We start from the raw sequence: 72,089 nt of genomic DNA on the forward strand, positions 1-72,089 counted from the left end.
TGAGGCCAAAAATAATAATAATAAAAAAGCTCCCCTTCCCCCGACTCCTTCCATTGACCGAGTTTTAAAAAACCTCAAGAATTTGAATTTATTCATGTGAAATGTTCAGAGCATGTTAAAGCATCTCTGTCCAAACACACAGCAGTGAAAGTGCATTCTGATGTCAATCTCAATTTCAGAGATATTTCCCACTTGGAAAAAAAAGCTGTAAGAAGAAAAATGAATAAGATTTTCCCAAAACTGGACCAAAGAGGAAACCGTGTGTTTATGGGCGAGTGAATGTGAACATTTCTCCAGTAGCAAGTAGTACCAGACCAAAGATGCAACACAATGACACACAAACAAACGCTTCTAATGAATATATATGTTTATGTTATGTGTGTGTGCGTGTGCGTGCATGTGTGTGTGTGTGTGTGTGTGTGTGTGAGAGAGAGAGAGAGAGAGAGAGAGAGAGAGAGACGGACAGACAGACAGAGACAGAGAGTGAGAGAGGCAGACAGACAGACAGAGACAGAGAGTGAGAGAGGCAGGCAGACAGACAGACAGAGGTGGTCGGAGTGGGTGGGCGCGGCTGCCCCACGCTCTATAAAATGTCCCGCAGAGTTTACACACACACACACACACACACACACACACACACACACACACACACATAAAAGTGTAATCCCATTGAGCGCACACGGGAGAATGAGGATGAGCGCATGCGACACGACGCCGCGGGCAGCTATGAGACTTCGCATGGTGAGTACAAACAGCATGATAATGATAAGGATGATGAGGATGAGGACGAAGGGTGTAGGGAAATTTATGAATGTGTGAGCGCGCGTCACGGGCGAAATAACAGCTCGCGCAGGTGAATGAAAGCGAACTAAACCACGAATCTATTCCTAGTTGATCAAAATTAATTCTATCAGATTCTATTAGAAAAAAAAATGTTCCTTAAAGGGTTCGCTCTGAACAACCCTTAAAAGACATTATTCATCACTAGTACCATGTGGAACCTGAGGGTGCATTGTGGACTTAATTAACACATGTGGTGTTAAGTTAACGTGTGTAATGTTGAATTTAATCATGTAGTGTTGAAATAACTCGTAGTGTTGAACTGACTTGTGTAGTGTTGAACAACCTAGTGTAGTGTTGTAATATCTTGTGTAGAGTTACACTAACTTGTGTAGTGTTGAATTAACTTCTGTAGTGTTGAATTGACTCATGTGGAGTAACTCCTAGTGTACAGTTAACTTCTGTTTAATGCAGGTAACTAACATTCATCTGGCTCAACAAATATACAATTGCATTAGTCTTAAAGTGCACTGCTGAAGTGAAATTCTTGAGTTTAAATAGCCTTTAGCAGTGCTGTAACATTTTATTTTAAATCTAACAAAGATCTGAACACTGTAACACAGTAACTACAGTTTAACACTGTAGGTGTTAGTTCAGTGTGCATGCAGCAGCAGCATGTACCCAGCATCAACAGATGTGCTTCTGGAGTGTTTGATAAAATACACCAAATTATTCAGATGTGTTTTAAAGCCGCCAACACTGTGCTGTAGTTCACCACTAAATGAACTAATTCCCTCTAGCTGTTATTGATATTGTTCACTTCAATTAAATGGTGTTTTTCTTATACTGTCTTATAATATAAAACTGAATAAGGCAATCACAATTGTTATTACAATGCCCCACAGAGAACCGAATAGTCCCACAGGGTTTAAGAGGTCAGAGGTCTGCAGAGTATCACAGAGTACCTGAGAATCCCAGAGAGTACCACAGAGTATCACAGAGACTTATATAGTAGTATATCATGTTGTCTGGAGTACCATAGAATACAGAGGTATAGAGTTACCTAAAGTATCATACAGGCTTAAACACACTGCTCGCACTAGTTATTAACAACTGTCTACTACAATTGGATATCTGAAACACATATCCATTTGCACCTGATATGATCAATGTTTTTCCAGTGACCATTTGTGATCAACTTTAAATACATTATTTCAGCAGAAGCAGGAGGAGTCAGTCATGTTCATCTGTAGACTGATTCAAATGTTTTAATCACTAGAGAGAACAAAGCTATGAAAAACGTTTCCTTCTGCTGTCATAGCAACATGTTTTATCATAGAGTAATATAAAAGCTCTACTGTTTAGCACCATTTCCAAACAATCACACTGATTACATATTCACTGGCTAGGACATTTGATTCTACCACAGAGTCAGAGAGAGTACCTTAGAGTGACATAGAATCAAATAGAATGTCATAGAATCACACAATACAAGTTACACAGAGTCACATATAGTCTCATAGAGTACTACGGTCACTCAAAATGCCAGAGGGTTGCAGAGAATCAAATATATTTTGCATAATCCAGATCCAGCATGATATTCCACTCATCAGCAGTTTCTCCATACAGGTTTTTCAGAGAGAGGGAGTGAGAGAACGAGGGTGAATGGGCCGATTTTGACTTGAGTACAATATACTACAATGGAATCACATAGAATACCAGAGAGTTTCATAGAGTACAAGGGAGACATATAGGGTCTCACAATGAACACAATAGTGTCACATCGAGTCAAATGTAGTCGCATAAAGTCAGATAGAGTACAGTACAGAGTCACATAGAAGGCAATAGAATCTCATAGTCTCATAGAGTTACATAGAATATGATAGAGTTTCATAAAGTGGTATAGATTTATCATTCTTGTGTTTTGTTTGGTGATGAAGAATAGCTGTTCTGCTGTGTGATGTGATGTGTTTTGCATGTGTGATTTGCATATGTCCTTGTTTTGATGGCTCTCAGATTACAGAGGATCCAGATCGAGCATGATTTTTCCACTCGATAGCAGCTTCTCCATACAGGCCTTCTAGCTGCTGAATGTGTGTGAGAGAAAGAGAGAGAGAAAAAGAGAGAGAGAAAGAGAGAGAGAGAGAGAGAGAGAGAGAAAGTGAGAGAGAGAGAGAGAGAGAGAGAGAGAGAGAATGTGTGCATTAACAGATTCTAAATTTGTGTCTGTGTGTGTGTGTGTGTGTGTGTGTGTGTGTGTGTGTGTGTGTGTTGTGTGTTTGTGTGTGTAACGTGCAGGGATTGTTATCAGGTCGTTATCAGTAGCAGGTGGAAATGAATTAACTTCCCTAAACCTGCTCTGTCCTCTGTTTTGTCTTTTTTTCTTTTTCTGTTCTGTTTCTCTCCCTCCAGTGTTGGTAAAGAAAGAGAACACTTGAAATCAACACATTGCACTGAAAACAAGATACATGCTTAAAAAAGAACAAATACACCTGAAAGGAAGTACAGAGCAACGGCTTCCTCTTTTGTTCAGGACTTAGACAGCGAGCGCTCGTTGTCTCGGATGATAAACAGCCGCTTTGAAACGATTCATGCAAAATGGCTGAAGGTCTATAAAGGCTGTGGGTTGAAGATAAGAGCAACAATAAAACCTGCTGCCAGGCATTAATCCAAGAGTCACGCTGCCGCAGAAAACAGGAGCTAAAACATTTAAAGCAGTGGAGATGGAGAGAAGTTTAAAATGAATCACACTTTCCCTTGTGTGAGTCATAAAACAGCAGCAGTGTTGCTGTTCCCACCCAGACCACATACCCACACGTTCTATCCTCATTACACTGTAAAGACACAAAGCTACTGTACAGTTTTACAACTGACAACTGCTAAACGCTGATAATAGAGACTCCTTCCATACATGTTAAATACACATTTGCATTTAATTATTAAATTAAATTCAACACTTTATAGATGATGTACATTGTCCTCTGTGAATGCATTGATAATGTACAGTGTGTGCCTTGGAGGAACTTTTTTTTTTTAAACAAATAAAACAGTGATAAAAATCACTCCACTTTGTAAACTTTCATCTGTTCCTCCCTCACAGATTCCATGTTTAAGCATGTCTAACATCTAAATAACCTCCAGAACCCGTAATGCAAACATTTCAGGATCTGTTGTTTGCCCTTAGGCTGTTACATTATTTGGGATGCTGGTTCATATAAAGTTCAAGCTTTTTGTTTGTTTTTTTTTTTTTTGTGTAGAAGCAGGATACATTTTTGTAAAATTCTTTTATAAAGGTTTTTAACCCAAAAAACATTAGTCTATAAAAACCCTACAAGAAAGATGTTCTTAGGGGTATTCATTATATAGATGGTGTTGCCAGTTTCTGATGTGATTGAGAACTTTAATAAGAGATCCCTTCTATAGAACAAGACACCATAAACATGTAGCTTTCTTTTCGTTGCTAGCTAAGGTACCTAACAGCCAAGCACTCCAATAGGCCTTCACCAAATGTGTAAAACTAGATTTATTTTGTCAATTCACTGATTTACTTCTGCTTTTTAAGTTTTTAATAGCCTGTATACACTAAGGCACATAGAATCAATCAAATCACGTCCTGAAGACTGTGGCCAGAAAGGGCACTAAGATTTGCTTTGAAACCAGTGAGTCATCGTAAAGTGGTTCGGTAGAGAACTTGAGGAACCCATCCATCAGCAGCGTGTCAGTATTTAGGGAGAGGTGATGCATGTTTCCGTGTTTTCCATATTCTGTCTACTTGCTCTTAGATATGATCAAACAAACCATTGACAGTTTCTGATTTAAAGCTGTGGAGCTTTCTTGTGGGCCGAGACATTGCAGTAGTGAATGCTATATACCTTGAAATCGGGGTGAAGCTGGCACAGGGCACGAGAGGGGTCTGTTATAAGTTTCTTTCAGATCTCTAGAACGATGTAATTACAGCAGTCAGAAGCTCTGAGCTAGCATGTAATTATGGTTTTTACGTCGACAAATGGAAGTCTGGATCAGGGCTAAAAGTTCATTGGTCTTCCACTGTTCAATTAGCATATGTGTGGCATTCCCATGTGCTAATGATGTGGATTCACACCCACCTGCTGCACATAACACAACATTTGGTCTGGATAATCAGCAATGCTGAGAATTGTGGGTAATGTGTACTGTGTGGGTCTTGCTCATTCAGCAGAGATCCAAATTGCACTCAGTAGTTAAGTGTTTTGGAGAAATTTTGCTGTAATGACATTCTGCTCAGACAATAACTGCGTTGCATTTTCATCTGACAGGTCGTGTTAAAAAGTGCAAATATCATAATTGTACAGTGATTGTAAAGCATTTTTGTAGTGCCAAGTTTTTTTGAGAATTTATAGAACTCTTATAAGATCCTTATTATTGCACTAAAATATCTTCTACAATCCTTTTTTCACTTTTCACCTTTATTTAAGGTTCTTTGTAGAGAGTTATAACCAGGGGTTTTGCCATCAGAGTAGAACATGTTAACATCCAAAGAATCCTTAAGGAAAATTTAAACTCTATGACAATAACATTATGGTAAAAGTTTAAAAGATTTACTCTCTTAGCAGGAACTCTTGACCAAGCCCTGAGCATTTGAACATTAGCAGAGCGCTAGCAGTTTTTTTGATTAATATTATTTTGTTACTGTACTCCACTGACTCTTAACCTCATTTCCATCCTTATCACTTTTTTCCCCTTTATGTGTCTTCTGTCCTATCCCTTTCTTATCATAGTTCTTCGTTGTGTCCTTTGCCTGGGCTTACCATGAAACCCCAAGGTACCAGCAACGTGACCCTGTGACATCAGAGCTTCTGCTGTGTGATCAGTGTCCTCCAGGCACAGCAGTAGAACGCCACTGCACATCGAACTCGGCCACTGTGTGCCATCCTTGTCCAGAGCGCCGCTTTGCAGAACAGTGGCATTGGGGTGAAAGCTGCCAGCACTGTACCCCAGTTTGTAAGGAGAGACAGATTGTCAAGAGGGAGTGTAATGCCACACACAACCGTCTCTGTGAGTGTGTACCTGGATACCACCTCTCTGTGGAGTTTTGCGTACCACACAGCACCTGTCCGCTAGGATTTGGGGTCTCCATACCTGGTAATTATCCTCACAAATGTTATTAACATTCCAAAAGAGTCTGAGATTAATTGAATACTAAAACATAATGGACATCTATTTGGAAGCTACAATTGAGTTGTGATAATGTCTTCAAGCATTCAGGTTTCTCTAGGCATTGGATTAAAAAAATCCTGTTTCATCCAAAGCGACACACTCATAGCTAAACTTTTAAAACCCACAGGCCTGACAGTTGTCTGGCAACTCCCAATATTCCGATCGCTAGCTCTCAGAATACTAACCGCTGAGCCACCGCTGCACCAGCCATCTGTCAGAAGTGGAGAACCCACGTGGCCATGTGGAGAGCAGAACCACCACATCAATGTTAACGGAAAGGTCACAGAGTTATTCTCTCCACATTCTCTTAGCACTGTGTGTAGTGGCATTGATCTGGTGCTGAGAGCAGAAGGAGAAGAACAGATTACCCAAAGTTTCAAAATGTTTGAGGCCGTGACCCCAAATAAACATATGTGAGGGCGTGAAGGGTTCCAATGTCAAAGTAGCAATGCGTGGGTGATGTTTTGTTAATGTAACTCTTAAGTTACACATCTTTTAAAAATGTTCTTACTACATCTATATTTCTTTAAAAGGGACAGGGCTAAAAATGAGCTCAGTTTAAAAATATAAATTGGAGGGCAATGTGAGATTTTTTAGCTTTTTGCTAAGCAGTGTTATCTAGCCAAGCAAGCTAAAGTAAAAATGCACAAAGTGGTTTCTCAGTTGCATATAAATGAGTATTCAAAGATTCTACATTTTTAATGATTACAAATGGTAGAGGTTTTATTTGGAAGAAAATACTTTTTCTATCTCAAACTAAACCTAGACAGTGGTGAAAGCACTCTAAAATAGCAGAAAATATTGGAAAATTCTGTACTTTAATAACATCATGCTTTAGTAAATGAGCCATGAACAGAGATTGGAAGTAATAAAGTATAAATACTTTGTTACTGTACTTTAGTATATTTTTCTGGTGTCAGTACTTTACCTCACTATTTATTTTTCGGACAGATTTGTACTTTTATTCATTACATCTTGTACACAAATATCTGTACTTTCTACTTCTTAAATTTTTTTAAAATTTTAAAAATAAAATTTTTTTTTCAGGCTCGTTACTTTAGTTTTAATCTATTTCATGACACGATCAATATTTTGTCTTCTCATTGCACGCTGTTTTCAGCCCATCAACCTGTTTTCTGTCATTTCGTGACTTTTTTAACCTGCCACTGGTGTATCAATTCCTGGCATCCACGCACCACAAACGTAGGCTAGTTTATAAGGCTAACAATGAGCAAGGCAGAATGCAAAAAGAACTATGGCTAATGAAGATGAGACAGAGGGAATCAGTGATCTAAACATGACTGAGAACAGAGGCATTCCTGATCACCTGATCATCATCATCTATTCTCTGCTTGTGTTCTATATGGTGGATGTTCAGCCTGGATATATTTATTAGATAGCAAAATGTTAAATTGTTTTGTATTGATATATTAATATGATGTGAGGTCCAGTTACCAGTGTGACACTAAAACAGGTAGTAGAAATGGCTACTTTTTTCTTAAGTAAATTTTTTCCCCCAAACTTCTTCACTTTAACTTGAGTGAAAACGTAAGAGTCGTTTATAACATGAGTGTCTGTACTACAACTTTAGTGAAGGATGTATGTACTTTTTCCATCTCTGGCTGTGAAATCTTTGAAATACTTAATATTGGTGTGCCAGTTCTGTGTCATTGTTCTCCAACACTTACCAAAATCCAACCACTTATTTTTATTGAATTTGTCACTAAAACACTGAGCTCCAATTAACTGTCCAGAGATCATCATTCAGCTTTAGTTTGACACCCTTTTTTTTAGGGTCCTCATAAGTACCAGCATGGCTTCTTCTTAAAAACAGCCCAGTCTCTGGTGGAAATGTAATGGTTATCGAGTGAACCTTTCTTTTAAAGGGCAGATGATCAGTTCTCCATTACTAAAAAAATCTATCTATCTATCTATCTATCTATCTATCTATCTATCTATCTATCTATCTATCTATCTATCTATCTATCTATCTATCTATCTATCTATCTATCTATCTATCTATCTATCTATCTATCTATCTATCTATCTATCTATCTATCTATCACCTTGTCATTCCTTTTATATCATTAGAACAGCACAACACACGCAGTGTTTATTACAAACATGCATACTTACAGTGGGGGAAATAATTATTTGATTTCCTGCTGATTTTTAAAGTTTACTCCCTTATAAAAAGATTTACAGTCTAGAATTTTTATAGTAGGTTTATTTTAACAGAGAGAACGAATATTAAAAAAATAATCCAGAAACAAATCATAAATGTATATTATATATAAATTAATTTGTATTTGATTGAGTGAGTGAAATAAGTATTTGATCCCCTACCAACCAGCAAGATTTCTGACCACTACACACCGAAATGAGACCTGTCCCTTTAGGAAAGAACTCCTAATATCAACTTAATATGTGCATAAAAGACACCCATCACAGAATCAACCTTTTCCACTCAAACCACTCCACCACCATGGGCAAGACCAAAGAGCTGTCAAAGTATGTCAGGGACAAGATTGTAGACCTGCACAAGGCTGGAATGGGCTACAAGACCATCAGCAAGTGAGAAAGAAACCACTGTTGGTTCGCTCTGGAGCTCCACGCAAAATCTCACCTCATGGGGTAATGATGATATTGAGAAAGGTTTGGGATCAGCCCAGAGTTACACAGGAATTACAGAATTACACAATGATCTCAAGGGAGCTGGAACCACAGTCAACAAGAGAACCATTGGTCTCTCTGCTCAAGAATGCACATGAACAGACCTGTTTGAAGTTTGCCAGTGAACACCTGAATGATTCAGAGAAGGCTTGGGGGAATGCGATGTGGTCAGATGAGACCAAAATTGAGCTCTTTGGCATCAACTCGACTTGGCGTGTTTGAAGGCAGAGAAATGCTGAATAGGCCCCAAAGAACACCATCCCCACTGTCAAACATGGAGCAGGAAACATTCTGCATTGGGTCTGTTTCTCTGCTAAGGGTACAGGAAGACTTTACCACATTATGGGGCCATGCACTGTAGAGATTTTGTGTGAGAACCTCCTGGCCTCAGCCAGAACACTGAAGATGTGTTATAGATGTTTCATCCAGCATGACAATGACCCATAACATACTGCCAAGGCAACAATCTGAGTCTTGTAGCCGATTCCAGCCTTGTGCAGGTTAACAATCTTGTACCTGATGTCTTTTGAAAGCTCTCTTTTTTTTCCATGGTGGTGGAGAGGTTTAAATGGAAGAGGTTGATTTTGTGATGGGTGTCTTTTATACACATAATGAGTTGATATTAGGAGGTCTTTTCTAAAGGAACTGGACTCATTTGGGTCAGACTTTTTTGCTAATTTGGTACGGGATCAAATGGTTTTTTCACTTCATCAAATACAAATTAATTTATAACCTTTCTTTTTTTATATATTCTGTCTTTCTCTGTTAAAATAATCCTACTATAAAAATTTTAGACTGTTCCTTTCTTTGTAAGGGGGTAAACTCACAAAATCATAAGAGGATCAAATAATAATTTCCCCACTGTAAGATGAGTGATCATTTGAAGAGTAGCTCAGAAACTATACTCATGATGCATGTTGATATATATATATATAATTATTAATATGTTAATATATTTAATATGGGTGCAGCTTTGGGTGGAAATATTCGCTGTAGCGTGAAGGAGCTATTAGTTATGATGAGCGGCATAAGGCCTGCTGTTAGCCTCCAGGGTTCCTCATCACCACCACACCCAATCACCACCCACCAACATCACCATCATAATCTTCACCACAATTCCCACCATCACCAACACAATGAACAACTTTACCACCACGATCACCATTTTCATCACTAACACCATTAACAACTTTACCACCACATCATCATTTTCATCATCACCACCACCAAAACCTTCAACATCACAATCTCCAGCACCACCTACACCATCACCACTGGGAGAGGGAGGAATGAAAGGAACCACTGGAGCGTTTCAAACTTCCTAGATAGATTTGTAGATCTGCATACTCCTTTGTGATCAGGACTTTTCCACCCATTCTCCTACTTGTCCTCATACTCCCTGCAACTCCCCCTTAAATTTTGCAAAGACAATAAGATTTGTAAACTTTTTTAATTCATTAAGAAATCCCCAGATAAATTATTGTAATATTGTAATCTCTTTTCTGCACGATGACCCACCATGAATCACTCCATCAGATGGCGACAGAGAACTCAACAAATAATGATTAACCCTAAATTTAGAACAAAATTTAATATATTATAAATAGGATTTTTTTAAGGTTTACATGCTTTATTTTGTACTCCCTGCTATATTTATAATATATTTATTGTGTAATTAGTATTATTAGGAATAGCTGTGGATGACTTTATATTGAACTGTTTAATAAATAATGTTTTTTTTCCCTACAAAAAACATATTTTTAATATTAAACATATTTCTTTTTTAAACTAAATTTTTTAAAACAAATTCTGTTAATATTTTATATTAGAGTTTTTTTTTTATAAACTGAATAATTAAATTAGATTTATTTACTTTATAGATCATTACTAGTTTTAGTAGGAGTTTTTTATTTTGTTTTTTTTTTGTTTTAGATATAGCATGAGCGAAATTCAGTTGATGTCCTTTTGCTCACTCTCCGTAGTTCCACTTTTTTCTTTTGTTTTATTACATTGTTTTTGTTCTTCAGTCTGAATTCAGGTGTTTCTTTCCTGGCCATGTTTTAGGTGTGCAGGTACAGACAGGTGTTAATCTTTTTTTTTTTTTTCAGATCGGTGTGAGGATTTATCTGACTGCATGAAGCCTGTTAGATTTGATTTGGTGGAAAAGAGGAAGTGGTGTTCCCAATCCACCTGCTGCTGCTGCTGAACCGTTTAGATAACTGGCTGGAGATTATTTGCATTTTAGACCAAACACAGTTAATAACACACTCTGGAAAGTTCCACACCTGAAACTCCAGTACATGTTAATAAAGCATTATAGTCATGAAACTCAAACTGTTAACAGTGACAGTGGATGCATATGTGTGTTTTCAGTGAATTCATGTTTGTGTGTTCTTATGTGTGTTACAGGTACACCTGACAGTGACGCGGTGTGTGAGAAATGTCCACAGGGTTTTTTCTCAAGCATGGTGTCAGCCACTGAACCCTGTGTTCCTCATCGAGACTGTTCACAGCTAGGCATGAAGACACGAAACCCTGGTACTGCCACCCAGGACACCGTGTGTGACAGAGAACTTACTATAGACTGCACTCGCAAACACACCGTCTGTCACGCAGGTGAGCATGCACACACACACACACACACACACACACACACACACACACACACACACACACACACACACACACACACACACACACAGGGGTGTTTTAAAGGGAAACAGGTGGAGGACTGCAGATTATTTAAAAGAACTAAACTGAAATTTATTGAATTTTAATAAAAATATACATTTATTTTACAGTCAGGGAGACAAAGAGTCCAACAGAGGCAGACAAGGAGACAAAGAGACAAAGAAAGACAAACAGATACAAACAGAGAGGCCCTGACAGACAAACAGACAAGACAATAGACAGACAGTGGGAAAAACAGACAGGCACAGACAGACAGACACAGACAAACATGAAGACAAAGGCAGACAGACAGAAACCCACACATACAGGCAGACACAGACAGGGACACAGGCAGCCAGGTAGGCACAGTTAGACTCTTTATGTTTGTTGTTTCAAATAGAGCAAACATGCTTCAATGATCATGCATTATCTATAAACACATATCTTATTTTATATCCTTTTAATTTGATATTTAAAATCAAATAAAACAGTCCTGTATAAGTATTCAACCGCAACCTCGTTTTTAAGTGTACTTGAATACTTGCACAGCACTGTAGTAGACAGTCAGACTAAGAATAATGCCAGCTAATGATACAGAAAACCCTGTAGAACCTCAGTGACTCTAACTACGCAATATTTATTTATCCATTTATCTGAGGATTGTTCTTTCTTCCTTTAGTTATTTGTTTAAGATGATTTTTCACTCCAGCAGCAGCAACGATGCAGTTTCACATTTATTTTGTGCTTTAATGTGAGTCCCGCTGGCGCCCGGACGAACTGTTTATATTCTCGACAGTTTGAAGAGGAAGCTGAGTCAGAGTGCAGAATCGTTCCGAGGTTATTGTTCACGTTAAAAGGGATGTCAGAGTTGCACTTTTCCTTTTTTACTGCTCTCGTTATGTGCTGGCCGTTCTTGCACACACGTTCCTCATGCTGACTCATGCAGTCCACTCATATTATTGCAGAAAGAGAGAGAGAGAGAAAGAGAGAACCTTCACCGGAACACCATGCTGCAGAAAATCACTGTGACTGGCAGTATCCCCATTTAGCACTCACATTGATTCATGCTGGCATTCTTTAAAATTAAAAACCTTTAATGGTTCTTCAGCTGTCTGTCAAGGCCCACTCTCTAAAGGTCCAGTGTATTACAGACAGACAAAAATGCTACTGTATCAAATTACTTTTTTTTACAGAAAATCTGCACTCTTAAATGTTCTACAGGACCCCCTTGAGAAAGAGGAGAGGACCTCTTAAGGGGTCATTGGTTGTCCCATTTTTGTGGAATCCATATAGACTATAATTGTAAAACCCTTTTTGGGAACCAGGAACCCTTAATTTTTCAAACAACCCTTTTTTCAAAGCTTCAGGAACTCAAATCTCACTTTCAGGTACCTTTATGTAAGGTATATGTAGGCTCTATGTAGAATTAGCAGAAAGGGTTCCATTGAAGCCAAGTACTCTTCTTACCTAGTACTCTTACCTCTGACAAACATTTTGCTGTGCGAGTGCACAGAACAAGCTACAAATTATTGCTCGTTTTACTATTTCATAATTCCAATAAAAATATTAAGTGTTTTGTGCAAATTTAAAACTTTTTAAGGGTTTATTGTAAAATAAAAATGTATCTTACTCTCCTACAAAGGTTCTACTCTTATACATTTACCAAAGGGACAACCAGAGAACACCCTGGTGTTCTATATTTAACCCTTTTTTAAAACACTTTAAAATACTCTTCGTTATAACTAGCTATCCACAGAACCAGAGACAACAATGAAAAAAGGAACGGCCTTAAAGAATAACTACACTCTTACACAACAGGGTTCTCTAGTGGTTATTTAACCATGAAAGATTCTTACGTTGCTAAAGAATATCACACATGATTTACATCCAGGCCCTGGAGCTAGAATCCAGATGTTATTAAAGATTTCCTCCAGAATAATTGTTTTTTTTCTGGATGCCATTTCTCTGGTCCAATGTTCTAAAGCGCTCTAAAGTGCCTCTGGGGTCTAATCCAGGCTAACAATCAGGATATGCATTTTTAATTTAGCTTAAAAGCCAAAATCTGATGGATAGAGTAACAGGGGTAATTTTCCAGGCCCAAGTTCTAAATTTCTGAGACCTCAGCGCAACCATCAAAACCTCCAACAGAAGAGAAATGGTTCCACCAAAGACATATCCAAAGAACCCTGGAGTGACCTGGCATTAAATTTCTCAGCAACCAGCCGCACAGTCACTTAGGATACCGGAATGATTACAAGCACCAAAGCATTAATTGAAAGAAGATGCTTTAAACAGCTGTTATTTGGAGCATCCATGCGGTTCTGCACTCCGTCTGCCAGATCTGTCACAGAATTATGTGTCCTTCTTCTGACAAAGTGGCTTGGTTTTGGCGATTGGAAGCCAGTGACTCAGTAGTTACAGCCGGCATCCGGACCCCTGGGAAATGCTGGGTTCTGGTTTACATTGCTCATCAGGATGTTGCTGATTGATCCAGCTAAAGAGTGTTTGTGTGGGTGTGGGTGTGCCAGACTGTAGAGTGTGTGTTACAAAGTGGAATGCACCAGGGTGCTTTGGTTGCAAGTGTTTTTATGTAAACTGTCCATTCTGATTAAGTAAACATTCTTCTCATGTTCCTCAAACAGAAAATGATTAGCTTCAAATTAATGAATTAAAGAGAGGCTGGTGAAGGAATGCATTTTTATATATGCTATAACGTAATTTAGAACAGGAATTAATACATATAGCTGACATAAAATTAAATGCACGTGAAAACGGATAAAATAAACAAATACATTTGTAACTGTTGAAGAATTGCTGTGGTGGATGAACATTTCTGTTCACACTTTAATTTAAACTGCTAGTGGATTTGAGACATCACACTCATTTCTGATCTCTAAAACAGGAAAGGACTGAGTAGCATCTAAGCTAAATAGTAACTTGCACACAAAACAAACCATTTTATTAGCAGCTATAAAAATCCAATTTAGCAAAAAATCAATATGCCAGCTTAAATGTGACGGTACTGATGAAGTGTTTATAGGCGTCTTCAATAAAAGACTTTCTGTGTGAAATGGAGTGTGTTAAAGCACAACTGGGTTTAATTGTAAATATGTTAGAATGGTTTGGGAATTATTCTGTTAAAGATGTAATATTAATCACACTTGACTTTTATACTCAAAATCAGATTTTCTTCTTTAGGATTTGGGAATATTAAGAAAGATTGTTAAAGACTATGCATTTTATGCAAGACTCTCTCTCTCTCTCTCTCTCTCTCTCTCTCTCTCTCTCTCTCTTTCTCTCTCTCTCTGTAGACATAACTTTGTGTGAAAAGGCCATGTTCCAGTTCCTGTTATCGCCTCCTCTTGCCTCTTTGGATCTCCTATTGGAAAGTCTTCCTGGCCGAAAAGTAGATAAGAAGATTGTAGAGCCTCTGAAGAAGAAGTGCAGCCCAGAGCAACAAGCTCTACATCTACTGCGGCTTTGGATAGAACAGAACAAAGACCAGGGGAAATTCTACAGCATCATACAAGGTTACCCTGCTTCTCTTTTTTTTTTTAAGGCAAATCTTTTTTTGAGTTTACATAGGTTGTTGCAGCTTGATTTACCCTTTATGTTCCTGCACCTCAAATTAAAACCACATGTGTTTCTGGGAAGGTGATCACCCAAAAAAATTTTTTTGTTTTTTTTAATTAAATGTTCTGAAAGGGTAAGCAGTTTGTGTGTAATGGGGGTGAGTTAACAGTGAGAAATATCTCCTTTAACCAGAAGAAGACACTTATTTGGAAAGAGACATACCTGAGTGAAAATTACTGTGACCTGAGTCAAAACCATATTTAGAAAACTGGCCAAGTGTGTCTCAGTGATGGTCCCAAAATACCCTAGAGTACATTTTAACCTCCACTTACCTCAGAGCACACACGGTCAAAAACAGTTTGAAAAATTCCAAGTAAGGCATTGAGATATCTTCTTGTGCAGAATTGAATAAAATTCCTGATTTACATGTTCGTTATGAAATCGGTTCTTTTTAACCCGGACCTGAAACCTGACTTAAGGAAGGATGGTGTGCTGACCAGAGAAAAATTCCCAAGAGCTGAAATCTCTCATATTCTCAATTAAAACCTGAAAATAAGTAGCAGCTGGCTAGCAAGGACGCTAATAAAAAACAGTGTAGGAAAGCTGAGGTGACATGTTTGCACTAACTCTACATACAGATCTGGGTTCTGAGGATGGGGATTCTAAGGATGAGGAGTTTACACTGCTTTGCATTTTTTTCTTAAATATAGAGAATAAAGATTAGCTGGTAAAGGGAACTAATCTCTATAACTAAAAGTATGATTATGGCATTCTTTAATAACTAAAAATTGTCCTCTTTGTCAAACTGTTTGTTTGTAGGAGAAAAAAAGAAAGTCCTTGTCACTTAGTGTTCATTTGTTACTCCACCAGGTTTAAACCACTGTGAGAGGAAGGTGTCTCGGTGTGCAGGTCTCAAGAATGTGACCCTGGGGGACCTGCTGGTACTGATGGACAGTCTGCCTGGTGAGAAGGTGAGCGAAGAGGCAGTACAAGCACTGGCGCTCTCCTGTCCCATGCACCGCTACGTGGCACAGTTACTGCACCTGTGGAAGAGCCAGAATGCCAGTGGAGACCTGGCCAAAGCTCTGAATCACAGCGTGCGGCAGCTACGCTCTCGAAACGCCCCAAAAACACTGTTGCGTGCAATCAAGCGCATTAGCCGTGTCATTAATGCTTCTGCACACCGACCGTACGAAAAGATCCTCACCGGAGCACTCCGAGACGCCTCGTGCTTCAAACTCAAACCTTATAACGACTGAAATCCTGCAGCTGGAACCACACATGGCCAGACCTGAAGGTCACATAAAGGACATAACGAAGCCAAGACTTATTTAATTGAGTTGTACATAATTCATCTTTCTTTGGGCAGAACGTGTGATGGCGGATTTAGGAATTTTCACTACACTTTGTAAGACGAGAAAATAAAATATTTTTGTTGATGGACTGCTATTACTGAAGCTGTAAAATAAGGAATGTCAGTTATGAATGTACAGTTGAAAATGGAGTGCAATTACATTTTATTTAATTGTAATCGTGTGTGTTTAAGTTTGTGTGTTTATCCAAATTTGCTTCAAATGTTACTATTTATCATTATTTTTTTTGTCAGAAAAACTGGACTATTGAAGCTACATTTATGTATTTTTGATGTCTTTTTAAAATCTTTATATATATATATATATATATATATATATATATATATATATATATATATATATATATATATAATATGTGTGTGTGTGCTTTTTGTTTTGACATTTGAAATTGTTTTTTAATATTTTGCATTAATGGTTATAAAAGTGTGGTTGTTTGAATTTAAACTATCATATCTGAGTGCCACTATTCCTACAGCCTGACTTAAATATAGTGTTGTGTTTTTCCAAAGCCTTGTCTTTTGTTTATGCTGTAAAATGTATTGAATATTTATGAGCTCCCGTTGCTATGATGTCGGTTGCCTGTGGCCGACGCTGTCATTGAAAGAAAAATCATCAAATTTTTCATAATTGAACCTGGGAAACTCCCTTGCCTTCTCTTCACCTTTGCTGCTCTCACCATATACGTCAATTGTAAATATGTTTCTCTGTGTGTGTGTGTGTGTGTGTGTGTGTGTGTGTGTGTGTGTGTGTGTGTGAATGAAGGCTTTTTGTTAATGTTGTTCCCTATTATTTCCTGAGAAGCCACATGAAAGAACAATGGTGCAGAAATCCTCCAGATTATGCCGATGAGTAGTGTCTTTGGGTGAGATCGAAGAAGAAGCAGAACGTAATGATTTAAGTGATGCTTCTTTGATCAGATGCTTTTAAATTTGAACTGCTGATCTGAAACAACTTGTGGTATAAAACCTTTTTATTCCGAAAGAGGAAGCTGATTTAAAGGGATGCAGACAAAAGCATCACTTCCACTACTCAGAATTAGCAAGCAAAGAGTCAACATGTCTCACCATAACCATTTCTGTTTATGTGATTAACAAAATCTAATCTTCATCATTTTGGTTTTTTTTGTTCATCATTAGCCATACAAGTCTTTGGTGTTTTCTGTTTAGCATCATCCATAAAACTTAAATCCGATAACACATATTTTCCATAACATTCAGTAGATAAAATTGTGAGGAATTTTCACTACAGAAGATCTTCTCACACTTTTGAAAACTGTGCAGAACTCTGCTGCTTGCTGTCCATGTGCTCTTGTGTTTTCCAGTGCCATTTTACTAGACAGCTCCCTGAGTGTCCTGTATCCTGTAAGTGCCCCGGATGTCCCCACTATAATTCCAATGATGAGACAAACATTGGATAATCACAGGTCTAAGATATCATGTATATCCTTTCAAGTAGACATGATAACATGCTCAGGTAAATTTCTCCATGGCTCTGTCCACACGCCTGCTCCTGGCCTACATTTTTGTTTGTGCTTGGACCTGGACTGGACAAAATAAAGAACTTCTCCAAACAAACACAGGACTCTGAGAATGGTGGAACCCATTATTGTTCATGCTGTACCACTCATTTATCTTGTAATTACATTGTAGGACTTGGTTTCAGGGGTCAGGACTTTGCGAAAGAGAGGGAAGTTCTTCGTAATGCCTCACTGTGTACACTTTGTTCAGATTTTGCACTCTTTGCTCCAAGAGATGTGTTTAAACAAACTCAACTTTTTCAGGAGCTGGCTTTAATCTCTGACTTTAATTAATTATAGAATACACTAATTCATTATAGAGGTGCTTCCATATGGTCTATTTCCTGTAAAACTGTGTCAGGGTTTAAATGAAACTCTCCAGTCATTTTGTTCTTGGACGCACTTTTTGCTTCTTGGTTAGGAAGCTTCATCATCGAATGCTAGCACAGACTGCTTAGCAAACATAGTTGTTGTACGCACTTTGAATCACACTTTTTTAATTCACAAGGTGCTTTTATTCTGTTATAGGTAAAACCTGATTGGCTCTCAGGTAATGAAAAGAAAACTTCTATTGTACATCAAATGACTAATGCTAACATATTTCACTGCTTTCTCTATCATTCCATTATGTTTGCTCTTAAAAAAAAGTAAATAGGAAAAAATAAAAAAAAGCTGACCTTTATTCAGTTTCCTGTAATGTGGTGAACTGTGATGTGATGGATCGTCTCTAAGGAAGTTTACCTATTTATAAAAATCTCTTTGTTCCACGGTTAGGACTGGGAAGTAAAGATGACCTTTACGTGCATGTTATCCATCAGGGGATGTGTGTATATTGTTTTTTGTGTATTGGTTTTTTGTGTATGGATAGGAGAATGCACATGGCAGACTTCCTCGTATCAGTTACTCTACTTTGTGGAAAACCTTCTGAGGGGAAAATGTAAACTAAAAGTTTAAGGATAAAAATAGATTGGAAGAAGGAAGCTGCCTGCAACCACAGCCATTTGCTTCTCAAATTACACTGACCTCATGATTGATTCAACTTTGAAAAAAAATTAAAATGATTGAAAGTATTAAAATTGTGAGTAGAAGTCGAAAAAGTAGATGGATATTGATGCAGAAATCAGAGATTTTAATATAATATTAATCATTTAGTGCAGTACTCAAACACATAAATGCTTCCTCATATATGACGTAAATATATGAGGAAGCAAACACAGAAAATTATGTCCACCCTTGACCATCACACCTACAGTAAATGTGCTTCTTCTGAAAAAATTTTACCACAAAGTAAAAAGCACAAATACTGTGTCTACAGAATATCTATGTTTGCTGTAGCATTACATTGTCTGTTAAATAAAACTAAGCAAACCAATTCTCTTTTACTAAACAGGTAAAACTGGAATTTCCTTCCCAACATCTCACTGATGCCCTTGTAGCTGAATGAACACAAATCCTGACAGCCACACCCCAGAATTTAGTGAAAAGCATTCCCAGGGTATTTGAGCTTACTACAAACGCAAAGGAGCAATAAATCTGGAATGAGATGTTCAACAAGATGTGGAATAGTTTTAGGCCAAATTTAGGCCATAGTTTTTTCCAAATTGTGGAGCTCAAATTACTTATTAACTACTGTAAATAAAGTATTGCACTCATTTGGTTGTTGTGTTTTAATAGGTTATCTTCAATGTGAACTCTCAAACACTCATTTAGTTTACTGCTTCCAATTTGTTTTTAGATCAGCAAACTTCTAAAAACTTGATGACACAAGCAAATCTACAGAGCTTCCCAGAACCTCTGAAGCAACAAAAATACCATAAACACAAATGGTTTATAAATGTCATGAATCTTTCCCTGAATTTAAATTATATACAGTGGAACCTTGATACTGGCGACCTTGACACTCACGACCTTAATAGTTCACGACTTTTTATTTGGAACCGGTCTTGAATCCAATCGTTTGTGAGAAGCCGCAAGTAACTTGAAAGTTTCGAGTAACATTTCAAAACAGAGTTTGTACTAATAAATTACATGAAAATGTAATAAAACCTAGTTTATAATTGTATTATTCATTTAAAGTAGCAAATAAAATATTTATGAAAAGTAATTCACAATTTGAGTTTACAATACAGTACATGTACAATTCCCTATAAAAAGGTTAAATAAAAAAAAGAAAAAAAAAAGACCACAAAGCATAAGGTCAAATCAAATTTTTTTGTGAAAGACTTATATTTCATGTGTAAAAACAGTGTGAAGTTAATCTGGTTGTCTCTGTAGTATAGTGTAAGTGCAGTGCAGTTATGTGAGTGTAGTGTGAGTACAGTGTAAAGGTTGTGTGAGTATAGTGTAAGAATGGTGTGAAGGTTGTGTGAGTATCGTGTAAGAATGGTGTGAAGGTTGTGTGAGTATAGTGTAAGAATGGTGTGAAGGTTTTGTGAGAATAGTGTGAAGGTTTTGTGAGTATAGTGTAAGAATGGTGTGAAGGTTGTGTGAGTATCGTGTAAGAATGGTGTGAAGGTTGTGTGAGTATAGTGTAAGAATGGTGTGAAGGTTGTGTGAGAATAGTGTGAAGGTTTTGTGAGTATAGTGTAAGAATGGTGTGAAGGTTGTGTGAGAATAGTGTGAAGGTTGTGTGAGTATAGTGTAAGAATGGTGTGAAGGTTGTGTGAGAATAGTGTGAAGGTTGTGTGAGTATAGTGTAAGAATGGTGTGAAGGTTGTGTGAGAATAGTGTGAAGGTTTTGTGAGTATAGTGTAAGAATGGTGTGAAGGTTGTGTGAGTATAGTGTAAGAATGGTGTGAAGGTTGTGTGAGTATAGTGTAAGAATGGTGTGAAGGTTGTGTGAGAATAGTGTGAAGGTTTTGTGAGTATAGTGTAAGAATGGTGTGAAGGTTTTGTGAGCAGTGTTGTGCACGTTACTAAAAAATAGTAACTAGTTACAGTTACTCGTTACTTCATTCAAAAAGTAACTCCGTTACTTTGTTGATTACTTACACCAAAAAGTAATGCGTTACTGTTAAAAGTAACTTTTTAGTTACTTTTTCAAATAACGTTCTTTAATGTTCCCATTAATCCCATTTTATGTGTTATGGTCTATACAAACACAAAACTGACTTAAACACAAAGTAATTTTTAAACAATATTTTATTATAATCAGACCACATTTAAATTTACATTTGCGCCATTTAGCAGATGCCCTTATTCAGAGCGACATACAAAACCAGCACAAACTGAATATATCAGAAGGATTTTTGAAATAAATAACAAAACAAGCTGAATAATATATTCACAATCAAAAACTAAAGTGGCTTCTGCATCATAAAAGCTGTTGTGTTGAGCTCTTAAAAATGTTCCTTTCACAGCTGAAGTATGAAAACTATCAACAATGTAGAACACAACACTGGGTTAGCTTCTAGCTACTAGCTCCTCAGGCATGGGGGTCCTGGAGGAGCTTCAACAGATTGGAGTTGCTGTTTATCGCAGTAGATATGAGCTTCGAACCAGAAAGACACAGCTTACATTTAACTTAAAAGTTTTTGTCTTTATACTCAACTAAAGTGAAATAATGAGCATATTTCCACTTTGAGAAACTCGTCTTGCTCTCGCCTCGACTCGACATTACTGCCACAGAGACCTGAATAAACGAAGACATGCCCACAGTGCGATGCTGCTGTAAGCAAGTTAGGCTGTAGTCTACACTTCAGCCGAAATTAATTCATTTAAAAAAAGTAACGGGTAACGCACCATACGGTAACGGTAACAAAGTTACTTTATTTTTAAAAGTAACGTGTTACAGTATTAGTTACTGTCAAAAGTAACTTTGTTACAGTAACACGTTAATGCCCAACACTGTTGTGAGTATATAGTAAGTATACTGTAAAGGTTGTGTGAGATAAGTATGAGTACAGGTTGACGGTTGTGTGAGTATAGTGTAAGAATTATGTGAAGGTTGTGTGAGAATAGTGTGAAGGTTTTTTAAATATATTGTGAGCGTACTGTGAAGGTTGTGTGAGTATAGTATGAGTACAGATTGAAGGTTGTGTGAGTAGAGTGTGAGAACAGTGTGAAGGTTTTGTGAGTATAGTATGATTACAGGTTGAAGGTTGTGTGAGTTAAGTGTAAAGGTTGCGTGAGTATAATGTGAAGGTTATGTAAAGATAGTGTGGAGGTTGTGTGGATGTAGTGTGAAGTTTGTGTGAATATTGCATGAGAATAGTGTGGAGGTTTTGTGAGTATAATGTGAGTACAGTGCGAAGGTTGTGAGTGCAGTGTGAAGGTTGTGTGCGTATAGTGTGAATTTTACGTAAGTGAAGTGTAAAAGTTGTATGTATAAGAGGTTGTGCAACTATAATGCTAGTACAGTGTAAACATGATTGTGCCCCCCTACCATATATACAGTGGAATATGAGGGTTAAATGAGATCTGATCTATATGAGTATCTGATAGTGAACAAATGTTCATGATCAATTATTAGTTCATTGTGGGCGTGGTCTCAGTGAGCCATCCCCATCACTTCCTCCAGGCTTTGAGTAGAAATTTGAAAGTGGTGGAATTTGTGCTGTTACTTCCCTCTTGTTCTAAACAGAGAAAACATGGTGAGTTTCTTTAAACTTTATTTGCTTTACACACACTTCTGTACATAGCACAGTATTCAATATCATTGAGTGAATTGTCATATCTCACTGCAGGTGATAAACATTTATTCTTATTCTTATTAAGTGGAATGTTTCAAAATAATGTATAATTTGTGAGATGTGAGATTTTTTACCAAATTATTTTGTTGTATTAACATTTTATTTAGAAATAAAAGTATACATTCCTAGAACATTATAAAAATGAATAAAAAATACATATACAAATGCAAAAATGAGAAATATTAGATATAATTAATATACAAGTTTACAAACCCCTGTTAAAATGGCAAGTTTCTGTGATGTGAATAAAAATGTACATGTAAAAAATTTACAATGTGAAATGTTAAAAAATTTAAAGGAAAAAACAATCAAGTTGTTTTAGTTGTAAAAATTTTTTAAAATAAAATAATACACTTAATCTATCTTAGTGGCAGAAGTGTGCACACCCTTAAACAAGCACTTTGTTGAAGTTTCTTTTACGTGGGTAAATTTCTAGACCTATCAAATTGTAAGGAAAATCTCCTTGTAAATCTCCTGTTCCCGGCCTACTTTAGGTCACCATAGATTATTATTATATATAATTATATTAGATCTTTATCTAATGTATAGATTTATATTTGGATTCAGGTCCAAATAGAAATTGCTTATTTCATGTAAGTCTTTGATTTTTGTTGATTAAGATGTATGCTTTGTGTAATTGCTTTATCCATGTGAGCTCAAAGTCGAATTCCCTGTCTAGCCAAGTGACTTCTAAAGGCCCTTGCCACTTTGTGAGTAAAAAAAGGGTAGCAAAATAAGTGCAGATTTCTGTAGGAGTGTACCTCAACAACCTCATACAGTCAGGGTTGTTGTTTTTTGAGCCTAATGCAAATTTTCCTGGGTTAGGTGTCTAGAACATACTACAATTAATTTTTTCCATTAAAATGTCTCAGTTTTCTCTACTGACATTTCAGATGCCATGTGGGCTACACTTGTACAATAATACAGGCTTGCAGGTCTTTACTGTGCACCATGTTGCATCTAATGAATGGAAATAATTTTTTTTATGTACCTCTCCTGACCATCTGAGATACCATACACACTTTATACAGTATTCTCTTTTTCCCCAGAAATTGACATTAAGGGTGGAAAAAGTACAGAGTTTGAAATCTTAAAAGGCAATAAAAAAATGTTATAATGTGAGGGAGTGAATAGCAGTGCACAAGAAAAAAATTCTCTGCCAGTAAACTCACTGTGTAATTCGTGCTTGTGGGGTTCTAATATTATTGAGCAGTGATTCAGACTGCTCTGCTGATATACAGAAAAACAGCTTTATATATCAATTGTTTAGTAAAACAATTGCTAAAGTTTTATTTTCTTCGAATCAATTTACCCACAAATTTATATTTATTCACACAGATTTCAGTAAATGATGACTACATGGTGACTAAATGAGGAAATAGCATGGTATGTGCTAAATATTCCTGTAAATTCAGCCACTGCAGCTAAACTACTGTATTCACACAAACTCTGCCTTATTTTAGAGGGTGTTATTACTTTTGTCAAAAATGTATAGCAAGTTATTTGTTTTAACTTATGGGTATTTTTAACCACTTTCTTTCACACAGCAATGCTTAAATTGTAATGTAATAGATTGAGATTTGACCATATAGCATTAGATGTAAGCCAATACCACTTTCTTGTAATTTTCCCAGTTGCCCCCGATGGCCGTGTTTCTGCTCTTGGTGTCCGCCGATGCCTCCATGGATAACAGTACCACCTTTGAGTATGATGACCCTGACACAGGCAACACACTGCTTTGTGCACTCTGTCCTCCGGGCACGTATGTGTCCTTACCGTGTAGTAACACTCAAAACACTGTGTGTCTGCCATGTCCCAAGGAACACTTCACACAGTTCTGGAACTTTATGCCCAACTGCCTGTTCTGCTTCAACATCTGCGAGGGAAATCTAAAGGTTAAACATCAGTGTTCAGCCACACACAACCGAGTATGTGAGTGTAAAAAAGGACACTACTGGCAGGATGACTTCTGCGTCCCACATACAGAGTGTCCTCCTGGACAGGGTGCCAAAGTAATAGGTAATCAGAAACAGAGCCTCATTTTAATAAATCTTTATAAACACACAAATATATGCATTACAGTATGTATAAAGACTCTGATAACTATTAAACCTTACTCACTCAGAAGTCTGTCACACTTTTGTGACCCAATATGAGTTAATAATTCCAATTCTTGATGCATTATCAACTTTTGGGCCCCTGAAGTCAGGGGAATTGAATAATTTTATAAAAAAAAAAAAAAAAAAAATGGATAACTATTTACAAATGTGATTTTTTTTTATATTTGATACGTTGGGCATTATGTTTATTTTATTACAAAAACAAAGACTGATTATTGAATTTGGAATGTCCACTCCTAATCATCATCATTCTTATCTTCCCTTAACTGTCACTTGAATTGCCATCCATAAGCACGCCGATGACAGTTTCAACACTATATTTTTTTGACATTTAAGAATACATACACAAAATTTTTTGTGTATTGTATTGTATTCTGGATATATATATATATATATATATATATATATATATATATATATATATATATATATATATATATCAATTTATGAAGGCAGCCATATTGGAAAAACCTACCTAAAGCCTGCTATTGACTGCAGAGCATAGATGACTCCAATAGGGGGCAGAATACAAGTCTCGGATTGCATCAGATAGGTTTTTGAGGAAAGTATTGTTATTGCAGGTGGTGCAGAGGTTTTAGAAACTCATGTATCAAATATAATACATTTGGCGTTATAGGGCTAAAACATTTACACACCCCTGCATATAAAGGATGTTTGCTATTTTGACCATTTTTGAACAATATGAAACACAATAGTAATCCTGATAAAGTTTTGCCCTCTCAAAAGTACTCAATTTAGGTTAAAAAAAGAAAACACTTGATGCAGTCAAATTAATAACTATAAAATTTACCGGCTTCCATTTTTACAAAGCTGAACTGAAGAATTAATCAAAAATTGTTAAGGCAATATAAAAATATAATAACTAAGTATACGTGATTGTACAGTCACACTGTTTGTTCTCCACAGGGAACATTCAGAGGAACACACAATGCGGGAAGTGTCCCAAGGGTACGTTTTCAGCAGTGACATCCTCCAGTGCTCAGTGTATAAAACACACAGACTGCGGAAATTTTTATGCTCTTCTTCCCGGCAGGAGGTGGCATGACCGCATCTGTTCCTCATGTGCTAACCTTACAGACAAAGGTAGGGTGTTTAGGTGTTATGGGTGTAAATAAATTAACATAAAAAGTGAAAATTTCATGTGTGTGTGTGTGCGTGTGTGTGCGTGTGTGTGTGTTTCCTCTCATTCAGACACAGGTGGATTAAAAGTACTCCAAGACATCTTGCCAGGACTTTTCTACCACCAGAATATCAAAATAAGGCAACTAAGGAGATTTGTTCACTTACTCAATGGAAAGGACAGCAGACGTCTATTAAGAGCCCTCAACACAAGAACACTGCTTCTTCATTACATCACTCAGTGGGCTGGAAATGCTCACAAACACCAGCTGAACGCTTTACCGAAAATGCTTCTCAGATCGGGTCTTAGAAGAACAGCTGAAAAGGTCCAGGACATGGTGAAGAGTATAGAGGAGAAGATATCTGTGTGTCAAAATATATACTAGCACAAAATATATAGTAGTACAAAAGATTTAAGGAATAAATTGTATGTTAAGTTATATCCTATATAAGCTGCTCATCAATTTACTTTATCCATTTTTCTTTAAAATTCCCCCCCAAAATGCACATCTTTCTCTAGTTCTTTTGAAACATATCCTTCAGTGCAATTAATCTCACAGAAACTCGGGTTTTTGTTCCGTCGTGTGTAATCAGTTCTCTTTGACGTAAAATTATTTTGGCACAAAAAGAAGAAATGGAATGTTCTTGAGGAAAATTACTTAATATTCTCTCTCTCTCTCTCTCTCTCTCTCTCTCTCTCTCTCTCTCTCTCTCTTTCTCTCTCTCTCTCTCTCTCTCTCTCTCTCTCTCTCTCTCTCTCTCTCTCTCTCTCTCTCTCTCTCTCTCTCTCTCTCTTTTTTATGTTATAAATGTTGTGCATCTTAATTAATTTTATTGTCAAGAAATTAATTATATATTTAGATTTTGGTTTATTTCTTTTTGAAAATGCTTATTCAACATTACCAATTTATATGGAATAATATCTGTTTGATTTAAGAATAAGAAAACATGATAGCATTTAGACTGTAGCTAGCGTTTATTTGCATTACAGAATAATAGGACAGGAATAGCAGAGAGAAATAAGGAACAGGAATAAGGGGACAGAACTAATGGTGCAGAAACAGTGGGCAGAATTAAAGAGGATAAAAATAGCAAGAGAAATAGGAAGAAATGCACTAAGAACCTAAATTGGGAACAGGAATAAGGGACAGTGATGGGACAAAGTAATAGTTTAAGTATAAGTGACCAGAAAAAAGGGACAGGAATAAGAGGACAAAGAATTGGAAAAAGAAATAAAGGAGCTATAAGGGGACAAGAAATGGACAGGTGGACAGAAATAAAAAAAACTATAAGAAAACAAGAATGAGGGACAGGAATTAGTGGACACAGTTTTGGTTCGTCATTGTCCCTCAGTTCAAGCAGCATGTCAACCTCAAAAAAAGATGTGGTTATTTAAACAGGATGTCATATATACAATTACAGGGAATTACACAGCCATTATTTTAGTTTTTAGCCTCCTATTTCTCCTGCATGCCGTTATTCAGCTCCTCGGCTCATCCTCCTGAAAGTCACAAACACTAGTCTGTTAGTTAGTTTACAGGAGGGGGAACTCCACCAAACGTCTCGACCAAACCCTTTTATTGCTCTTTGGAAGAGAAAGTGTTTCCAGCCCGGCCCAAGGCCACATAAAAAAAAAAAAAAAAACGGAGGGACAAGTGAAAGTCGTTATATTTTTTGTGGGAGGAATTTCCCCAGGAAGCTGGCAAGCAGGACCAAAGCCAAAAGACCTTGCCAAGAAGCCGAGTCGCAGCAGACGGATGAGACGAGACACTTCTGCCCTGTCAGACGGTGTGATTCACCTCGCTGCCCTCTGCTACAGGGACACTTATTTATTTTTTTCTTCATTCACAATGCCTGGAAAGTTCCAGACATTTCAGACCCAGAGCCTGGACAAACACTGACACATATTTTTTCAACCTTGTGAGTTTTCTTTTTCACTATCTGTCCAAAAGAATTTCTTTCTTTGTAGAACAGGAGCCTCAGTGTCCTCAGAGTAAATGTCCTCAGAATGATACCAAAAGAGACATAATTTATCGGAGAAACATGGAAGAATCCAAATTCGAGACAAAATTAGACATTTATATCAAATGTGATTAGCTGTCTATAACAGCAGCTCTTACAGTCATTCAGGTTTATAGTGTTGAGCTCAGTTCTAATGTGTTATTGTTTCCATGGTAACACAACTTATTTAATCAACATCTGTGGAAAGAGTCTCCAGCATCATCACTACATGAAAGAGGTACGAGAGATAGGTATCTGTAACTTTTATTTTTGTGATATCATCAGTATTGAAACAAAATATATATTGTAGCAGCATCATGAAAAAAGATCCACAATCAGTGATAAACCAGGAACTAAAACTAAAAGCAAATAAACACATACAATTACATCTGTTAGATTACAAGTTTAATGAATTTAATGTGCCAACTTAAATGCTTTGAATCATTAAATTGAGTTGTGCACACCAGTAGTGACTGTTTTCTTTTTACACATTTTGCATTATTATTATAATAATTGCCATTAAAGCCATGTAAAAGATAAAAATTATGATTAATTAAATCCTTCTCATGAATTTTTCCTGGATCTCCTGCCATGTGGACGATAAACAGGACACTGATGTTTTCTTCTCTAATCTCTTAGAAAGAACATTGGCCTCCTATGTACATTAATTATGAATTTTAGTGTTTCTTTCTCATTCTAATTGCATTCCTCTGCTCCAACTTTGGGCCAAGCAGTCATACGGGAAATGTTTTGGAAGGTAAAAAGCAGGCATGACCTTGAGACCTTGCTTTTTTTTTAATATCATCTACATCAGGTCTTCCATCCAGAAAATTCATTTGAGATGAAAGTCAGTAAAGTTAAACATTCCAACTGGCCACAAATGCTGGCATCGGTCCTACCAACACACCTCTCTAACACACAAATTCACCAGAGGAAATGACATGAGTGAGGACAAACACACATGATTTTGGCATTCGGGGCTCTGAGCTACTCCATCACACTAATGTGAATGCTTTGCTTTGTGACAGCTTCACAGCTCTAACACAGTGTATGAAATATGAAATGAGATCAGCCGGCTGTTGACCTGCTCAAGTTTGGGTCAAATAACTTCCCTAAAGCTGTACTCTGCTGTCTCAATTTTTTTTTATTTATGAAATGAACTCTGGGTATATGAGGACTATCACAGACACAACAGAAACTATTAAGCTCATTTGAGTTAATTCCACTAAATCCATGACTAATCCAGTCCAGTCCAATCTAGTCTAAATCAGTCTAGTCCAATTCTTTTTAATCCAGAAAATCTCAGACAAATATAGGTTTAACCTGTCCCGTTCAGTGCAGTTAAGTTTAGCCCAGTGCAGTTCAGGCCAATCCTGTCCAGTTCAGATCAGTAGTCCAGTTTAATCCAATCCAGAGTTGCCCTAAACCTAAAAAACTTTAAATCTAACCCATATGTGTTTAAATAATGTTTCTGAGAGTTCTATCCTGCTGGTACTGTTGCATCGATGCACCTTTCCATGATTTTACAAGTGCAATATAAGAGATGGTACACACTGAAGGGTCACAAGCAGAAGGAAGAGTTTTTTAATGGATAAAATTCCTCTACAATCTTTTGGCTTCCAAACGACTAACGTAACCAACTCTATATGCTAATCACTGACCTTTCAAAAAACTATTTTTAAAATACATGCAAATGTAACAACCTTTACGTGCTAATCACATGCTAATATAACGATTTATACTTACTAAAAACTACAAAATAATAAACAGTGGGATCTTAAGGGTTCACTGAATTGGCTTGGTTCCTTAGCTTTAGGATTGTGTAAACTGTAAAAGGAATTAGAAGAATGTGAGATAAACTCTTTACTCCTGTTTCCTTTATCAACTCCTGATAAAACCAACAAACCGTAAAACAAACTTGATGATGACTGGCATCTGTCTTCTCTAAAATCCAGAAAGTGTAAACCAGTTATTTATTGGATTCAATTAATTTAAGGGTAAAAGGACAAATTGAGCCAGAGACATGCCATTTATTTATTTATTTTCTGATATTTCCTTTTCACCTGATACACTTATGTTTGGTGACATGATGTTAAATGTAATTGTGTGCTACCCTCTAGTGGTAACTCGATTTATTTATTTCTTTGTTTAACTAAATGATTGTGTTTTAATATCTCAATTGATAATTTTTTTTTGCAGATGGGAGTTTTACGTACTCTAATAAATTCTGAGGGCAGAAAGAAAAATGAAAAAAAAAAAAAAGATTGGTTTAAAGATTCAAATTTACAAAGTAAAATTGTAAAAGTTTTGTTCATTAGTGTATATGTGCTGATCTCAGAGCAGCAGTACTCAAAATTATCATATAACCGCTTCTATTATTAGTGTATTTGTGATGCTCTCAGAGCAGCAGTACTCAATATGTTCATATTACTGCTACTATTGTTAGTGTATGTGGGCGCTGCTCTTAGAGCAGCAGTACTCAATATGCTCATATTACTGCATTATTTTTAGTGTATATGTGCTGTTCTCAGAGCAGGAGTACTCAATATGCTCATATTACTGCTTCTATTATTAGTGTATATGTAATGCTCTCAGAGCAGCAGTACTTAATATGCTCATATTACTGCATTATTTTTAGTGTATATGTGCTGCTCTCAGAGCAGGAGTACTCAATATGCTCATATTACTGCTTCTATTATTACTGTATATGTGCTCATGGGCATAAATCCCGGGGAGAACGGAGGGTACATGTCCCCCCCATCCTTGTTTTTATTGTTGTGATTATTATTATTTTTTTTATGATAGTTTTACTTTCTTTATGTAAAGCACTTTGAATTACCATTGTGTATGAAATGTGCTACGGTATAAATAAACTTGCCTTGCAGTGTCAGACTAGATAAAATGACGGAGAAACGGAAAATGGACATAAGATAATTTTTCAGTGCACCTAAACGCCAAGTAAGTACAAAACATTCACATATTAAGGCAATTTGGTTTTAAGAACGGGTGCTTATGAAAATACTATGCAAAGGAGAAAGAAATTATTGAGGGACAGGTAGAGCATGGTCAATCAGATGTACAGTGTCAGGTAAGTGTGTTGTGCTTTTATTGAAGGGATAATGACAATTGTTTTTTGGGTGAACAATTTCTTTAATTTTTTCGGAGTTGTGACTGTTCAGCAGATGAACATCACAGGCTCATGATCTGTAATGTAAACAAGTTAGTTAATATGAGTATGGAAAACATCTTTTCCTGCATTTTTTCTGCTTCAGGAGCCAGTCTGTTCTGAGACAGTGAGAGTAGAAGAAGGGGCAAATTCAGAACCAGAGAGCAGCAGAACAAGCAGATGATATTGCTGGCACCAGCACAGAGAGCACAGTTTTTATTTTAGATCTCAGTGCCTGCACAAAGCTGTACCACCCACCTCCCCAGTGTATCGAAAAACAAATTCTTTCAAATAAGTCATTAACATTTCAAGAGAAATGGTAAATGGCAAGAATTTTCATGGCTACATTACAGTCCATCAGTGAAAGGGGTCTTATGTTTTTACTGCAGCAAAGGTGTTTCAAACCGGTCGTCTTTAGGTCATGGACCTGATGCTGCTTTCGTTAGTACAGGCTTTAGAAATTGGAAGAAAGCCATTGAAAAATTTACATCACACCAGACCTCTCAAGCCCACCAACATTATGTGACTGTCACTGCACATCAGCCAAACCCAATCAGCGCCCAGTTATCTAGTGCATGGCATAAACAGCAGGAGGTGGCAAGACATTGCTTGAGGAAAATTGTTAGCTCTGTGAGGCATGTGGCAAGGCAAGGACAATCTTTAAGAGGCCATACTGAAGAAAGTGGGAATCTGTATCAGCTTATAAAACTTAGGGCAGAAGAGGATGATCCAGTTTTATTGAAAATGTTAACAGATTGTGCCACTGCATATGTAAGCCCTAAATCGCAGAATGAAATCCTGAACATTATGGCCAATACAATAATCCAAGGGATTGCAAGTGAGATTAGATCTCCAGCCCTTGTTCAGTTTTCTGTAATAGTTGATGGCACCCAGGATATTTCTGGTATTGAGCAGGAAAGTGTCTGTCTGCGCTATGTGGACCATGACCTTATGCCACACAAGGAGTTTATTGGGTTGTACAGTTTATCAGAGACAACAGGCCAAGGCATTGCCAAAATGGTTACTGATGTGTTGTTGAGGCTTAGTCTGCCAATGTCTGCTTTATATGGGCAAAGTTACGATGGTGCCTCCAACATGGCAGGAAAGTACAGTGGTGCACAGGCAGTAGTGAGGGAGCAGCAGCCATTAGCCCTCTATGTGCATTGTGGGGCACATTGTGTCAATTTAATAATACAGGCTGGCTGCTTAGTCTCCCCAATGATCCGGGACTGCCTTTTTTTGGGTCCATCAGTTGGGCCTCCTTTTCAACCCGTCGGGAAAATTAAAGAAAATGTTTGAAAACATAGTTACCTCTGAAAATGAACCCATCACCATACTGAAACCTCTATGTCCATCCAGGTGGACTGTGCATAATTCTGCTATAATAGCTGTGCTAGGGCAGTATGAGCGGGTCCTTGTCAGTCTAGAAGAGATGGCAAAAAGTGCATCTAGGACAGCTTCAACTGCCAGTGGTTAATTGAAGCACTTTAGTAAAGGTAAGACTGTGTTCAATCTTTCACTTGCTTCTGCTGTTGTTGGAGAACTTGAGTGCCTAAACATTTCACTGCAAAAAAACCCATACTGTCTCTGGTATGCAGGATGCAGTAGATTGTTACGATCCAACCTTCAGGGAAAGAGAAATGACAATAGCTATCTTGAATTGTTCGAGAAAGCTACATCATTGGTAAACTCCATCGAATTAGTTGACCCTATTGTTCTTCTTCTTTTTTCGGCTGCTTCCATTAGGGGTCGCCACAGCGGATCATCCGTCTCCACACCACCCTGTCCTCTACATCTGCCTCTTTCACACCAACTACCTGCATGTCTTCCCTCACCACATCCATTAACCTCCTCCTTGGCCTTCCTCTTTTCCTCCTACCTGGTGGCTCCATCCTCAGCATTCTTCTACCAATATAATTCATGTCCCTCCTCTGCACATGTCCAAACCATCTCAATCTTGCCTCCCTCACCTTGTCACCAAAACATCCTACATGCGCTGTCCCTCTAATAAACTCATTTCTAATCTTGTCCATCTTCGTCACTCCCAACGAAAACCTCAACATCTTTAGCTCTGCTACCTCCAGCTCCACCTCCTGTCTTTTACTCAATGCCACTGTCTCTAATCCATACAACATCGCAGGTCTCACCACAGTCCTATAAACTCTTCCTTTCATTCTTGCAGATACCCTACTATCACAAATCACTTCTGTTACTCTTCTCCACCCACTCCACCCTGCCTGCACTCTTTTCATTACTTCCCTAACACACTCTCCATTACTTTGCACTGTTGACCCCATGTACCTGAACTCCTCCACCTTCTCCACCTCTTTTCCCTGCAACCGCATCACTCCACTGCCCTCACTCTCATTCACACACATGTACTCTGTCTTACTCCTACTGACATTCATTCCCCTTCTCTCCAGCGCATATCTCCACCTCTCTAGGCTATTCTCAACCTGCTCCCTACTCTCACCACAAATCACAATATCATCTGCAAACATCATAGTCCAGGGAGACTCCTGTTTGACCTTGTCCGTCAACCTGTCCATCACCACTGCAAACAGGAAAGGGCTCAGGGCCGATCCTTGATGCAGTCCAACCTTCACCCTGAACCAGTCTGTCTTTCCTACTGCACACTTCACTGCCGTCACACTGTCCTCATACATGTCCTGCACCACCCTCACATACTTCTCTGACACACCTGACTTCCTCATACAATACCACAACTCCTCTCTTGGCACTCTGTCATACGCTCTCTCTAAATCCACAAAAACACAATGCACTTCCTTCTGTCCTTCTCTATACTTCTCCATCAACATCCTCAAAGCAAATAATGCGTCTGTGGTGCTCTTCCTTGGCATGAAACCATACTGTTGCTCACAGATGGTCACCTCTTCTCTCAGCCTGGCTTCCACTACTCTTTCCCATAACTTCATGGTGTGACTGATCAACTTAATTCCCCTGTAGTTACTGCAGGTCTGCACATCACCCTTATGCTTAAAGATCAGTACCAGCACACTCCTTCTCCATTCCTCAGGCATCTTCTCACCTTCCAAAATCCTGTTAAACAATCTGGTTAAAAACTCCATTGCCATCTCTCCTAAACATCTCCACGCTTCTACCGGTATGTCATCTGGTCCAACCGACTTTTCATTCTTCATCCTCTTAATCGCTGCTCTCACTTCTTCCTTACTAATCCTATCTACATGCTGCTTCACCAACTCCACATCATCCAACCTTCTCTCTCTCTGATTTTCCTCATTCATCAGCTGCTCAAAATACTCCCTCCACCTTCTCAACACATTCTCCTCACTAGTCAACACATTTCCCTCTCCATCCTTTATTGCTCTAACTTGCAGCACATCCTTCCCAGCTCGGTCCCTCTGCCTGGCCAATTGGTATAAATCCTTTTCTCCTTCCTTAGTGTCCAACCTCTCATACAACTCCTCATATGCCTTTTCCTTGGCTTTCGCCACATCCCTTTTTACCTGCTGCCGCATCTCCTTGTACTCCTGCCTACTTTTCTCATCACTCTGTCTATCCCATTTCTGTTTTGCCACCCTCTTTCTCCTTATGCTCTCCTGCACTTCCTCATTCCACCACCACGTCTCCTTGTCTTGCTTTCTATTTCCAGATGTCACACCAAGTACTTTTCTAGCTGCCTCCCTCATCACTCCTGCAGTAGTTGCCCAATCATCCAGCACCTCTTCACCACCACCGAGCCCCTGTCTGACCTCTTCCCTGAACCTCACACTACATTCTTCCTCCTTCAGTTTCCACCATCTTATTCTTCTTTCAGTCCTCACTCTCATCCTCTTCTTCTTCACCTCCAAAACCATCCTACAGACCACCATCCGATGCTGTCTAGCTACACTGTCCCCTGCCAACACCTTACAGTCTCCAATCTCCTTTAGGTTGCATCTCCTGCATAGCACATAAGTCCACCTGTGTGCACCTTCCTCCACTCTTATACGTCACCCTTTGATCCTCCGTCTTCTTAAAATAAGTGTTCACCACTGCCATTTCCATCCTTTTAGCAAAATCTACCACCATCTGCTCTTCCACATTCCTCTTCCTCTTCAGGGCAATGCAGAGACTAAAGACGTGGCTAAGGGCTACTATGGGCCAAGACAGACTTAACAGTCTGGTAGTGTGCAACATGCACAAAGACAAGCTCGACAACCTTAATATAAACAACATATGCCAAGAGGGTGTGGGGCCCAGTGATACCAGGAAAAACACATTTGGAACTTTTGTTTAGTGTCCATTCATTAATGTAAGTTTGCTTTAAATTGCAGATTTTTTTCGTTTTGTTTTTATACATGGTGCAGTTACTGTAAATTGATTGTTACAAAACATTACTTATTTTATATATTTTTCACAATAACAGTCATGTTTATATTTTATTTATGTATGTTGATAGCTGAACTGTAAACAACACAAACAATGCAATAAATAGTTTAAGAAAAATCTGCTTTGTCATTGAACCTAAGAAAAACTTTGAAAATAACCATAATGATGCAGTCTCCATGTGTCAGGCTGCTGACGCGGAAGCAGATATAGTCCGATCATTGTCTTTATTGACTAGCAAAAAACAAAACACTCACAAGCCCGAGAAAAACAACAAACAAAGACATCCGCTCGAAACTAGTTATCCATTTCATATATCATTCTGTACATTTTATTCAGGACATGGAGGTTTGTATGTTTAATTTGTATTTGCCTCCTAAATGTTTTTCTTTTACTTTTAATTTTTTCAGGTCAATGAAGAAATTTTGGTTAGAAGCGATATGATGAAAATTAAAGAAATTAAAGGATGTTAGTGTCATTTGCAATATCATATGTTTTTCTGGAGAGGAGACTGATTTCATGCAGTATTACCTTATGAATTTGGAAGAGGTAGCAAAAGGCATCTTTTGGTCCCCTGTGTCAACTCATAAAGAAAATGTTTACACTGCATGTGAAAGATTAGCCAAAGCAAATGGAAAAAACAAAGGAGAACCAACAAAGACAAGAGCTAATTCTTGCAAAGCATATGTGTCATTCAAAATCCTCAAAGATGGTAGTTTCACAGGTGCTGTGGTAAACAAAATGCTTCAACACAGTGGACATGATGTATGCATGAAAATAAAGGGAATAAAAACTCACATTGACCCAGAGATATTACGGTTAATTTAAATGTGACTTGATCAAGGACTATCAATTTCTGAAACACTTTTAAAAATATGTGGACTGGGCAGAGCGGCATGGACATATAGACAAATACAATCACCGATATTATGTTACACCCGGAAGATATACAAATAATCAAGATCAGTGCTCTCAGTTTTCCATTAATAATTGTAGTGCAAACACCTTGGCAAAAAAATATGCTTAGAGAACCTCCACATGCCATGGTATTCATGGATGCTACTTACAAAGCCATGACATCATATGGCTATGCATTTTGATAAACAGTATTGGGAAAGCAGTCCCATTTGCTTACTTTATTGTCAGTCAGATATCAGCAGAAAAACCTTTTGCTTGAAAATGCTTGTGTAACCCACCTAAGGTTACTGGAGTGCAACTCTCTATTCTGCCTGTGGGTGGCCCATACACCCCAGGTAATTCATTTAAATAACAAGCACGCTTTTCTTCCGGTGAAGAAGTTGCTAAAAAGCAAACGAGGACTGGTTAAAAGCTGTGTAAGAGAGAGTTAAGCCGCATGAGAGTGAGCTTCTCAAGATACCTCCGATTGGTTTTTAGAAAGGGATAGACCATCTGAATCTGACCCTTGCGGTCAGTGGCGAGCCAACCGCAGAAGTGAACGGATCAAGAGCCCGGTGTGGCCAGCCGTGGCATCTTCGGAACCAGCATCATCCTGTGCCTTCATTTGTGATACAGATAAGAACATACGTAAACCTACCCGGGTAGTGAAAAGAACATATTCTATAAAACACACACACACATCAACAACTTCCATGGACCCTTTCTTCATTTGAGTTTTTATTTTGAGTTTATTGTGCGCTGTGCACTCAGGAAGCCTTCTTAGGTAGGCAGGGAATGTAAATAACTGCCATTTATTTTGTGTAATACATTTGTTCAAATTTACCTGTTTTGTGTTGTCTGTTCTCTGATGACCGTTTACCATTTCAGGCTCCACAGTCGTATCTAGAGCTTCTGAAACTAGCCCAGCTTTATTTTCTTAATGCTTAAATAAGGTATTAGTTACACTAACCTGAGAAAGCGGTTACACTTGCAATGCACAACCCTGGATTTCTTCCTAGGTCAGAAGTTAAAAATATAGGGCAGTCAATTTTTGGCAACAATGTTTGCTAATGTACTTATGTAAACTATGTTTTTACACTAGATAAACATGCTTAGAACATTCCTTCTCACTTCTTCATCTTGTAGGTCAATAATGATTGATCGTGACCTTAAGGAACTCCAGGTAGGTTTATTACATCTTTAGTACAAAAAAACCCCAACGTAATTTAGATTAAGGATTGTTTCACTTGTCACAGACTTATTAATTTTAAACAAATAATTTGACCTTTACAAGGGTCATAAAAAAAATTCTAACATAATGACTCGATTTTGATCATTTAAATGTTTTGTAGGCCGTGCATAGGTGGATTGTTAGAAGAGACAGAGGAAACTTGTCAGTGAATGAAAGAAATATTGTGATTCAAACAATGGTGTCAATGTAATCCTGTTTAACTGTAATATTTTTAAATATCATAAATCACTTTATTCTTTAGAAATTATTTTATTAGATGCAAACTATGGATTTTATGAGATTGGTTAAGTTTACATATTGTTTAATCTTGTTGTGTGTGAAAAGGATGTTATAATTCTTCTAACTAGATAATCTAAAAGCCAGCAGATAATAGAATCTAAAAGCCAGTCCTACTGAAGAAATAAAGTCATATCTTTAAATTGACATGAAGGTAAAGAAATTATCACAGAAGATCCCAAATGAGTTTTACCACAAAATGACAATTTTCAGCCCTAAATGTTTGTTATTATAAACTGCCGTAAATGTACAATGTTTTTCTTTACAGGAAGAGGAGTTCAATAGCATTTCAGCTAGAAAGTGCAAAGAGCTCGATAGTTGTCTGGGCAGGTAACATGTATCTACCTACCTCAAAAGTCAGTGGATTTGTTTGGGAGATTTGGTGTCCAGTTTTGGCAGGTCATTCTATCACCATACCAGCGAAACCAACAACTAGGCAAAGAGGTCAACTATTAAAATTACACCATGCCCTCATTTTATTTGAAAATATAGTGTATTTAAGATAATATTCAGGACAAATATTATATCATTATCAATAACATTAGGAATGTTATACCTTCCTTATCTCTGGAACACAGGGTTTTTCGTACAATGAAGTACCAGTTACTGAAGGGAAGGGCGAAAAACAGGATTGATCAGCTTTTTCGCTTGTTGTGTGGCGATGTCCAGAAATATTACCAGTAATATTGTACTTTTGTTATGGTGCAAGATGGTAATTACAAACTACACAAATCATTTGGCCAAGCTGTGGTACTCTTATATAGCATAGATATATCAATCAGGCATAACATTATGACCAGCTGTCTAATATTGTGTTCGTCCCCCTTTTCCTGCCAAAGCAGTCCTGACTTTTCAAGGCATGGACATAACTAAACCTGAAGATGTGCTGTGGTCTCTGACACCAATATGTTACAGTGTGGCAAAAAAGCATTTAGTCAGTCACCAATTGTGCAAGTTCTCCCACTTAATAAGATGAGAGAGGCCTGTAATTTTCATCATAGGTACACTTCAACTATGAGAGACAAAATAAGAAAAAAAATCCCGAAAATCACAATGTCTGATTTTTAAAGAATTTATTTGCAAATTATGGTGGAAAATAAGTATTTGGTTACCTACAAAAAAGTAAGATTTCAGGCTCTCCCAGACCTGTAACTTCTTTTTTAAGAGGCTCCTCTGTCCTCCACTTGTTACCTGTATTAATGGCACCTGTTTGAACTCATTATCAGTATAAAAGACACCTGTCCACAACCTCAAACAGTCAGACTCCAAACTCCACTATGGCCAAGACCAAAGAGCTGTCAAAGAACACCAGAAACAAAATTGTAGACTTGCACAGGCTGGGAAGACTGAATCTGCAATAGGTAAGCAGCTCGGTGTAAAGAAATCAAGTGTGGGAGCAATTATTAGAAAATGGAAGACATACAAGGCCACTGATATTCTCCCTCGATCTGGGGCTCCACGCAACATCTCACCCTGTGGGGTCAAAATGATCACAAGAACAGTGAGCAAAAATCCCAGAACCACACGGGGGGGAATGACCTGCAGAGAGCTGGGACCAAAGTAACAAAGGCTACCATCAGTAACACACTACGCCGCCAGGGACTCAAATCCTGCAGTGCCAGACGTGTCCCCCTGCTTAAGGCAGTACATGTCCGGGCCTGTCTGAAGTTTGCTAGAGAGCATTTGGATGACCCAGAAGAGGATTGGGAGAATGTCATATGGTCAGATGAAACCAAAATAGAATTTTTTGGTAGAAACTCAACTTGTCGTGTTTGGAGGGGAAAGAATGCTGAGTTGCATCCAAAGAACACTATACCTACTGTGAAGCATGGGGTGGGAACATCATGCTTTGGGGCTGTTCTTTTGCCAAGGGACCAGGACGACGATATATTTATATCTTTCCTTAATGCAGTTTTGGAGAAACGTTGTAAGAAATCTCTAATTATCTTTAAGAGGAATAATTTACTTAATTTCTTTTCCACCACTTCATCATTCCTCATTTGGCAGTCTCTGCAAAGACAATGTAGACAAAATACAAATAACTACACTTTTACAGTAAATGATGAATTGTTGAATAATAATAATAATAATAATAATAATAATAATAATAATAATAATAATAATAATAATAATAATAATAAATACAAAATTATTCCAATGTACAGTATATACCAGAGCTCCAACCATGTACTTTGAAATGTCAGATTTTCCCAATGAAATTAATAGTGGGTCCCAACATTTGGGGCAGATATCAGACAATAGATTCTTTGTTAACATGTCAAAATAAATGTTATGCTCTTAATCCTTTTGGCTAATAGTCTTTTTTCTGAGCAGCAACATGACAGGTATGAAAGAGTCTATCTGTGAGGGATAGACTTATTTTAATAGCATTTTCAATAGCAAGTATTCTTATAAAGCATTCTTTTACAGTATAACACACTGTGAATGTGATATATAATATCATAATAAGGGATTGTGCAACATCTCAGCTCAAACTAAAAGAGATTTTAACATTTGAGCTTTGCATACATCTGCAATAAGGAATGATACCAAATGTTTTATTCTTACCCTAGTCTGGTAACTTAAGATTGTTGTACTTTTTCAAACTCACAGGAAGGTGTGCATCGGAGAACACTCTGGTGTTTTAGCCAATGTAATCTTCTACTTCTTTCGGCCGCTCCTGTTAGAGATCACCACAGCGGATAATTGGTCTCCATACGCCCCTGTCCTCTACATCTGCCTCTTTCTAACCAAATACCTTCCTTGTCTTTCTTCATCCTTAAACCTCCTCCTTGGTTTTCCTCTTTTACTCCTTCCTGATGGCCTTATCCTCAGCATTCTATTGATATACTCTGTGTCCCTCCTCTGTCCAACCCCATCTTAATCACACCTCCCTCACCTTGTCTCCAAAACGTCCTACATGCGCTGTCCCTCTAATAAACTCATTTCTAATCCTGTCCATCGTTGTCACTTCTAATGAAAAACTCAGCATCTTCAGCCCTGCTACCTCCAGCTCCACCTCCTGTCTTTTACTCACTGCCACTGTCTTAAAAATCATACAACATAGCAGGTCTCACCACAGTCCTATAAACTTTCCCTTTCACTCTTACAGATACCTATCTATCACAAATCATTCCTGCCACTTTTCTCCACCAACTCCACCCTGCCTACACGCTTTTCTTCACTTCTCCTATACAGTCTCCATTACTTTGCACTGTTGACCCCAGGTACCTAAACTCCTCCACCTTCACCACCTCTTCTCCCTGCAACCACACCACTCCACTGCCCTCCCTCTCATTCACACACATGCACTCTGTATTCCCCTTCTCTCCAGCATGTACCTCCACCTCTCCAGGCTCTTTTCAACCTGCTCCCTACTCTCCCCACAAATCACAATATCATCCACAACCAACATAGTCCATGGGGCGTCCTGTCTGACCATTTCCAACCTGTCCCCATCACCTATGCAAATAGAAAAGGGCTCAGAGCGGATCCTTGATGCAGTCTGTCGTTTCTACTGCACACTTCACTGCTGTCACACTGTCTTCATACATGTCCCGCACCACCCTCACATACTTCTCTGACACACCTGACTTCCTCATACAATACCACAACTCTTCTCTCGGCACCATAATGTACGCTTTCTCTAGATCCACAAAAACACACAATGTAACTCGTTCTGACCTTCCATATACGTCTCCATCAACATTCTCAAAAAATATATTGCATCTGTAGTGCGCTATCTCAGCATACTGTTGCATCCATACTTTTGCACACAGATGGTCACCCGTGGGCTCACCACCTGCAGGAGGGACCGTAAGGGTCACCTCTTCTCTCAGCCTGGCTTCCACTACTCTTTGCCATAACTTCATAGTGTAAATGATCAACTTTATCCCCCTGTAGTTACTGCAGGTCTGCACATCTCCCTTATTCTTAAAGATTGGTATTAGCACACTTTCTCCATTCCGCAGGCATCCTCTCCCCTTCCAAAATCTTGTTAAACAATCCTGTTAAAAACTCCACTGCCATCTCTCCTAAACATCTTTCTCTTCACTAATAATATCTAGTTCATGGTTCACCATCTCCACATCAACCAACCTTATCTCTATTATTTTTCTCATTCATTAGCTGCTCAAAATATTCCCTCCACACCCTCTCCTCAATAGTCAACACATTTCTATCTACATCCTTTATTGCTTTAACTTGCAGCACATCATTCCCAGCTTGGTACCTCTGCCTGGCCAATCGGTACAAATCCTTTTCTTCTTTATTAGTGTCCAACTTATCATACAGCTCCTTATATGCATTTTCCTTTGCTTCAGCCACATTCCTCTTCACCTGCTGTCTAGCTGCACTATTCCCTGCCAACATCTTACAGTCTTCAATCTCTTTCAGGTTGCATCTCATACATAGAACATAGTCCACCTGTATGCACCTTCCTCCACTCTTGTACGTCACCCTATGCTTTTCCTTCTTCTTAAAATAAGTATTTACCACTATCCTTTTATCAAAATCTACCACCATCTGCCCTTCCACATTTCTCTCCTTAAGGCCATACCTACCCATCATCTTATCACCTCTGTTCCCCTCACCTACATGCCCATTGAAATGTGTTTCAATCACCAAACTTCATTTACTTTTTTCGGTCTCACAAACCACTGATGACATTTATCATCACACCTTAAACTTCTAGCTTCACGTTCATCACCCTATCAGAAACGATGACGAGTTGCTAAAGATATCAACAAAAAAAAAAGAAAATAAATTATAGAGTATCTGACATGATAAAAGCAATAACAAAGCGGATTGGTAAAGAAAAGATTCTCGCAATGCGACAAACAAAATAAGAAGTATGAGGTCACCCTAGAACAAGACGAAGAAGAGATCTCTTGGACGGTCTGGTTATCCATGGAACCAACTGTGAGGTAAAAAGAGTGCAAAATAGAGACTATGTGGTCTCCTTCATGCATCTGCCTGTCTACATTGTGGACAACAAAATTGTAAAAAAAATTGGAGGGATGGGGAGTTTTCCCCAATATCCAATATAAAAAGGAGAGTGTATCGGGGCACCAACATAGAGAGCGGGACGAGGTTTGGACCAAAGGACCAAAAGAAAGAGACATCAGTGGACACACAAAAGGACGGAGACTCATGGACTCAAATGGAGTGGACGGACAGCCTGCAGAATGACCTGAATGCGATGGAATCTGACGATCCAGCATGTAAGGAACGAGAAACAGGAATGGAAGGTGAAGAGGGAAAAGAAAAGGAGGACAAACAAGCAAAACCAACGAAAAGAAGGAGGTCAGTAAAGGCAATGGCCAATATAGATGCTGCCAGGAAGAAGGTCCTTAAACAAGACATACTAAAAACTGAAAACAGGTTTGACTTGCAAAAGGACTTGGAGGAGATGGACTGAGATGATGGTATCTGTCATTGCTCTTATATGCGTTATGCTGCTAAGAATTGTGACTTTTAATCCCAGAGGATTGACAGATATAAGAAAATTTGAGAAAATTAAGGAAATGTGCAAAGTGGAAGACTTACTGGAGGGGAGGCCACATGACAGGAATAAAGAAAAGGTGGAAAGGAGAGGTGTTATCTAACAATGGGGATGATAGGATGGGCAGAGGGGTAGCATTTCTAATAAGGGAAAACAGTGGCGTAACGTAAAACAATATACATCGATAAAGTAGGGAAATGTATGGTTGTAGAAATGGAGTATGAGGGGAAAGTGGTTGTTGTGGTTAATGTTCATGCACCAACGGAAGAAAACAAAGAAAGAGTATTTTAGTGCCTTAAGAGCTTTGTCAAAAAATTACAAAGAAATTGTTATGATGGGTGATTTTAATACCATTTTCAGTAAATTTGAAATGGATGAGGGAATGTTTTTTAAAACTGATAAAGGAAGAAAAGAATTGAAGTTATTAATGGAAGAACACAACATGATTGGTATATGGAGACAAAGAAATGAAAAAAAATAGGAATATTTAAGAAGGCAATTGGTAGGGAATTTTATGTGCAAAACTAGAATTGATTTTGTTTTATGTACAAGAAACATTGAAAGTTTTATCAGTAATATCAAATACAAAGAATCACGCTTAAGTGATCATAAACCAATTTTTATAGTAATAGACTGGAGTTCTGTGAAAAGCGGGCCGGAAGTATGGGTCTTAAATACAGAAATTTGAAATAATGATTATGTTTTAAGTATCAAATAAATCATTGAAGAAGAGAAGGAGAACAAAATATACACTGAGAATATAAGTCTTTGGTGGGAAAACTTAAAATATTTAATCAAAAATCTACTATAAAGTACTGCAAGCTAATACAAAAAAGTAGGAGAAATAAGGAGAGAGAAATAAGAGAAAAATTGGAAAATGGAATTAAATGAGAATTAGAACAATATACAAAAGGTAAAAGAATTAGAGGGAATTTAGAAAAGAAATATGATGGTGCAAGACTAAGAAGTAAAGCAAAATACATTGTGGAGGGTGAAATAATTACAAAGTTTTTCTTGAATCTGAAAAAAAAGAAGAGGAAGAGCAAAAATAATTAAAGAAATGAGGGGAAAATGGAACGGTTGTAAAAACAAATTATGAAATATTAAAAGGAATAAAGATATACTATTAGAATTTGTTTAGAGCGGAGGGGGTGAAAGAAGAAGAGAAACAGGATCTATTGAAACAAATAAAAACAACAGTATTGAAAGTGGACAAAAAGAATGTGATAAAGAGATAAGAGAAGGAGAGATTAAAAAAAAAAAAAAAAAAGCAATAAGTGAATTAAGCAAAAAGAAAAGTCCTGGAATAGATTGTTTGGAGAGTGAATTTTATATAGTTTTTCAAGACTTTTTAACTAGTATTTTTAATAAAGGAGAGTTAAATAAAATAATGGGAATAGGCTTAATAAAATTGATATATAAGAAAAAAAGGGAGAAAACAGATCTTAAGAACTACAGACCAAAAACTATGCTGAATATTGTTTTAATTTTTTTTCCAAAATGTAAAGGGTAGAGATATAGCAGACACATCAATTAGTATAAAAGATACGATAAGTTACATGCATGAGCAGAATAAAGATGGTTTTTATTCTGTCCCAGATGCGTGTTTCATCTACGCAAAACTGAAAGATAGCCAACAGGAGTCAGAAAAGGTCAGACGCAGGAGTAAAGTTGAGAGTTTTTACTGTTGTGTTCGTTCTCTTTTTTTGTAAAACTGAAATATACAAAGATTACAATGTCTTGTTACAAAATGTTCACAAATAACCATTGTTGGAGAATAGTTCGATTTAAACTCAAACTTATAAATCACAAATATATACATGCATTTAGAAAAGGTAACAGAGAGCCAACCGCATGGAAAGAATCTGGAACACTGCGGCATTCCCTGGTTAATTTCTAACCCAGGAGTCACATGACCTAAACCAACCACTAAGAAAACAGCTCACAGTCATCAATGTTCTTTGTTGTTACACCAAACTGCCACAAGATGGTGCTAAAAATACATGACAGTTTTATTTTCAGTTTAGACTTTGAGAAAGCATTTGACAGGGTGGAACATAGTTTCTTATTTGACGTTTTAAAGAGGTTTGGGTTTGGAGAACATTTTATTAAATGTATTAGGATCTTGTACAAGGGTGCAGTAACGAAAATTAAATGCAATGGGTTTTTAACACAGTGTTTTAAAATAACCAGATCAATAAGACAAGTATGCTCGTTGTCAGCTCTTTTATATTTTCTAATTGCGGAACCTTTAGGACTGACTATAAAACAAGAGCAAGGAATAAAAGGTCTAGGAATCGAGGAAGAAAATAATAAAATAGTTCAATATGCGGACGACACAACGCTATTGGTCAAAGATCTGGAGGGGGTGAAAAAAGCAATGCAAATCATGCAAAAGTTCTGTAGGGGATCAGGAGCCAAAATAAACAAGGATAAAACGGTATACATGAGATTCAGTATGGTGGGGGTTTTAACAGAGCATTTTACTTTTATGGAAGCAAAAAAAATAAAGATTTTAGGAGTTTTAATGGGAAGGGATAAAATGAAAACAGAAGAAGTTCTTAACGTTTTAATGATTTCTAAACTATGGTCTTAGATTTTTGATTTTTTTATAGGAAGGGAAGCTCGCAAGGATTGCATACAACACCTTAATAGGAGCAATAGAGAAGGGAGGGTTGGGTTTATTGGATATTTAACAAAGAAAATACAGTCTGGGGGTGAAAATGATAAAAACGTACATGGATGAAGAAAGAAATGCGGCATGGAAAGCAACAATGTTTTTTTTTTCCTAAATAAGTGTAGCAACTTCAATCTTGGAGACAACATACTGTGGATGAAAACAAAGAATTGGATGACTGAGAGGTTGCCAGACTTTTATAAAGAACTGTTGAGGGCCTGGGGTAAATTTTTAACTCATGTACATTTTAATCCACAAGGAAGTGAGAACATTTAAATCAGCCTGTATTCTTAAACAATGGCATTTTAAATCAGGGGAAAGAGATGTTCTTCAAGAAATGGAGGGATGTGGGTATTATGAAAGTAAGAGATGTTTTATATAAATTCAAAGAGGGGTTTTTACCAACACAATACATTGTGGACATAATGGAGGAGGCAAAGGAGGATTTTGGCAGACAAGAAATAAAAAAATAAATATGATGTAATCAAGAACGCTGTACCACGAGAATGGCTAAAAAGAATTGAAAACATGGAAGGAGGCAAAGAAGAAAAAGATGTGAGCCTTGGAGGAAAATTGTTTGCTTTTAAAATCTGTGAAAATGTTTTATTGCCTTTTTAGTGACGCTGTTGCAAATGAATATTGGTTACACACATTTAAATATTTAAAAGAAGACAGCATATAGAGCAATATGAAGGGGAAACTTATACAAATAACGTTGCAGAACTCAGAATATTTTATCAGACATAAGGCTATTTTTACAGATGCAATTTTGAATAAGATTGGAATGGAACAGTCCGCTTCATGCAAAATATGTAATGAAGATGCTGAAGGGTTTACACCTGTTTTTATACTATAAAGAATTAGAGGATTTTAATGGGAAATGTAAAAGAATGATTTTAAAATTAAAAAAGCAAGATGATGATGATATGGAATGGAATAAGGTGATGATGCTGGGCTTTGAGAAGAAAAGTAAAAACAAAACACTTCTGAATCTGCTTGTGATGTTGATGAAGAGTGCAATATGGGAACGACGGGTGGTAGCAAAGAGAGAACAATTTTTAATGGATTTCTGGTTTGTTTTTAAAAGAAAATTTAAAAGGTTTATTGAATGCCTGTTCTATTATTTTTAAGACGATGAAAATTTAGATGAATTTTACAAGTTTTAAAGTTTTTTACAAAGGAAGTCACCAAGGTTTTAGAAGATTAAGGTTTAAGAATGTCATTGTACAAAATGAAAATAATGTAAAAATGATTGTGGTTTTTATGCTCTGGGGGGTTAAAAATAAAAATAAAAAAGAAGGGGAAAAAAATTAAAAAGTAAGATGTTGGTTTAACAATCCACAGATCCCCAAAAGCTAGGGGTTCAAGCCCTGGCATTACCAAGTCAAATTTTTTATTTCTCATTTGAAATCTAATAGTTTGTCTACTTTGTGACATTAAACTATAAATCTATTTATTAATTAAAGAGACCTGTTCAAAAGATTGCTTTATTTCTTTGTCTTTGTTGAAAGACTTGTTTGGCCTACTTTTAATGAGTTACATGGTGTTCAAGTATCGAAAAGAAGCCATGTTGGTTCATTAGTCTTATTGACTGCTTGCAAAAGGCAGCAGTGGTTGCTCAGTGGGTTAAGCTGGTGGTTAACCGACTAACAGGTCCACACAATGTTGTGGATTCAAGCCCCAGTATAACCAAGGTAAAAATGTTATTTCTCTTTTGAAATTTAATAGTTTGTTTACTTTTGTGACATTAAACTGTAAATCTATTTGTTAATTAAAGAGAACTGTTCAACAGATTGCTTTATTTATTTGTCTTTTTTGAAAGAATTGTTCGGACTACTTTTAATGAGATTTACATGGTGTTGAAGTATAGAAAAGCCGCCATGTTGGTTCATTAGGCTTATTGAATGCTTGCAAAAGTCAGAAGTGGTAGCTCAGTTGGTTAAGCTGGTGTTTAACCGACTAAGAGGTCCACACAAGGTTGTGGGTTTAAGCCCCAGTATAGCCAAGGGAAAAAATTATTTTTTCTTTTGAAATGTAATAGTTTGTTTACTTTTGTAACATTAAACTGTAAATCTATTTGTTAATTAAAGAGACCTGTTCAAAAGATTGCTTTATTTATTTGTCTTTGTTGAAACACTTGTTTGGCCAACTTTTAATGAGTTTCATGGTGTTGAAGTATAGAAAAGAAGCCATGTTGGTTCATTAGGCTTATTGACTGCTTGCAAAAGTCAGAAGTGGTAGCTCAGTGAGTTAAGCTGGCGGTTAACCGACTAACAGGTCCACACAAGGTTGTGTATTCAAGCCCCAGTATAGCCAAGGTAAAAATTTTATTTCTCTTTTGAAATTCAATAGTTTGTTTACTTTTGTGACATTAAACTGTAAATCTATTTGTTAATTAAAGAGACCTGTTCAAAAGATTGCTTTATTTATTTGTCTTTTGTGAAAGACTTGTTTGGCCTTTTTTTTAAAATATGAGTTACATGGTGTTCAAGTATGGAAAAAAAGCCATGGTGGTTCATTAGGCTTATTGACTGCTTTCCAAAGTCAGAAGTGGTAGCTCAGTGGGTTAAGCTGGAGTTTAACCGACTAAGAGGTCCACACAAGGTTGTGGGTTCAAGCCCCACTATAGCCAAGATAAAACTTTTATTTCTCTTTTTAAATTTATTAGTTTGTTTACTTTTGTGACATTAAACTGTAAATCTATTTGTTAATTAAAGAGACCTGTTCAAAAGATTGCTTTAATTCTTTGTCTTTGTTGAAAGAATTGTTCGGACTACTTTTAATATGATTTACATCGTGTTGAAGTATAGAAAAGATGCCATGTTGGTTCATTAGGCTTATTGACTGCTTACAAATGTCAGATTTGGTAGCTCAGTGGGTTAAGCTGGTGGTTAACCAACTAACAGGTTCACGCAAGGTTGTGGGTTCAAGCCCCAGTACAGCCAAGGAAAAAAAAATATTTCTCTTGTTAATAAAGAGACCTGTTCAAAAGATTGGTTTATTTCTTTGTCTTTGTTGAAAGACTTGTTTGGCCTACTTTTAATATGAGTTTCATGGTGTTCAAGGAAGAAAAAGAAGCCATGTTGGTTCATTAGGCTTATTGACTTCTTACACAAGTCAGAAGTTGTAGCTCAGTGGATTAAGCTGGTGATTAACTGACTAACAGGTCCCCAGAAGGTTGTGGGTTCAAGCCCCAGTATTGTCAAGTAAACATTATTTATTCTCTTTTGAAATGAAATAGTTTGTTTATTTTTGTGTTATTAAACTGTAAATCTATTTGTTAATTAAAGATACCTGTTCAAAAGATTGCTTTATTTCTTTGTCTTTGTTGAAAGACTTGTTTGGACTACTTTTAATATGAGTTTCATTGTGTTGAAGTATGGAAAAGAAGCCATGTTGGTTCATTAGGCTTATTGACTGCTTGCAAAAATCAGAAGTGGTAGCTCAGTGGGTTAAGCTGGTGGTTAACTGACTAACAGGTCCACACAAGGTTGTGGGTTCAACCCCCAGTATAGCCAAGATAAAAAAAAATTATCTTTTGAAATGTAATAGTTTGTTTGCTTTTGAGACATTAAACTGTAAATCTATTTGTTAATTAAAGAGACCTGTTCAAAAGATTGCTTTATTTCTTTGTCTTTGTTGAAAGACTTGTTTGGCCTTCTTTTAATATGAGTTTCATGGTGTTGAAGTATGGAAAAGAAGCCATGTTGATTCAATAGGCTTATTGACTGCTTGATCAAGTCAGAAGTGGTAGCTCAGTGGGTTAAGCTGGTGGTTAACTGACTAACAGGTCCCCACAAGGTTGTGGGTTCAAGCCCCACTATTAGCAAGTAAAAAAAATTAATTCTCTTTTTAAATGTAATAGTTTGTTTGCTTTTGTGACATTAAACTGTAAATCTATTTGTTAATTAAAGAGACCTGTTCAATAGATTGCTTTATATATTTGTCTTTTGTGAAAAACTTGTTTGGCCTACTTTTAATATGAGTTACATGGTGTTGAAGTATAGAAATAAAGCCATGTTGGTTCATTAGGCTTATTGACTGCTTGCAAAAGTCAGAAGTGGTTGCTCAGCGGGTTAAGCTGGTGGTTAACCGACTAACAGGTCCCCACAAGGTTATGGGTTCAAACCCCAGTATAGCCAACGGAAAAATCGTATTTCTCTTTTGAAATTTAATAGTTTGTTTACTTTTGTGACATTAAACTGTAAATCTATTTGTTAATTAAAGAGACCTGTTCAAAAGATTGCTTTATTTTTTTTTGTTTTTGGTGAAAGACTTGTTTGGCCTATTATTAATATGAGTTACATGGTGTTAAAGTATAGAAATGAAGCCATGTTGGTTTATTAGGCTTATTGACTGCTTTCAAATGTTAAAAGTAGTAGCTCAGTGGGTTAAGCTGGTGGTTAACCGACTAAGAGGTCCACACAAGGTTATGGGTTCAAGCCCAGTATAGCCAAGGTAAAAAAATTTAATTCTCTTTTGAAATTTAATAGTTTGTTTATTTTTGTGACATTAAACTGTAAAACTATTTGTTAATCTAAGAGACCTGTTCAAAATATTTCTTTATTTATTTGTTTTGTATTGGTGTTGAAGTATAGAAATGAAGCCATGTTGATTCATTAGGCTTATTGACTGCTTGCAAAAGTCAGAAGTGGTAGCTCAGTGGGTTCAGCTGGTGGTTAACCGACTAACAGGTCCACACAAAGTTGTGGGTTCAAGCCTCAGTATAGCCAAGATAAAAAAAAAAATTCTCTTTTGAAATGTAATAGTTTGTTTGCTTTTGTGACATTAAACTGTAAATCTATTTGTTAATTAAAGAGACCTGTTTAAAAGATTGCTTTATTTCTTTGTCTTTGTTTAAAGATTTGTTTGGCCTACTTTTAATATGAGTTTCATGGTGTTGAAGTATGGAAAAGAAGCCATGTTGATTCATTAGGCTTATTGACTGCTTGAACAAGTCAGAAGTGGTAGCTCAGTGGGTTAAGCTGGTGGTTAACTGACTAACAGGTCCCCACAAGGTTGTGGGTTCAAGCCTCAGTATCAGCAAGTACAAAATTGTAATTCTCTTTTTAAATGTTATAGTTTGTTTGCTTTTGTGACATTAAACTGTAAATCTATTTGTTAATTAAAGAGACCTGTTCAAAAGATTGCTTTATTGATTTGTCTTTTGTGAAAAAACTTGTTTGGCCTACTTTTAATATGAGTTACATGGTGTTGAAGTATAGAAAAAAAGCCATGTTGGTTTATTAGGCTTATTGACTGCTTGAACAAGTCAGAAATGGTAGCTCAGTAGGTTAAGCTGGTGGTTAACTGATTAACAGGTCCCCACAAGCTTGTGGTTTCAAGCCCCAGTATATCCAAGGTAAGCATTTTTTTTCTCTTTTGAAATGTAATAGTTTGTTTACTTTTGTGACATTAAACTGTAAATCTATTTGTTAATTAAAGAGACCTGTTCAAAAGATTGCTTTATTTCTTTGTCTTTTGTGAAAAACTTGTTTGGCCTACTTTTAATATGAGTTACATGGTGTTGAAGTATAGAAATGAAGCCATGTTGGTTCATTAGGCTTATTGACTGCTTGCAAAAGTCAGAAGTGGTTGCTCAGCGGGTTAAGCTGGTGGTTAACCGACTAACAGGTCCCCACAAGGTTATGGGTTCAAACCCCAATATAGCCAACGGAAAAATCATATTTTTTTTTTGAAATTTAATAGTTTGTTTACTTTTGTGACATTAAACTGTAAATCTATTTGTTAATTAAAGAGACCTGTTCAATAGATTGCTTTATATATTTGTCTTTTTTGAAAGAATTGTTCGGCCTACTTTTAATTAGATTAACATGGTGTTGAAGTATAGAAAAGACGCCATGTTGGTTCATTAGGCTTAGTGACTGCTTGCAAACGTCAGAATTGGTAGCTCAGTGGGTTAAGCTGGTGGTTAACCGACTAACAGGTCCCCACAAGGTTGTGTGTTCAAACCCCAGTATAGCCAACGAAAAAGTTTTATTTCTCTTTTGAAATCTAATTGTTTGTCTACTTTGTAACATCAAACTGTAAATCTATTTGTTAATTAAAGAGACCTGTTCAAAAGATTGCTTTATTTCTTTGTCTTTTGTGAAAAACTTGTTTGGCCTACTTTTAATATGAGTTACATGGTGTTGAAGTATAGAAATGAAGCCATGTTGGTTCATTAGGCTTATTGACTGCTTGCAAAAGTCAGAAGTGGTTGCTCAGCGGGTTAAGCTGGTGGTTAACCGACTAACAGGTCCACACAAGGTTATGGGTTCAAACCCCAGTATAGCCAACGGAAAAATCGTATTTCTCTTTTGAAATTTAATAGTTTGTTTACTTTTGTGACATTAAACTGTAAATCTATTTGTTAATTAAAGAGACCTGTTCAAAAGATTGCTTTATTTTTTTTTGTTTTTGGTGAAAGACTTGTTTGGCCTATTATTAATATGAGTTACATGGTGTTAAAGTATAGAAATGAAGCCATGTTGGTTTATTAGGCTCATTGACTGCTTTCAAATGTTAAAAGTAGTAGCTCAGTGGGTTAAGCTGGTGGTTAACCGACTAAGAGGTCCACACAAGGTTATGGGTTCAAGCCCAGTATAGCCAAGGTAAAAAAATTTAATTCTCTTTTGAAATTTAATAGTTTGTTTATTTTTGTGACATTAAACTGTAAAACTATTTGTTAATCTAAGAGACCTGTTCAAAATATTTCTTTATTTATTTGTTTTGTATTGGTGTTGAAGTGTAGAAATGAAGCCATGTTGATTCATTAGGCTTATTGACTGCTTGCAAACGTCAGAAGTGGTAGCTCAGTGGGTTCAGCTGGTGGTTAACCGACTAACAGGTCCACACAAAGTTGTGGGTTCAAGCCTCAGTATAGCCAAGATAAAAAAATAAATTCTCTTTTGAAATGTAATAGTTTGTTTGCTTTTGTGACATTAAACTGTAAATCTATTTGTTAATTAAAGAGACCTGTTTGAAAGATTGCTTTATTTTTTGTCTTTGTTTAAAGATTTGTTTGGCCTACTTTTAATATGAGTTTCATGGTGTTGAAGTATGGAAAAGAAGCCATGTTGATTCATTAGGCTTATTGACTGCTTGAGCAAGTCAGAAGTGGTAGCTCAGTGGGTTAAGCTGGTGGTTAACTGACTAACAGGTCCCCACAAGGTTGTGGGTTCAAGCCTCAGTATCAGCAAGTACAAAATTGTAATTCTCTTTTTAAATGTTATAGTTTGTTTGCTTTTGTGACATTAAACTGTAAATCTATTTGTTAATTAAAGAGACCTGTTCAAAAGATTGCTTTATTGATTTGTCTTTTGTGAAAAAACTTGTTTGGCCTACTTTTCATATGAGTTACATGGTGTTGAAGTATAGAAAAAAAGCCATGTTGGATTATTAGGCTTATTGACTGCTTGAACAAGTCAGAAATGGTAGCTCAGTAGGTTAAGCTGGTGGTTAACTGACTAACAGGTCCCCACAAGGTTGTGGTTTCAAGCCCCAGTATATCCAAGGTAAGCATTTTATTTCTCTTTTGAAATGTAATAGTTTGTTTACTTTTGTGACATTAAACTGTAAATCTATTTGTTAATTAAAGAGACCTGTTCAATAGATTGCTTTATATATTTGTCTTTTTTGAAAGAATTGTTCGGCCTACTTTTAATTAGATTAACATGGTGTTGAAGTATAGAAAAGACGCCATATTGGTTCATTAGGCTTAGTGACTGCTTGCAAACGTCAGAATTGGTAGCTCAGTGGGTTAAGCTGGTGGTTAACCGACTAACAGGTCCCCACAAGGTTGTGGGTTCAAACCCCAGTATAGCCAACGAAAAAGTTTTATTTCTCTTTTGAAATCTAATTGTTTGTCTACTTTGTAACATCAAACTGTAAATCTATTTGTTAATTAAAGAGACCTGTTCAAAAGATTGCTTTATTTCTTTGTCTTTTGTGAAAAACTTGTTTGGCCTACTTTTAATATGAGTTACATGGTGTTGAAGTATAGAAATGAAGCCATGTTGGTTCATTAGGCTTATTGACTGCTTGCAAAAGTCAGAAGTGGTTGCTCAGTGGATTAAGCTGGTGGTTAACTGACTAACAGGTCCACACAAGGTTGTGGGTTCAAACCCCATTATAGCCAACGGAAAAATGGTATTTCTCTTTTGAAATTTAATAGTTTGTTTACTTTTGTGACATTAAACTGTAAATCTATTTGTTAATTAAAGAGACCTGTTCAAAAGATTGCTTTATTTTTTTTTGTTTTTGGTGAAAGACTTGTTTGGCCTATTTTTAATATGAGTTGCATGGTGTTAAAGTATAGAAATGAAGCCATGTTGGTTTAGTAGGCTTATTGACTGCTTTCAAACGTTAAAAGTAGTAGCTCAGTGGGTTAAGCTGGTGGTTAACCGACTAAGAGGTCCACACAAGTTTATGGGTTCAAGCCCAGCATAGCCAAGGTAAAAAAATTTTATTCTCTTTTGAAATTTAATAGTTTGTTTATTTTTGTGACATTAAACTGTAAATCTATTTGTTAATCTAAGAGACCTGTTCAAAAGATTGCTTTATTTATTTGTTTTGTATTGGTGTTGCAGTATAGAAATGAAGCCATGTTGATTCATTAGGCTTATTGACTGCTTGCAAAAGTCAGAAGTGGTAGCTCAGTGAGTTCAGCTGGTGGTTAACCGACTAACAGGTCCACAAAAGGTTGTGGGTTCAAGCCCCAGTATAGCCAAGATAAAAAAAATAAAAAATTCTCTTTTGAAATGTAATAGTTTGTTTGCTTTTGTGACATTAAACTGTAAATCTATTTGTTAATTAAAGAGACCTGTTTAAAAGATTGCTTTATTTCTTTGTCTTTGTTTAAAGATTTGTTTGGCCTACTTTTAATATGAGTTTCATGGTGTTGAAGTATGGAAAAGAAGCCATGTTGATTCATTAGGCTTATTGACTGCTTGAGCAAGTCAGAAGTGGTAGCTCAGTGGGTTAAGCTGGTGGTTAACTGACTAACAGGTCCCCACAAGGTTGTGGGTTCAAGCCTCAGTATTAGCAAGTACAAAATTGTAATTCTCTTTTTAAATGTTATAGTTTGTTTGCTTTTGTGACATTAAACTGTAAATCTATTTGTTAATTAAAGAGACCTGTTCAGAAGATTGCTTTATTTATTTTTCTTTTGTGAAAAACTTGTTTGGCCTACTTTTAATATGAGTTACATGATGTTGAAGTATAGAAAAAAAGCCATGTTGGTTTATTATGCTTATTGACTGCTTTAACACGACAGAAATCGTAGCTCAGTAGGTTAAGCTGGTGGTTAACTGACTAACAGGTCCCCACAAGGTTGTGGGTTCAAGCCCCAGTTTTGGCAATTAAACATTTTATTTCTCTTTTAAAATGTAATAGTTTTTTTTACTTTTGTGACATTAAACTGTAAATCAATTTGTTTATTAAAGAGACCTGTTCAAAAGATTGCTTTTTTTCTTTGTCTTTGTTAAAAGACTTGTTTGGCCTACTTTTAATATGGGTTACATGGTGTTCAAGTATGGAAAAGAAGCCATGTTGGTTCATTAGGCTCATTGACTGCTTGCAAATGTCAAAAGTGGTAGCTCAGTGGGTTAAGTTGGTGGTTAACTGACTAACAGGTCCACACAAGGTTGTGGGTTCAAGCCCCAGTATTGGTTAGTAAAAATCTTTAATTCTCTTTTTAAATGTAATAGTTTGTTTGCTTTTGTGACATTAAACTGTAAATCTATTTGTTAATTAAAGAGACCTTTTCAAAAGATTGCTTTATTTATTTGTCTTTTGTAAAAGACTTGTTTGGCCTTTTTTTAATATGAGTTACATGGTGTTGAAGTATAGAAAAGAAGCCATGTTGGTTCATTAGGCTTATTGACTGCTTGCAAACATCAGAAGAGGTAGCTCAGTGGGTTAAGCTGGTGGTTAACCGACTAAGAGGTCCACGCAACGTTGTGGGTTCAAGCCCCAGTATAGCCAAGGTCAAAATGTTATTGCTCTTGAAATCTAATTGTTTGTCTACTTTGTGACATTAAACTGTAAATCTATTTGTTAACTGAAGAGACCTTTTCAAAAGATTGCTTTATTTCTTTGTCTTTGTTGAAAGACTTGTTTGGCCGACTTTTAATATGAGTTTCATGGTGTTCAAGTATTGGAGAGGGAAATGTGTTGACTAATGAGGAGAGTGTGTTGAGAAGATGGAGGGAGTATTTTTAGCAGCTGATGAATGAGGAAAATCAGAGAGAGAGAAGGTTGGAGAATGTGGAGTTGGAGTTGGTGAAGCAGGATGTGGATAGGATTAGTAAGGAGGAAGTGAGAGCAGCGATTAGGAGGATGAAGAATGGAAAGTCGGTTGGACCAGATGACATACCGGTAGAAGCGTGGAGATGTTTAGGAGAGATGGCAGTGGAGTTTTTAACCAGATTGTTTAACAGGATTCTGGAAGGGGAGAGGATGCCTGAGGAATGGAGAAGGAGTGTGCTGGTACCGATCTTTAAACATAAGGGAGATGTGCAGACCTGCAGTAACTACAGGGGAATTAAGTTGATCAGTCACACCATGAAGTTATGGGAAAGAGTAGTGGAAGCCAGGCTGAGAGAAGAGGTGACCATCTGTGAGCAACAGTATGGTTTCATGCCGAGGAAGAGCACCACAGATGCCTTATTTTCTTTGAGGATGATGATGGAGAAGTATAGAGAAGGACAGAAGGAGCTGCATTGTGTATTCGAGGATTTAGAGAAAGCGTACGACAGGGTGCCGAGAGAGGTGTTGTGGTATTGTATGAGGAAGTCAGGTGTGTCAGAGAAGTATGTGAGGGTGGTGCAGGACATGTATGAGGACAGTGTGACGGCAGTGAAGTGTGCAGTAGGTACGACAGACTGGTTCAGGGTGAAGGTTGGACTGCATCAAGGATCGGCCCTGAGCCCTTTCCTGTTTGCAGTGGTGATGGACAAGTTGACGGACGAGGTCAGACAGGAGTCTCCCTGGACTATGATGTTTGCAGATGATATTGTGATTTGTGGTGAGAGTAGAGAGCAGGTTGAGAAGAGCCTGGAGAGGTGGAGATACGCGCTTGAGAGAAGGGGAATGAAAGTTAGTAGGAGTAAGACAGAGTACATGTGTGTGAATGAGAGGGAGGGCAGTGGAGTGATGCGGTTGCAGGGAGAAGAGGTGGAGAAGGTGGAGGAGTTCAGGTACCTGGGGTCAACAGTGCAAAGTAATGGAGAGTGTGTTAGAGAAGTAAAGAAAAGAGTGCAGGCAGGGTGGAGTGGGTGGAGAAGAGTGACAGGAGTGATTTGTGATAGTAGGGTATCTGCAAGAATGAAAGGGAAAGTTTATAGGACTGTGGTGAGACCTGTGATGTTGTATGGATTAGAGACAGTGGCATTGAGTAAAAGACAGGAGGTGGAGCTGGAGGTAGCAGAGCTGAAGATGTTAAGGTTTTCGTTGGGAGTGACGAGGATGGACAAGATTAGAAATTAGTTTATTAGAGGGACAGCACATGTAGGATGTTTTGGTGACAAGGTGAGGGAGGCGAGATTGAGATGGTTTGGACATGTGCAGAGAAGGGACATGAATTATATTGGTAGAAAAATGCTGAAGATGGAGCCACCAGGTAGGAGGAAAAGAGGAAGGCCAAGGAGGAGGTTCATGGATGTGGTGAGGAAGGACATGCAGGTAGTTGGTGTGAAAGAGGCAGATGTAGAGGACAGGGTGGTATGGAACGGATGATCCGCTGTGGCGACCCCTAATGGGAGCTGCCGAAAGAAGAAGAAGAAGTATGTTAAGCTGGTGGCTAACTGACTAACAAGTCCCCACAAGGTTGTGGGTTCAAGCCCCAGTATTGACAATTAAACATTTTATTTCTCTTTTGAAATGTTATAGTTTGTTTGCTTTTGTGACATTAAACTGTAAATCTATTTGTTAATTAAAGAGACCTGTTCAAAAGATTGCTTTATTTCTTTGTCTTTGTTGAAAGACTTGTTTGGCCTACTTTTAATATGAGTTACATGTTGGTTTATTAGGCTTATTGACTGCTTGAACAAGTCAGAAATGGTAGCTCAGTAGGTTGAGCTGGTGTTTAACTGACTAACAGGTCCTCACAAGGTTGTGGGTTCAAGCCCCAGTATTGGCAATTTATGATTTTATTTCTCTTTTGAAATGTAATAGTTTGTTTACTTTTGTGACATTAAACTGTAAATCAATTTGTTTATTAAAGAGACCTGTTCAAAAGATTGCTTTATTTATTTGTCTTTGTTGAAAGACTTGTTTGGCCTACTTTTAATATGAGGTTCATGGTGTTGAAGTATGGAAAAGAAGCCATGTTGGTTCATTAGGCTTATTGACTGCTTGCAAATGTCAGAATTGGTAGCTCAGTGGGTTAAGCTTGTGGTTAACTGACTAACAGGTCCACACAAGGTTGTGGGTTCAAGCCCCAGTATAGCCAAGATAAAAAAAATATTATCTTTTGAAATGTAATAGTTTGTTTGCTTTTGTGACATTAAACTGTAAATCTATTTGTTAATTAAAGAGACATGTTCAAAAGATTGCTTTGTGACATTAAACTGTAAATCTATTTGTTAATTGAAGAGACCTGTTCAAAAGATTGCTTTATTTCTTTGTCTTTGTTGAAAGACTTGTTTGGCCTACTTTTAATATGACTTTCATGGTGTTAAAGTATGGAAAAGAAGCCATGTTGATTCAATAGGCTTATTGACTGCTTGAACAAGTCAGAAGTGGTAGCTCAGTGGGTTAAGCTGGTGATTAACTGACTAACAGGTCCCCACAAGGTTGTGGGGTCAAGCCCCATTATTGGCAAGTAAAAAATTTTAATTCTCTTTTTAAATGTTATAGTTTGTTTGCTTTTGTGACATTAAACTGTAAATCAATTTGTTTATTAAAGAGACCTGTTCAAAAGATTGCTTTATATCTTTGTCTTTGTTGACAGACTTGTTTGGCCTACTTTTAATGAGTTTCATGGTGTTGAAGTATGGAAAAGAAGCCATGTTGATTTATTAGGCTTATTGACTGCTTGCAAAAGTCAGAAGTGGTAGCTCAGTGGGTTAAGCTTGTGGTTAACTGACTAACAGGTCCACACAAGGTTGTGGGTTCAAGCCCCAGTATAGCCAAGATAAAGAAAAATATTCTCTTTTGAAATGTAATAGTTTGTTTGCTTTTGTGACATTAAACTGTAAATCTATTTGTTAATTAAAGAGACATGTTCAAAAGATTGCTTTGTGACATTAAACTGTAAATCTATTTGTTAATTGAAGAGACCTGTTCAAAAGATTGCTTTATTTTTTTGTCTTTGTTGAAAGACTTGTTTGGCCTACTTTTAATTAGATTTACATGGTGTTGAAGTATAGAAAAGACGCCATATTGGTTCATTAGGCTTATTGACTGCTTGCAAAAGTCAGAAGTGGTAGCTCAGTGGGTTAAGCTGGTGGTTAACTGACTAACAGGTCCCCACAAGGTTGTGGGTTCAAGCCCCAGTATTGGCAAGTAAAAAAAATTAATTCTCTTTTTAAATGTAATAGTTTGTTTGCTTTTGTGACATTAAACTGTAAATCTATTTGTTAATTAAAGAGACCTGTTCAAAATATTGCTTTATTTATTTGTCTTTTGTGAAAAACTTGTTTGGGCTTCTTTTAATATGAGTTACATGGTGTTGAGTATAGAAAAAAAGCCATGTTGGTTTATTAGGCTTATTGACTGCTTGGACAAGTCAGAAATGGTAGCTCAGTAGGTTAAGCTGGTGGTTAACTGACTAACAGGTCCCCACAAGGTTGTGGGTTCAAGCCCCAGTATTGGCAAGAAAAAAATTTTTATTTTCTTTTTTAAATGTAATAGTTTGTTTGCTTTTGTGACATTAAACTGTAAATCTATTTGTTAATTAAAGAGACCTGTTCAAAAGATTGCTCTATTAATTTGTCTTTTGAGAAAAACTTGTTTGGCCTACTTTTAATATGAGTTACATTGTGTTGATTATAGAAAAAAAGCCATGTTGGTTTATTAGGCTTATTGACTGCTTGAACAAGTCAGAAATGGTAGCTCAGAAGGTTAAGCTGGTGGTTAACTGACTAACAGGTCCCCACAAGATTGTGGGTTCAAGCCCCAGTATTGGCAATTAAACATTTTATTTCTCTTTTGAACTGTAATAGTTTGTTTACGTTTGTGACATTAAACTGTAAATCAATTTGTTTATTAAAGAGACCTCTTCAAAAGATTGCTTTATTTCTTTGTCTTTGTTAAAAAAAGACTTGTTTGGCCTACTTTTAATATGAGTTTCATGGTGTTGAAGTACGGAAAAGAAGCCATGTTGGTTCATTAGGCTTATTAACTGCGTGCAAACGTCACAAGTCGTAGCTCAGTGGGTTAAGCTGGTGGTTAACTGACTAACAGGTCCTCACAAGGTTGTGGGTTCTAGCCCCAGTATAGCCAAGATAAAACAAAAATTCTCTTATGAAAAGTAATAGTTTGTTTGCTTTTGTGACATTAAACTGTAAATCTATTTGTTAATTTAAGAGGCCTATTTAAAAGATTGGTTTATTTCTTTGTCTTTTGTGAAAAACTTGTTTGGCCTACTTTTAATATGAGTTACATGGTGTTGAGTATAGAAAAAAAACCATGTTGGTTTATTAGGCTTATTGACTGCTTGAACAAGTCAGAAATGGTAGCTCAGTAAGTTAAGCTGGTGGTTAACTGTCTAACAGGTCCCCACAAGGTTGTGGGTTCAAGCCCCAGTATTGGCAATTAAACATTTTATTTCTCTTTTGAAATGTAATAGTTTGTTTACTTTTGTGACATTAAACTGTAAATCAATTTGTTTATTAAAGAGACCTGTTCAAAAGATTGCTGTATTTCTTTGTCTTTGTTGAAAGACTTGTTTGGCCTACTTTTAATATGAGTTTCATGGTGTTCAAGTATGGTAAAGAAGCCATGTTGGTTCATTAGGCTTATTAACTGCATAAACAAGGCTGAAGTGGTAGCTCAGTGGGTTAAGCTGGTGGTAAACTGTCTAACAGGTCCCCACCAGGTTGTGGGTTCAAGCCCCAGTATAGCCAAGATAAAAAAAAAATTATCTTTTGAAATGTAATAGTCTGTTTGCTTTTGTGACATTAAACTGTAAATCTATTTGTTAATTAAAGAGACCTGTTCAAAAGATTGCTTTATTTCTTTGTCTTTTGTAAAAAACTTGTTTGGCCTACTTTTAATATGAGTTACATGGTGTTGAAGTATAGAAAAAAAGCCATGTTGGTTTATTAGGCTTATTGACTGCTTGAACAAGTCAGAAATGGTAGCTCAGTAGGTTAAGCTGGTGGTTAACTAACTAACAGGTCCCCACAAGGTTGTGGTTTCAAGCCCCAGTATTGGCAATTAAACATTTTATTTCTCTTTTGAAATGTAATAGTTTGTTTACTTTTGTGACATTAAACTGTAAATTAATTTGTTTATTAAAGAGACCTGTTCAAAAGATTGCTTTTTTTCGTTGTCTTTGTTGAAAAACTTGTTTGGCCTACTTTTAATATGATTTACATGGTGTTCAAGTATGGAAAAGAAGCCATGTTGGTTCATTAGGCTTATTGACTGCTTGCAACAGTCAGAAGTGGTAGCTCAGTGGGTTAAGCTGGTGGTTAACTAACTAACAGGTCCCCACAAGGTTGTGGGTTCAAGCCCCAGTATTGTCAAATAAATAAAATTTATTCTCTTTTTAAATGTAATAGTTTGTTTGCTTTTGTGACATTAAACTGTAAATCTATTTGTTAATTAAAGAGACCTGTTCAAAAGATTGCTTTATTTCTTTGTCTTTTGTGAAAAACTTGTTTGGCCTACTTTTAATATGAGTTACATGGTGTTGAGTATAGAAAAAAAAACCATGTTGGTTTATTAGGCTAATTGACTGCTTGAACAAGTCAGAAATGGTTGCTCGGTAGGTTAAGCTGGTGGTTAACTGACTAACAGGTCCCCACAAGGTTGTGGGTTCAAGCCCCAGTATTGGCAATTAAACATTTTATTTCTCTTTTGAAATGTAATAGTTTGTTTGCTTTTGTGACATTAAACTGTAAATCAATTTGTTTATTAAAGAGACCTCTTCAAAAGATTGCTTTATTTCTTTGTCTTTGTTGAAAGACTTGTTTGGCCTATTTTTAATATGAGTTACATGGTGTTCAAGTATGGTAAAGAAGCCATGTTGGTTCATTAGGCTTATTGACTGCTTGAACAAGTAAGAAATGGTAGCTCAGTAGATTAAGCTGGTGGTTAACTGACTAACAGGTCCCCACAAGGTTGTGGGTTCAAGCCCCAGTATTGGCAATTAAACATTTTATTTCTCTTTTGAAATGTAATAGTTTGTTTACTTTTGTGACATTAAACTGTAAATCAATTTGTTTATTAAAGAGACCTCTTCAAAAGATTGCTTTATTTCTTTGTCTTTGTTGAAAGACTTGTTTGGACTACTTTTAATATGAGTTTCATGGTGTTGAAGTACGGAAATGAAGCCATGTTGGTTCATTAGGCTTATTGACTGCGTGCAAAATTTACAAGTCGTAGCTCAGTGGGTTAAGCTGGTGGTTAACTGACTAACAGGTCCACACAAGGTTGTGGGTTCAAGCCCCAGTATTGGCAATTAAACATTTTATTTCTCTTTTGAAATGTAATAGTTTGTTTAGTTTTGTGACATTAAACTGTAAATCAATTTGTTTATTAAAGAGACCTGTTCAAAAGATTGCTTTATTTCTTTGTCTTTGTTGAAAGACTTGTTTGGCCTACTTTTAATATGAGTTACATGGTGTTCAAGTATCGAAAAGAAGCCATGTTGGTTCATTAGGCTTATTGACTGCTTGCAACAGTCAGAAGTGGTAGCTCAGTGGATTAAGCTGGTGGTTAACTGACTAACAGGTCCCCACAAGGTTGTGGGTTCAAGCCCCAGTTTTGGCAAATAAAAAAATTTTAATCTCTTTTTAAATGTAATAGTTTGTTTTCTTTTGTGACATTAAACTGTAAATCAATTTGTTTATTAAAGAGACCTCTTCAAAAGATTGCTTTATTTCTTTGTCTTTGTTGAAAGGCTTGTTTGGCCTACTTTTAATATGAGTTACATGGTGTTCAAGTATGGAAAAGAAGCAATGTTGGTTTATTAGGCTTATTGACTGCTTGCAAAAGTCAGAAGTGGTAGCTCAGTGGGTTAAGCTGGTAGTTAACTGACTAACAGGTCCCCACAAGGTTGTGGGTTCAAGCCCCAGTATAGCCAAGACAAAAAAAAATTCTCTTTTGAAATGTAATAGTTTGTTTGCTTTTGTGACATTAAACTGTAAATCTATTTGTTAATTAAAGAGGCCTGTTCAAAAGATTGGTTTATTTCTTTGTCTTTTGTGAAAAACGTGTTTGGCCTACTTTTAATATGAGTTACATGGTGTTGAAGTATAGAAAAAAAGCCATGTTGGTTTATTAGGCTTATTGACTGCTTGAACAAGTCAGAAATGGTAGCTCAGTAGGTTAAGCTGGTGGTTAACTGACTAACAGGTCCCCACAAGGTTGTGGGTTCAAGCCCCAGTATTGGCAAGTAAACATTTTATTTCTCTTTTGAAATGTAATAGTTTGTTTACTTTTGTGACATTAAAGTGTAAATCAATTTGTTTATTAAAGAGACCTGTTCAAAAGATTGCTTTTTTTCTTTGTCTTTGTTGAAAAACTTGTTTGGCCTACTTTTAATATGAGTTACATGGTGTTCAAGTATGGAAAAGAAGCCATGTTGGTTCATTAGGCTTATTGACTGCTTGCAAAAGTCAGAAGTGGTAGCTCAGTGGGTTAAGCTGGTGGGTAACTGACTAACAGGTCCCCACAAGGTTGTGGGTTCAAGCCACAGTATTGGCAAATAAACATTTTATTTCTCTTTTGAAATGTAATAGTTTGTTTGCTTTTGTGACATTAAACTGTAAATCAATTTGTTTATTAAAGAGACCTGTTCAAAAGATTGCTTTATTTCTTTGTCTTTGTTGAAAGACTTGTTTGGCCTACTTTTAATATGAGTTTCATGGTGTTGAAGTATGGAAAAGAAGCCATGTTGGTTCATTAGGCTTATTGACTGCTTGCAACAGTCAGAAGTGGTAGCTCAGTGGGTTAAGCTGGTGGTTAACTAACTAACAGGTCCCCACAAGGTTGTGGTTTCAAGCCCCTGTATTGTCAAATAAAAAAAATTTATTCTCTTTTTAAATGTAATAGTTTGTTTGCTTTTGTGACATTAAACTGTAAATCTATTTGTTAATTAAAGAGACCTGTTTAAAAGATTGCTTTATTTCTTTGTCTTTTGTGAAAAACTTGTTTGGCCTACTTTTAATATGAGTTACATGGTGTTGAGTATAGAAAAAAAAACAAGTTGGTTTATTAGGCTTATTGACTGCTTGAACAAGTCAGAAATGGTAGCTCGGTAGGTTAAGCTGGTGGTTAACTGACTAACAGGTCCCCACAAGCTTGTGGGTTCAAGCCCCAATATTGGCAATTAAACATTTTATTTCTCTTTTGAAATGTAATAGTTTGTTTGCTTTTGTGACATTAAACTGTAAATCTATTTGTTAATTAAAGAGACCTGTTCAAAAGATTGCTTTGTGACATTAAACTGTAAATCTATTTCTTAATTAAAGAGACCTGTTCAAAAGATTGCTTTATTTCTTTGTCTTTTGTGAAAAACTTGTTTGGCCTACTTTTAATATGAGTTTCATGGTGTTGAAGTATAGAAAAAAAGCCATGTTGGTTTATTAGGCTTATTGACTGCTTGAACAAGTCAGAAATGGTAGCTCAGTAGGTTAAGCTGGTGGTTAACTAACTAACAGGTCCCCACAAGGTTGTGGTTTCAAGCCCCAGTATTGGCAATTAAACATTTTATTTCTCTTTTTAAATGTAATAGTTTGTTTACTTTTGTGACATTAAACTGTAAATCAATTTGTTTATTAAAGAGACCTGTTCAAAAGATTGATTTTTTTCTTTGTCTTTGTTGAAAAACTTGTTTGGCCTACTTTTAATATAAGTTACATGGTGTTCAAGTATGGAAAAGAAGCCATGTTGGTTCATTAGGCTTATTGACTGCTTGCAACAGTCAGAAGTGGTAGCTCAGTGGGTTAAGCTGGTGGTTAACTAACTAACAGGTCCCCACAAGGTTGTGGGTTCAATCCCCAGTATTGTCAAATAAAAAAAAATGTATTCTCTTTTTAAATGTAATAGTTTGTTTGCTTTTGTGACATTAAACTGTAAATCTATTTGTTAATTAAAGAGACCTGTTCAAAAGATTGCTTTATTTCTTTGTCTTTTGTGAAAAACTTGTTTGGCCTACTTTTAATATGAGTTACATGGTCTTGAGTATAGAAAAAAAAAACACGTTGGTTTATTAGGCTTATTGACTGCTTGAACAAGTCAGAAATGGTAGCTCGGTAGGTTAAGCTGGTGGTTAACTGACTAACAGGTCCCCACAAGGTTGTGGGTTCAAGCCCCAGTATTGGCAATTAAACATTTTATTTCTCTTTTGAAATGTAATAGTTTGTTTGCTTTTGTGACATTAAACTGTAAATCTATTTGTTAATTAAAGAGACCTGTTCAAAAGATTGCTTTATTTCTTTGTCTTTTGTGAAAAACTTGTTTGGCCTACTTTTAATATGATTTACATGGTGTTGAGTATAGAAAAAAAACCATGTTGGTTTATTAGGCTTAATGACTGCTTGACCAAGTCAGAAATGGTAGCTCAGTAGGTTAAGCTGGTGGTTAACTGACTAACAGGTCCCCACAAGGTTGTGGGTTCAAGCCCCAGTATTGGCAATTAAACATTTTATTTCTCTTTTGAAATGTAATTGTTTGTTTGCTTTTGTGACATTAAACTGTAAATCAATTTGTTTATTAAAGAGACCTGTTCAAAAGATTGCTTTATTTCTTTGTCTTTGTTGAAAGACTTGTTTGGCCTACTTTTAATATGAGTTTCATGGTGTTGAAGTATGGAAAAGAAGCCATGTTGATTCATTAGGCTTATTAACTGCGTGAACAAGTCTGAAGTGGTAGCTCAGTGGGTTAAGCTGGTGGTTAACTGTCTAACAGGTCTCCACAAGGTTGTGGGTTCAAGCCCCAGTATTGGCAATTAAACATTTTATTTCTCTTTTGAAATGTAATAATCTGTTTGCTTTTGTGACATTAAACTGTAAATCTATTTGTTAATTAAAGAGACCTGTTCAAAAGATTGCTTTGTGACATTAAACTGTAAATCTATTTCTTAATTAAAGAGACCTGTTCAAAAGATTGCTTTATTTCTTTGTCTTTGTTGAAAGACTTGTTTGGCCTACTTTTAATATGAGTTTCATGGTGTTGAAGTATAGAAAAAAAGCCATGTTGGTTTATTAGGCTTATTGACTGCTTGCAATGTCAGAAATGGTAGCTCCGAAGGTTAAGCTGGTGGTTAACTGACTAACAGGTCCCACAAGCTTGTGAGTTCAAGCCCCAGTATTGGCAATTAAACATTTTATTTCTCTTTTGAAATCGAATAGTTTGTTTACTTTTGTGACAAACTGTAAATCAATTTGTTTATTAAAGATACCTCTTCAAAAGATTGCTTTATTTCTTTGTCTTTGTTGAAAGACTTGTTTGGCCTACTTTTAATATGAGTTTCATGGTGTTGAAGTACGGAAAAGAAGCCATGTTGGTTCATTAGGCTTATTGACTGCGTGCAAAAGTCACAAGTCGTAGCTCAGTGGGTTAAGCTGGTGGTTAACTGACTAACAGGTCAACACAAGGTTGTGGGTTCTAGCCCCAGTATAGCCAAGATAAAACAAAAATTCTCTTATGAAAAATAATAGTTTGTTTGCTTTTGTGACATTAAACTGTAAATCTATTTGTTAATTAAAGAGACCTGTTCAAAAGATTGCTTTATTTCTTTGTCTTTTGTGAAAAACTTGTTTGGCCTACTTTTAATATGAGTTACATGGTGTTGAGTATAGAAAAAAAGCCATGTTGGTTTATTAGGCTTATTGACTGCTTGAACAAGTCAGAAATGGTAGCTCAGTAGGTTAAGCTTGTGGTTAACTGACTAACAGGTCCCCACAAGGGTGTGGTTTCAAGCCCCAGTATTGGCAATTGAAATTATTATTATTTTTTTTTAAATGTAATAGTTTGTTTGCTTTTGTGACATTAAACTGTAAATCTATTTCTTAATTAAAGAGACCTGTTCAAAAGATTGCTTTATTTCTTTGTCTTTTGTGAAAAACTTGTTTGGCCTACTTTTAATATAAGTTACATGGTGTTGAGTATAGAAAAAAAAACATGTTGGTTTATTAGGCTTATTGACTGCTTGAACAAGTCAGTAATGGTAGCTCGGTAGGTTAAGCTGGTGGTTAACTGACTAACAGGTCCCCACAAGGTTGTGGGTTCAAGCCCCAGTATTGGCAATTAAACATTTTATTTCTCTTTTGAAATGTAATAGTTTGTTTGCTTTTGTGACATTAAACTGTAAATCTATTTGTTACTTAAAGAGACCTGTTCAAAAGATTGCTTTATTTCTTTGTCTTTTGTGAAAAACTTGTTTGGCCTACTTTTAATGAGTTACATGGTGTTGAGTATAGAAAAAAAACCATGTTGGTTTATTAGGCTTATTGACTGCTTGACCGAGTCAGAAATGGTAGCTCAGTAGGTTAAGCTGGTGGTTAACTAACTAACAGGTCCCCACAAGGTTGTGGGTTCAAGCCCCAGTATTGGCAATTAAACATTTTATTTCTCTTTTGAAATGTAATAGTTTGTTTGCTTTTGTGACATTAAACTGTAAATCAATTTGTTTATTAAAGAGACCTGTTCAAAAGATTGCTTTATTTTTTTGTCTTTGTTGAAAGACTTGTTTGGCCTACTTTTAATATGAGTTTCATGGTGTTGAAGTATGGAAAAGAAGCCATGTTGATTCATTAGGCTTATTAACTGCGTGAACAAGTCTAAAGTGGTAGCTCAGTTGGTTAAGCTGGTGGTTAACTGTCTAACAGGTCTCCACAAGGTTGTGGATTCAAGCCCCAGTATAGCCAAGATAAAAAAAAAAATTATCTTTTGAAATGTAATAGTCTGTTTGCTTTTGTGACATTAAACTGTAAATCTATTTGTTAATTAAAGAGACCTGTTCAAAAGATTGCTTTATTTCTTTGTCTTTTGTGAAAAACTTGTTTGGCCTACTTTTAATATGAGTTACATGGTGTTGAAGTATAGAAAAAAAGCCATGTTGGTTTATTAGGCTTATTGACTGCTTGAACAAGTCAGAAATGGTAGCTCAGTAGGTTAAGCTGGTGGTTAACTAGCTAACAGGTCCCCACAAGTTTGTGGTTTCAAGCCCCAGTATTGGCAATTAAACATTTTATTTCTCTTTTGAAATGTAAAGTTTGTTTACTTTTGTGACATTAAACTGTAAATCAATTTGTTTATTAAAGAGACCTGTTCAAAAGATTGCTTTTTTTCTTTGTCTTTGTTGAAAAACTTGTTTGGCCTACTTTTAATATGAGTTACATGGTGTTCAAGTATGGAAAAGAAGCCATGTTGGTTCATTAGGCTTATTGACTGCTTGCAACAGTCAGAAGTGGTAGCTCAGTGGGTTAAGCTGGTGGTTAACTAACCAACAGGTCCCCACAAGGTTGTGGGTTCAAGCCCCAGTATTGTCAAAAAAAAAAAAATTATTCTCTTTTTAAATGTAATAGTTTGTTTGCTTTTGTGACATTAAACTGTAAATCTATTTGTTAATTAAAGAGACCTGTTCAAAAGATTGCTTTATTTCTTTGTCTTTTGTGAAAAACTTGTTTGGCCTACTTTTAATATGAGTTACATGGTGTTGAGTATAGAAAAAAAAACATGTTGGTTTATTAGGCTTATTGACTGCTTGACCAAGTCAGAAATGGTAGCTCGGTAGGTTAAGCTGGTGGGTAACTGACTAACAGGTCCCCACAAGGTTGTGGGTTCAAGCCCCAGTATTGGCAATTAAACATTTTATTTCTCTTTTGAAATGTGATAGTTTGTTTGCTTTTGTGACATTAAACTGTAAATCAATTTGTTTATTAAAGAGACCTGTTCAAAAGATTGCTTTATTTCTTTGTCTTTGTTGAAAGACTTGTTTGGCCTACTTTTAATATGAGTTTCATGGTGTTGAAGTATGGAAAAGAAGCCATGTTGATTCATTAGGTTTATTAACTGCTTGCAAAAGTCAGAAGTGGTAGCTCAGTGGGTTAAGCTGGTGGTTAACTGACTAACAGGTCCCCACAAGGCTGTGGGTTCAAGCCCCAGTATAGCCAAGATAAAAAAAAAATTATCTTTTGAAATGTAATAGTCTGTTTGCTTTTGTGACATTAAACTGTAAATCTATTTGTTAATTAAAGAGACCTGTTCAAAAGATTGCTTTATTTCTTTGTCTTTTGTGAAAAACTTGTTTGGCCTACTTTTAATATGAGTTACATGGTGTTAAGTATAGAAAAAAAGCCAGGTTGGTTTATTAGGCTTATTGACTGCTTGAACAAGTCAGAAATGGTAGCTCAGTAGGTTAAGCTGGTGGTTAACTGACTAACAGGTCCCCACAAGGTTGTGGGTTCAAGCCCCAATATTGGCAATTAAACATTTTATTTCTCTTTTGAAATGTAATAGTTTTTTTGCTTTTGTGACATTAAACTGTAAATCAATTTGTTTATTAAAGAGACCTGTTCAAAAGATTGCTCTTTTTTCTTTTTCTTTGTTGAAAGACTTGTTTGGCCTACTTTTAATATGAGTTACATGGTGTTCAAGTATGGTAAAGAAGCCATGTTGGTTCATTAGGCTTATTGACTGCTTGCAAATGTAAGAAGTGGTAGCTCAATGGGTTAAGCTGGTGGTTAACTGACTAACAGGTCCCCACAAGGTTGTGGGTTCAAGCCCCAGTATTGGCAATTAAACATTTGATTTCTCTTTTGAAATGTAATAGTTTGTTTACTTTTGTGACATTAAACTGTAAATCAATTTGTTTATTAAAGAGACCTGTTCAAAAGATTGCTTTTTTTCTTTGTCTTTGTTGAAAAACTTGTTTGGCCTACTTTTAATATGAGTTACATGGTGTTCAAGTATGGAAAAGAAGCCATGTTGGTTCATTAGGCTTATTGACTGTTTGCAAAAGTCAGAAGTGGTAGCTCAGTGGGTTAAGCTGGTGGTTAATTGACTAACAGGTCCCCACAAGGTTGTGGGTTCAAGCCCCAGTATTGGCAAAAAAAAAAATGTTATTCTCTTTTTAAATGTAATAGTTTGTTTGGTTTTGTGACATTAAACTGTAAATCAATTTGTTTATTAAAGAGACCTGTTCAAAAGATTGCTTTTTTTTCTTTTTCTTTGTTGAAAGACTTGTTTGGCCTACTTTTAATATGAGTTACATGGTGTTCAAGAATGGTAAAGAAGCCATGTTGGTTCATTAGGCTTATTGACTGCTTGCAAATGTCAGAAGTGGTAGCTCAGTGGGTTTAGCTGGTGGTGAACTGACTAACAGGTCCCCACAAGGTTGTGGGTTCAGCCCCAGTATTGGCAATTAAACATTTTATTTCTCTTTTGAAATGTAATAGTTTGTTTACTTTTGTGACATTAAACTGTAAATCAATTTGTTTATTAAAGAGACCTGTTCAAAAGATTGCTTTTTTTCTTTGTCTTTGTTGAAAAACTTGTTTGGCCTACTTTTAATATGAGTTACATGGTGTTCAAGTATGGAAAAGAAGCCATGTTGGTTCATTAGGCTTATTGACTGCTTGCAAAAGTCAGAAGTGTTAGCTCAGTGGGTTAACCTGGTGGTTAATTGACTAACAGGTCCCCACAAGGTTGTGGGTTCAAGCCCCAGTATAGCCAAGACAAAAAAAAATTCTCTTTTAAAATGTAATAGTTTGTTTGCTTTTGTGACATTAAACTGTTAATCTATTTGTTAATTAAAGAGACCTGTTCAAAAGATTGCTTTGTGACATTAAACTGTAAATCTATTTCTTAATTAAAGAGACCTGTTCAAAAGATTGCTTTATTTCTTTGTCTTTTGTGAAAAACTTGTTTGGCCTACTTTTAATATGAGTTACTTGGTGTTGAGTATAGAAAAAAAACCAAGTTGGTTTATTAGGCTTATTGACGGCTTAAACAAGTCAGCAATGGTAGCTCAGTAGGTTAAGCTGGTGGTTAACTGACTAACAGGTCCCCACAAGCTTGTGTGTTCAAGCCCCAGTATTGGCAATTAAACATTTTATTTCTCTTTTGAAATGTAATAGTTTGTTTGCTTTTGTGACATTAAACTGTAAATCTATTTGTTAATTAAAGAGACCTGTTCAAAAGATTGCTTTGTGACATTAAACTGTAAATCTATTTCTTAATTAAAGAGACCTGTTTAAAAGATTGCTTTATTTCTTTGTCTTTGTTGAAAGACTTGTTTGGCCTACTTTTAATATGAGTTTCATGGTGTTGAAGTATAGAAAAAAAGCCATGTTGGTTTATTAGGCTTATTGACTGCTTGCAAAGTCAGAAATGGTAGCTCAGAAGGTTAAGCTGGTGGTTAACTGACTAACAGGTCCCCACAAGCTTGTGGGTTCAAGACCCAGTATTGGCAATTAAACATTTTATTTCTCTTTTGAAATGTAATAGTTTGTTTGCTTTTGTGACATTAAACTGTAAATCAATTTGTTTATTAAAGAGACCTGTTCAAAAGATTGCTTTTTTTTCTTTTTCTTTGTTGAAAGACTTTTTGGCCTACTTTTAATATGAGTTACATGGTGTTCAAGTATGATAAAGAAGCCATGTTGGTTCATTAGGCTTATTGACTGCTTGCAAATGTCAGAAGTGGTAGCTCAGTGGGTTAAGCTGGTGGTTAACTGACTAACAGGTCCCCACAAGGTTGTGGGTTTAAGCCCCAGTATTGGCAATTAAACAATTTATTTCTCTTTTGAAATGTAATAGTTTGTTTGCTTTTGTGACATTAAACTGTAAATCAATTTGTTTATTAAAGAGACCTGTTCAAAAGATTGCTTTATTTCTTTGTCTTTGTTGAAAGACTTGTTTGGCCTACTTTTAATATGAGTTTCATGGTGTTGAAGTATGGAAAAGAAGCCATGTTGATTCATTAGGCTTATTAACTGCGTGAACAAGTCTGAAGTGGTACCTCAGTGGGTTAAGCTGGTGGTTAACTGTCTAACAGGTCTCCACAAGGTTGTGGGTTCAAGCCCCAGTATAGCCAAGATAAAAAAAAAAAAA

The 72,089-nt window shown here is 36.6% G+C and overlaps 2 protein-coding genes across 4 annotated transcripts; both read left to right on the forward strand.

The window, feature by feature from the left end:
• Positions 1 to 377: 377 nt before the first annotated feature.
• On the forward strand, positions 378 to 16,423 carry LOC310725195 (tumor necrosis factor receptor superfamily member 11B). The gene is made up of 5 exons (XM_083539942.1): positions 378 to 741; positions 5,538 to 5,901; positions 11,059 to 11,265; positions 14,631 to 14,849; positions 15,763 to 16,423. The coding sequence occupies exons 1-5, from the start codon at positions 688 to 690 to the stop codon at positions 16,149 to 16,151; spliced, it is 1,233 nt and encodes a 410-aa protein (XP_083396068.1). The 5' UTR covers positions 378 to 687; the 3' UTR covers positions 16,152 to 16,423.
• Positions 16,424 to 22,312: 5,889 nt separating this feature from the next.
• On the forward strand, positions 22,313 to 26,522 carry LOC310728731 (tumor necrosis factor receptor superfamily member 6B-like). 3 transcript variants are annotated; one of them, XM_083546549.1, is made up of 4 exons: positions 22,313 to 22,373; positions 24,107 to 24,404; positions 25,520 to 25,696; positions 25,805 to 26,522. In XM_083546549.1, exons 1-4 carry the CDS (start codon positions 22,371 to 22,373, stop codon positions 26,116 to 26,118), a joined length of 792 nt encoding a protein of 263 aa, XP_083402675.1. In that variant the 5' UTR covers positions 22,313 to 22,370; the 3' UTR covers positions 26,119 to 26,522. The 3 variants fall into 3 exon arrangements, with proteins under 3 accessions (XP_083402675.1, XP_083402676.1, XP_083402674.1); XM_083546550.1 differs by having other exon boundaries at positions 22,320 to 22,373; positions 24,107 to 24,491; positions 25,805 to 26,521; XM_083546548.1 differs by lacking the exon at positions 22,313 to 22,373 and adding an exon at positions 23,839 to 23,858 and having other exon boundaries at positions 24,107 to 24,491; positions 25,805 to 26,520.
• The last annotated feature ends 45,567 nt before the right edge of the window (positions 26,523 to 72,089 follow it).

The sequence above is a fragment of the Silurus aristotelis genome (assembly GCF_946808225.1).
Source record: "Silurus aristotelis genome assembly, chromosome: 1".
NCBI lineage: Eukaryota > Metazoa > Chordata > Actinopteri > Siluriformes > Siluridae > Silurus > Silurus aristotelis.

What these genes read in the sequence shown, in the direction of transcription:
- LOC310725195 (XM_083539942.1), top strand. Translation starts at nt 688, where the DNA reads ATGAGGATGAGCGCATGCGACACGACGCCGCGGGCAGCTATGAGACTT. An exon ending in ACACACCGTCTGTCACGCAG is followed by an intron (nt 11,266 to 14,630) that starts GTGAGCATGCAC and finishes CTCTCTCTGTAG; the next exon opens with ACATAACTTTGTGTGAAAAG. An exon ending in ATTCTACAGCATCATACAAG is followed by an intron (nt 14,850 to 15,762) that starts GTTACCCTGCTT and finishes TTACTCCACCAG; the next exon opens with GTTTAAACCACTGTGAGAGG.
- LOC310728731 (XM_083546550.1), top strand. An exon ending in ACAGGGTGCCAAAGTAATAG is followed by an intron (nt 24,492 to 25,519) that starts GTAATCAGAAAC and finishes TGTTCTCCACAG; the next exon opens with GGAACATTCAGAGGAACACA. An exon ending in TGCTAACCTTACAGACAAAG is followed by an intron (nt 25,697 to 25,804) that starts GTAGGGTGTTTA and finishes CCTCTCATTCAG; the next exon opens with ACACAGGTGGATTAAAAGTA.